We start from the raw sequence: 70205 nt of genomic DNA, 5'->3' as shown, positions 1-70205 counted from the left end.
CAATCCCCATCTTATTATAGTATCTTAAGTCTCTAAAGTAGAAGGATAATAATAATATAGTAATTATCTAGCACCTAGCAAAGCAGTCTCTTTAACTAAGCTTAATCAGTTAGTATTGTTTGGCTTGCCTCTGCAGGCACTCTTCGAGATTTCGTAGTCTCTTAGTTCACTCAGTACTGGAATGGATTCCCCTTTGTGAGAGCTACAGGGCGCCTGGCTCACCTGTAGGTCTTTGCTGGTACAGTCCTACCTCTCAGGTTGTACCTCGAAGCTCCTGGTGGAGGCCGGTTTGGTAACAGTCTGGTTTGAGAGTCTGCCACCTTGGTCCGCTGAACCTCGTCCTCAGGCGATTCCTCCGGGGAGGGGTCCTGGGTGACGGGGTCAATCAGCTCTGTTGGATCTGCAGTTCGGCGTACATGACTTGCGTGGATCCACGAGGGGCCCTCCTTCACCTTTACTGCTGTGTGGGTGATGAGCAGCAATTGGAACGGTCCTTCCCACCGGGCTGTCAGGGAATTCTTTCTGCGATGTTCCTTCACGAACACGTAGTCGCCTGGTTGGATGTTGTGGCACGGCACATCAGTAGGTGCTGGGAGGGCTTCCTTTACCTGCAGGTGCAAGCTCTCCTAACTGCATTTTATGTCTAGGTTTCTTCTTTCTGTGTGGCTGCTAGCCTGTGGGCCTCCTGCAACATTAAACTGCTTACAAATCACACATGAATTAGATATTCTTGACAGCTTCTAGGTGCACGCCTGGGGCGTACCATTATTTTGGGATTTGTGAGGCCACCCCCCTTTTGCTCATGTGTGTCATTTGATGAGACACCTGAGCAAGCTGCCGTGTGAGAGATTTTTGGGGCGACTGGGCAGCCATCAGGTGCAACCATTATCCCAGCTGGGGATAAGGAGCAGCCTGCTTTCTCCCAAAGGTTTTTCTCTGCAGGTTGAGCAGCTTGCTGTAGTTCTATCAGGTCCTGCAAAGAAACAGGGAGGGAAAGAGAGACCAGAATCTGAAAGGGAGCCAGAGGTCCATGTTCTGCTGCATGTCTGGCGGCTGCATCAGCATTCCCATTACCCAGAGAAACAGGATCAATGGCACCTGTGTGGGCCAGGCAATGGGTAATAGAGAGGGATGTGGGTAGCTGAATAGCATCAAGGAGTTGGGAGATAAGGGGACCATGAGAGATAGCAGAGCCAGAAGAGGTAAGGAAACCTTGTTGTTTCCAAATTTGTCCTGTGGCATGACAGACAGAGAAAGCATACTTTGAGTCAGTATAAATGGCAGCAGACTGTCCGGAAGCTAAAAGGCAAGCACGAATTAAAGCGATGAGCTCAGCAGACTGAGCTGATTTTGATTCCTGGAAGAGAAAAGAACCTCTAAAACATTATTATCTGAGACCACTGCATATCCAGCCTTTAGTTTACCAACTGAATTTCTTTTACATGAGCCATCAGTATACAATACAAGATCTGCATTTTCCAGCAGTTGATCAGACAAATTTTTGGGGAGGTTTTACACAGTGCCCAAGCAATTCTTCACAGTTATGGGTATGTGCTTTACCATTAGAGGGTAAAGGAGAAAAAGTAGCTGGGTTAAGTACATTACATCTTTGAATTACCACATTTGGGAAAGAGAGGATAACATTCTTATACAGGGTTTGTCTCTGAACAGATAGGTGCTGAGTGCGGTGTCGCTGTAAGAGAGCAGAGACAGCATGAGGGACCTGTAAGATAATGCTGTGGCCTAATGTGACAGGTTGGGCCTTTTTCAAGTAATTCAGCAGTAGCTGCAACTGCCCTCAGACAAAGTGGGAACCCACGGGCTACTGAGTCCAGTGTTGCAGAAAAATAAGCTACTGGTCGAGGTGTGTGTCCAAGGGGTTGACAGAGAGCTCCAGCTGCAATTCCATCCTGTTTATGACAAAACAGAGTAAAAGTCTTGCTATAATTAGATAAGCCTAGAGCAGGTTGCTGTGAGAGAAGAGTTTTAAGGGAAAGGAAAGCAGATTCACATTCTGGGGACCAGGTCATTGGGTCAGGAGCTAAGTCTAAGAGTAGAATAGTAAGGGGTCTGGTGAGTTCAGAAAAGTTAGGAATCCATTGTCTGCAATATCCTGCAGTACCCAGAAATTTGTATAACTGACTTTGGTGAAAGGGTGAGGAATGGAAAAAACTTGTGAGATTCACTCAGGTGTTAACTGGCGGCCATCTCCTGAAAGTAAATGTCCTAAGTACTGAACTCTTTGTTTTACAAATTGCAATTTGGCTTTGGAAGCCTTGTGAGCCTTTTCAGCATGACACTTTAACACATATGAGGTATCAGTTTTACATCTTCTTAGTTTTACTAGCAATTAGCACATCATCAACATACTGAACTAACACAGAACTGCAGGGAAGAGAGAGAGAATTAAGGTCAGCTTTTTAAAAACTGAGAAAACAGAGTAGGGCTTTTACAATAACTTTACAAAAACATGTCCAGGTTAATTGATGACCCTGAAAGGAAAAAGGCAAAGACAAATTGGGAATTCTTATGCACTGGAATAGAAAAGAAGGCAGAACATAAATCTATTACAGAAAACCAGGTTAGGTACTACTGGAAATCTAGGGATTACAAACTTATTAATGGCTCTTAAGTCTTCTACAAATCTATAGATTTGCTTTTTCACAGGTAGTATAGGTGTATTACATGGTGAAGTTGTATAAACAAGTATCCCTTGTTTAAGGAGGGAAAGATTACAGGCTTAATGCCCTCTTGTGCCTCCCTAGCCAATAGATACATGGGTACCCTTGGGAAAGGCTTGTTGTGTCTGTATGTTATTTGCACGGGTGTTGCAGAGGCTAGCAACCCCACTTCATTCACATGGGCTGCCCACAATGTCTCTGGGACATCTGAGAGGTCCAGGAGGGGTGTATGTCCTGAGGTCTCATCAGATTCCTCTGAGAGTAGTAATGCCATCAAATTTGGAGCCTGATAGGGGGGAAGGTCAACAAATATCCCTTCCTCTCTACAGAGAAGGTTTGCACCCAATTTACACAACAAGTCAGGTCCCATAAGGTTTACAAGAGAAAAGGGAGATAACAGGAAAGAATGTTCAGCTGACAAGGGTCCAAAGCGGGTGGGGGTGCAGATGGCACATCTGGGGAATCAAGCTGTTTCTTTAGAGTAGCCAATTCTTGCTGCAGCTTTTCAATAGAATCTTTTTTTGCTAGCCATAATGCTCTGATTTTTTTTTTTTACTGCCACATCCTCCCAGAGGCACCAATATTCCATCTGGTTAGGATGTTTTTCCTCGAGGAAAACTCTAAGATAAGCAAGCTTTTGTAAGTCAAAGTTCTAGTTGCCATTTATTCTGGGAATTCCCCTGAGTATAGCCATTCCAAATGCTCAATAATTCCTTAAGTCTCCTTAGTTTCAAACCTGCAGGCAATACCTAGCTGACTGATCATCTGAGACAAGGGAGTCCCAGGCTGTGAGAAACCTTTTCTCTCAGTAGGAGACAGACTTGAGGGAGCAATCTTATCCATGTTAGCACTGTCTTGTCCAAGGACAGCACAGGAGCCCAACAGTACTACCCTCTCCAAGGATAGCACAGGCGTCCAGCAACACTACCCTCTCCAAGGATAGTGTGGGAGTCCACACAAACTGTCAGCTTCACTCACACTCCTTATGTGCCGGGGGAAACCGCCCTTGCTTTCAGCAGCTGTGCAGTGACACTGACAGCGCTGGTGCGGCTGCGGTCCCACTCCGGACTTCACTCACTCAAAACCATGTGCTTGGACTCGCCACCAATCAGTCAGCAACAACAACAACAACAACAAAATCCAACCCCTATTTGGCTATACCCAGTGTTTTCGTTTTAAGTTTCCCTCAAGCCTCTTAACAAAAAAATTTTAAGTAAAAGATGACTCTTACCGCCAGCCGGTCCAGCTGGTGACGAGAACAGGGAGGCGGACCGGGGGATTTTAAATGGATCCCTTACCCTCCAGATGCGCGCTGTAGTCCGTTCCCATTCCCCGTCATCAGCCTTTCCAACTGGAGTTCCAAGCCATCCCACTCCTGACACCAAATTGAAGGGGAAATCTCGCTCCCCTGGGGTACAGAGTCCCCAGAAGGGTCCGAGGCCGGAGGTCAAATCAGTGAGGCAGGAGAGAAACTTAGAAGAGAAAACTTTATGATGCATGCATGCAGGCTGTCACTTCCAAGAGTGAAGCAGCAGCCCTGACAGACAGATTCAGGTATCCTATATACAGAATGCTTAGACAGTTCAGTTGCTGATTGTTCTTCTTTAACATATCAAAGTCTCAGCAGAAGTACTCTGAGACTTCTGTTCACCCCAGGAGTGCTAGAAGTAAGTTTTTACAGTACACAAAGCCACATGAGAACTTGAGTGGAGGAGTCTACAAGGCAAACTGTGACAAAGATAAGGGTTTACATGACAAATTGTGACAGACTAGGAGTATCCATGAATTTGAGATAGTCATTTGTAAGGGTCTTTGATTAGAGCTAATTTGATTTCTCTCTGTTACAGGGAGAGAGGTCTGGAAAACTTTTTAACCCTTACAGCAGTTTTCTTTAGAGAGTTTTGATTTCTGCACTGTCCCCCCTTAGACACAATTGGAGTTATTTGATTTTCCCCACACTGGCCCAGTAGGTGCCTGGCCCAAATGGCTTCTCCCAGGGTCGTCCTTACCTGTGTGCAGAATACGCAGCTGCGTAGGGCGCCTGAAAATTTGGGGCACCGCAGGGTCTTAGTGTCCACCCACGTGCCTCTTGCTATCTGTGGCTTCACTTCCTCCCGAGAGGATCTAGTTAACGTACAGGTGACAAAGCCCAACAGAGCTATTAGCAGAGCCTCTAACCTGTCAAAGAGCCATTCGAGTGATAATGAACCCATTTACCAGGCATTTCCGTTTCTGAATTTACTGTGTGAGTCGACAGGACCTTTGTTTAAAATTTGCTTTAAAAAATATTTCATTGGAGCGTTGCTGAAGATTATAAAATCGCAGCCCTAAAAAAACCCTCTCCCCCAGCCGCAGCCAGCAGGTAGAACAGAAGGTTTATTGGTTCACAAGGACACAGCGCAGCACAGACTTCTTGTTAGCGCAGGGACCAAGAACAGCCAGTAAAATCCATCTTGGGAAGAGGGGAGCCCACAGCCAGAGCCCCGGGATCCCTCCCTGCATCCTAAGCCAGCCGAGACTCACTCACACACCCAACAACCAGTCCCAGTCCTGCAGGCAGCCCCGCCTCCTTTGGTCCAGATTCCGAGGCAAACAGGGCTATCTGGTTGCACCCCCGTACCAGGCTCAGGTTACAAGAGGGCCTGAGCTATTGTTGTGTACAGGCTGAGCTGGGACAGCCTCCCCTCGGTGAGAGTCACACCCAAAACTCCCACCTCCAGCTGGGCATGGGTGCAGTGCTCAGGGAAACTGAGGCATGCGCACAGAGTAACAGCAGCACAGCGCAGCAGAAATCACATGCCACATGACATAGCAAACAGAGGGAACACAATCCCCACTTCACTGGAAGAGGGCCGCCAGTTTAATAGTACTGAGTAGTGCCCCGTAAACGCTAAGGACGGCCCTGACTCCTCCAGTGAATTTGCTGCTCAGAGAGAAGCTGTATAGACGCTGCTGTGAGGAAGAGGTCTGATGTGGCAGCTAGAGGAAGCTTAGCTGCATCCCCTTGGCAAGGGCACGAGCCAGATCCCATTGCATTCAATGGAAGGACACGACCCAGGACTTTGGTGGGAACTGGATCAGGTCCTTGGGGGCATGGATGGGGTTCCTTGAAGGGCATATCACCCCTCCTCCCAGATCACCCAGCAGGGGCCCCGCAGGGCAGTGGGAACGTCCGTCTCTCCACTGACGTTGACGAAAGGCAGAGGGCAAAACAGATCTCAGCGTTGCAAGATGCAAGTCATTCCTATTAACGTCCGCGGGAATAACTCATCCCGTGTCACGGGACGGGACTCACCGCTGCGGCACCTCCTGCTGGTAGCTCTGGGGTATTAGCGCTCTCTCAGCTGGGTGTCCCTTTCCGGTGGCGTCTCACCCGTCTGCCGTCCACACTCATGTTCCAGACCCGGAGCGCAGTATCCTTGCCAGCTCCAGCGGTCTCTCATCCCCCTTCCAGGGGTTCACTGGCAGTCATTGGCAAGTCCAGTCTACTGCCCTTGTGGCCAGCGGTGGCCTCCAAGCCTAGCCCCTCTGTCGCAGGGGCATGCCACAGTTTGCCTAGGCCACGCCTTGGTGGCAAGGTGTGGTGCAAGGGGGAGATTGAGGCCCGCCCACTATCCTGGGTCCTGACCCAGAGATCCTCTGGCAGCAGCCTTGGCCTGCCCTCCTCTAATGCCTTCACTGCCTCTTGTTCCCTGGGCCACTGTCCCTGTGACTCTTTGCCCCTCCTAGCCCTTGAAGCAAGGCCACAATCTGGCAGGTATCAGGATGGAGCCTCCCGGTTTAGCTCCCCAGAACCTGCTCTATTGAAGGTGCCTTCTCTGAGGGGAAACCATCCAGCACCCTCTCTGGTCAGGACTCATCTGCCAACATGCTCTGAGCAGCTCCTTTTATAGAGGGCTGCCCCAGCAAGCTAGACCCTGATTGGCTACTTAAAAGCCTCTCCCTGATTGGCCAGGGCTGTGCACGGGTGCTCTCCAGCCTGCTTTAACTCCTTCTGGCTAGTGTGGGGGCAGTCGCCCTACCATACCCTGCTATAGGAGCATTACGCCAGGGACCTCAGGGCCAGCTCCCTCCAATCCACTACGCCTTGCAGTGAGTGGGCAGCCCTTCAGACTGGGAGTTTGTCTACACGGGGGCGCTGTGGAACGTTCAGGTGACTCAGGGTGTGACAGTGAAGTGCATTAAGCCCTGTGTGGACGCTCGCATTAGGAGTGGCTTTTGCTCCCAGCAGTCCAACCCTTACGGTTTCCTTTCCCAAGTGTCCTGTGTAGACAAGTTCCCAAGAGAATCCAGTCTCGGCCGCCCCGTCCCCTCCCGAGCATCAGCAGTTCTGAAACAAAACAAAGTCCAGCCCTGGGAGGAGAAAAATGCCGACTCGGCCAAGTAGAGCGAGGGTCACGCTTCAGCCCCTTTGAATTACCTGGGCGGGGCAGGCTGCTTTCACACGCTCAGCATCTCTGCCAGGAGCGGCCATCTGCAGACGCAGCACCGCAGCTGGGCTCCCCTCATGCCCCTCCCTTCCCTCCATCCCCCAACACCTCGTCAATTAATAAAAATCAAACCATGCTCATTTTTTAAAAAAGATCACATGGTGCCTGCAAGCCAATGAGCCGCAGGCTGAATCTTTGGGGGAAACGCTGCGAAGTAACATGCTCCGCATCTCCACCGGCAGAACCCGCTCTCCAGTAATCAGCCCAGACAACCTGTCACACATGCTCCTATCACGGCTGTTTTATTGATCGCGGGGGACAGGCACCTGCCTCGCCCGGCTCTGCCCAACATGCAGCATTCGGCGGGGTCCTCCAGCAGGCGGAGTCCTCCCAGACCCTGCTCAAAGGGCCACTGTCAGCTCCGGTTAGGCCCACGTGGGGTTGAAAAATGGGATTTGCAGAAAGGATCTGCTCCAAATCCGGAGAGCTGGTGCGGGTTTGAAAGGCCCACGAAGGAGGCACTGGTGCTGAGCAGCGGTTCAGCCCCGCAAGGGAGGCTAGTCTACATGCTCTGGACCCAAGGGCTCAGTGCCACTCCAGATACGGCCCAGTCCAGAAATACTGGCCTGATCATTTTTTAATTCCCTTTGAAACATGTTCCCCGCTCGCAGTGATGTGAGCAACTTAAACCCAGCAGCTCTGAGGAAGTGCCTAGTAATCAGAACTGACTAGTGAGGTAAGCCAACGCGAAACTGATCAGGCACTGGGCAGGGTCCCTACCTGCCGTCTGAGGATGGGAAATGCAAGAAAGGAAGCAAATGACACTAGCAGAGAAAAGCAAATGTCCTTTTTCTTTCAATAATTGCTCCTGTTCCGTTTCTCTGGGGCTTTGTTGGAATGACTTAGGAAAGGGTTTATTTGAATTGTTGGATATCATTTTGTTTGCTTTTTCATGGGCTGGTGTCTTTGCGGCGCCTGGTTTTCAGTTCCCGGTCAGGCACCTAGAAAGGAGCAGCTTTCAAATATGCTCAGTTCCCAGCATGGTGAGTTTTTCTGGAAATCTGGCCCGGTAGATGCTTCAGTAGAAGCTGAACCCTTTAAAATACCTGTCCTTCGCAGCAGTTTGTCTCTGCTCTTGCCTAATGTTAAACTGATCCTTGGAAAGCACCTTTGGGTTCAGGGACAAACAACGAGGCAGCAAAAACCCCCAGAGCCAAGGTCTGTCCTGAGAGACAAGTGCACAATTTCTGTATTAATGGGAGCTATGCATGAGCACCCCGGGGCAAAACGCTACCAGCGCATGAGAAATAAGTCCCCCAAATGGCAAGAGAGAGGAATGTGCGGCAATTGGGAAAGAGCGAGACTTTATCCATTATACATAATTCCTCGAGAATAGCAACAGCAAATATTGTCGCATCAAAGACACTCGCCTCTATTTTTAGTCAGCCATTTCCAGAGCATGGCTGGATGTCTCCTTATCTCTGGCTGATTCAAACATTAGTCTTGTCTTGCTCATTCCGCAGCGCCACCCACTCCGTTTGGCTAATCAGATTTTTGTAAAGACCTGGTATCGCCCCTGTGCTGAATGGCTGAACACCTGGATGGGAACTGTTCCGAGCTAAAGATTGGGCTCCATGTCTTTGGGAAGGTGATAGTGCCCCTGGATACGTAACAAAGTCGTGTAACCTTTGTCTGACACGGATCGATTCCCAGGATCAGAACGGCCGCCTGGAATACAGGCGTTAGAATGTCAGATACAATCGGAGGGAGTAACAGGCGGAAGAGGAAGGCCGAATTTGTGATTGTGACGTAGTGGGGGTACCTGGCTGGTTTCTATGCTGCTGGCTCTGGGGTAACCCCCACTGGCTGCCGTGGGTACCACGACCCAGCAAAACAGGATGAGTCACTATGCAAACCAGTATGGCCAGACACCCCCCATGGAGAGGAACAAAGGAAGGTGGAATGCTGCCCTGGCTGGGGGGCAGGGCTGGAGGAGAGTTAGTTAGTTGCTGGCTGGGAGCATGGAGGAGACAGCCTAGGGAAAGGGGCTGGAGTTTAGGGGCCCAGTCTCCCACATCTCAAGGGGGCCTGAGGCATCCTAGCCCAGCTCTGGGACCAGATTACATCTGTGCTGTGCTGTATCCCTGGAGAGGCAATACACTTCCTCTATTCCACCGGCTGGTGCAGTCTGTTTGTGCCATTTCAGGGTGCAGGAGACGGGGGACCCCCAACGTGCCGTCACAGTGATGAAGGAGTTACACTAGGGTTTTAGGATGTCTAGGGTCAGTTCCTGGCTCCGCAACAGTGTTCATGTGTGAAACGAGCCAGACATCTCTCTGTACCTCATTTCCTCATCTGCGAAATGGGGGCGGGAATCCTTCCGTTCGCTGCATGAGCTGCTATCGGGGGCAACAGAGCTGCTGAGCCCCCGAGCCCAGTGGTAGTGGCGAGGCCAGATCCGTGCTCCTGGAAGGGGCGGGGCCTTGGGCAAAAGGGGCGGGGCTGAGGCTAGCCTCCCCCTGCCAGCCCTTCAGTGCCACCCAGGGCTCCAGTGGAGATTTAAAGGGCCGGGGGCTCCAGCCGCTGCCACTCCCACATCAGCATCCAGGATCCCCGGGCCCATCTGAATCACCAGGCCCTGGGGCAGTGCCCCTTTTGCTCCCTCGCGCTGCGTTTGTACAGCACCTGGCCTAACGAGACCCTGATGTCCGCCAGCACCTCTAGACAAACAATAATCGCCTGTGAGCAAAAGGAGAGGCCCCGCTCTACTCAGCTTGCAGCTAAGAGCGAGTCCCTCGGCTCGGCCATTCAGGGCTTTGCGGGGGGCTGGGGAAAAGTGCTCTCAGGCCACTTTTAATTCAGAGTCTGCGGACAGCTCTGAGGCCATGGAGAAGCTGGGAGGGGGGCAGCGGGACAGGCTTAGATACAAAGCAGCAACCCAGCGTTGGCCGAAGCCAGCTTGGTCTGGCTAGAGCTAGATGGAAAAATACAAATCTGATGCCTGACTCAGCCGAAATGTGAAGGAAGTTCAAAGAGGGGCCCCTCAGGAAGCAAGCCTGCCAGGCCGCCCGGTTCTCCATTGGCCACAGAGCTCGCTGGACGGAGGAGGAGCCCAGGGTGGGAAAGAGGCCAGCTCTGTACGAGAGACATGTGCTCCCAAACTCCCTCTTTTCCATCCAGTTCCTGCAGCAACTCCAGCCTGACTTGGAGCCTTGGAACTGCTCAGCCTGCTTTCCCCACCCCCTGCCCTCCAGAACGGATCTGCAGGGCCGTGGCCTTCTATGAGCCCTCAGCTGGGGAAAGTGAGCGTGTGGCACTGAGCAGCCTCCCAGGCCTGTCTCCAACACCTCAATCTCAAGGGACAGCAGGGAAGCCTGGGTAACTCCCCATCCATCCACTTGCATACATCTCCAAATGAGCTCTGCCCAGGGTTCCTGGTAATTTTTCAACCATGTGCGGAATAAATTGCATTGTGTGCACCGAGGCATGTGCAGATGTGCACCACCAATAGAAACACATGCTGCCAGCGGTGAGTTCTGTGGGCACCAGCTAATCAGCTGGGTGGCATTTGAATCTCTCCTGGGTGACCGCCCAAGTGCTCAGCTCACAGGAACCCTGGCTCTGCCCTTCCCAGGCTCCCCGGCAAGGAGGCTCTGGGGCTGCTTTGGGGTTTGTCGCACACCTCCCGATCAGGCTGCTCAGAGCTCTTTGTGACCGGGGAGGCGAGGCCGCCTCCTCCAGGTTCTCCTCCTTTCCCCTCTCTTGTGAGCAGGCATTTAGTGTTGATCGCCCCGGAGCCGGAAGCCCCCCTCTCCAGAGGACAGGCGCCGTGTGAGCAGCCACAGTGAAAGCTGCCTCCACCCGGAGTGGATCAGCCTCTGGGACCCGTCCACTGTTCGCCTGGCAGCTGAGCACCACGTCTAATGGCTGTGTTTGCGGCCCAGCATGGCCCTCTCCAATGGGGGCTGGGCAGAGACCAGCATCGCACCCTACATGGGCCACCGATTGCCCTTCCCTGGCTGGGGCCCAGAACAGCTGTTTGCCTCCCGTGGTCAGAGGCCACGAAGGAAGGCGCCTAAAGCGATCAGCTGGCTGTGATTCGCTGGCTCCAATCCACTTCCGCCCGATGCTTCCAGAGGAGCAGGGCTGGGGCTGGGCTGGGGAAGCTGACGGGGCGGGGGCATAATTATTTACGATCCCTTGCTCTCCCTACCCCCTGCCTGGGTGGCAAGTCCTGAGCAAAGCACGGTGGGAACACGGGCAGGCCCGCCTCCCTCCCTAGCTGGAGGCCAGCAGCAAGCAGCCCTGAGGCTCTGTCCCACCCCGACCCCACCTTTGTCAGTGCCACGATGCCATTTGAGCCGATCCCAAACCGTTCCAGAGACCAGTGCATGCTGGGAGCTGGCTGGCTCCGTGGGGGATACGCAGTATCTGGGTGCAGCCCTCTCCCAGGAGAGCAGCTCTTGGCTCCCGCACATTCTGGGGTAACAGCATCTTCCTCCCTTGGGCATCCTCTATTACTCAGCAGCCGGGACTCCCCTGCAGCCCTCCAAGGCACCGTGGGTGGGCGGGTGTGCTTCAGGCAAGCAGCACTGCAGCCTTTGCAATGTGTGATCAGCAAGGGCTGTGGGGCAGCACCGGGTCCAGACAGTTCTCCCGGATTAGGCAAAGGCCTCCGCCAAAGTGGCTCCCACTTTCGTCCCTCTCGCCAGCACCGAGCACAGCATCTGTATTCCCGAATGGCTGCTAGGCTGGGGAGCGCTCACATTAAAATTCAATTCACCTCCCCTCCAAAAAGAGCCGGCCAAACGTGGCGGCGGGCGAGCAGAGGACGGGCGGACCGACACGGGTAAGGAGGTGAGCTGGAGGACAGATGATGGACCGACGCGCAGGCCCCAGAGAAGAGACGCAGGGAGGGGGAAGAGGAGAGAGAGAAGCAGGATAAGTGGGCACGGACTTGCAGGGGATCGGGGGATCTTGGTATGATTCCAGCCCCAATCTGCCATCCTCAGCACTGACTCAGGACTCAGCAGAGAAGCTCAGGACAGGTACCAGACACTGTCCGCGCAGAGATGTGCTCCACCTCCGCCCAGGTCACGCCACCCACAAAACAGAGGAGACTTTCCTGGATTTGGCCTCTCTTCCTCTGGCAAAAGTTTCTCGCGTCACTCAGGAGACAGCCTCTCCCCCCATTCGCCCCCCAGGCTGGCCAGGGGCTGCCTGCAGCTTCCGCCCCATCACTCTCCTGCCTCCCTCAGCAGAGGCCCAGGCTGTGATTTGGAAGCTGAGGCTGGTGCAGGGAAGTAGGTCATCACTTTGGCTGACGACGCCACAGACCAGTGTCTCCCAAGTGGTGTTCCGCAGAACCCTGGGGTTCCGCCACGTGAAAATAAGGGGTCCGCGAGAAAATTCCAGGGCAATAACATGTTATGGGTTAAAAAAATCAGCGCCGGTTGAGTCAAGTGGTCCATGGGTACTACAGACATACTGTACTAGTACTAGCATCCGGGGTGTGTGTGTGCCATCACTAACCACGCGCCGGCTTCCTCCCTCGCTAGCCAGGCCCCGGGGCACGCACACGACCCATCGGGCACTCGTACACAGCCCTGCCACGGCCAGCCCGCCACCTCCATTGCGACACACAGCAGGTGTCCGGCCCGGCTGCAAAGCTCCCTCCAGCTACATGCGCCCTCCTTAGCCCGACGGTGGGTTTGGCAGTGCCCCCTTCATTGCAGGGTCTCTCTGCTGCACTAAGTAAAGTGCCAGTGAGCGCCAGCTGCAATAGGTGGCAACTGTTCGCAGGTTTGGGTTCGGGGCTGCCTCTGCTATGGACTGTCAGCGAGGCCACTGGGGTCAGTTGGTGACAACTTGCAATCAGTAGAACTCCAGGCCAGATTTGAAACCACAACCTACAGATGAAGGACCCCCCGGCCAGACCCAGCCAACCCCCCCGGTGCCCATCTTGGATAGTCGCCCTGCTTCCAAAGAGCTTTCTTGTTATGGATTTTATCTGCCAAGGAGCTGGGAAGTGCTGGGAGCCAAGACGTGAGCTCCCAGCCTGCAGCCCTATACGGGGGTTAGTAGATGTCCGTGCTTGGGGTGGCTTTCCCCCTTCCACAGCTGATGATGTCGAGTTACAATGTCAAGCTCTAAAAATTCCAGCTCAGCTCAGCTGGTTTGTTTCACGACTGGCACAGCACAGGGAGCGCTGACTGCTCGTGTCCAGCAGGGAGGGGCAGACGGACAGATGGAAGATGGCCCCGTACTTCCCATGGCAGAGAAAGGGTTAGGCAGGCTAGTAACTCTCTGGGTGGCCCTACCCTCTGATCCTCCATGGGCACTTGCACGCTGACAGTGACCCAGCAATCTCGTGGGGTCTCCGATTTGTTCCTTCTCGGCAATTCCGGTTCACGTCAGCTCTCCCTAGAAGACAAAGGGTGATTTTTCTACCTGCCGACGCTGCCGCCTCCACCTGGGATCTCAGACTCCAGCTGTGTTCTGGCCTCTCCCTTCACTGGCCCCTGCGGCCCACGCTCTTCGCCGCCGAAGATGCAGTAGGCCCAGCAAAATCCAGCTTACTCGACACAAGCCACGTTGGCTCTGCAGGGCTAACCCGGCGGAAAAGCCAGCAGCTGCTTCCCAGAGCACAGCAATATTATCCCACAGGCCTTTGGAACAGGAAGTGAAGGGTAATTTCTCCAACAAGCCAGCTCCTGCTGCCCACTCTGCTACACAGGCCGCAGGGTCATACTACAGAGTCCCGGAGCCTGCAGTGTGCATGAGATGGAGCATTGCACCTCAAGATTCACTAGAATTCACTAGTATTCACTAGGTTCTCAGTTCCTGCTATTTTATGGGGGGATGCCTCTTCCCAGCATGCTCCTGCTCACCTCCCAAGTCCCAGGCAGCTTGTAACTCGGTGGCTCCCCTTCTGCGAGGGGCGTGGCTTGCTGCCAAACCGTGCCAATGCAAAGGAACAGGCTCAGGAACCAACAGACACCGAGGTGTTCCCATGTGTTGGCTGATTGTGTGTGTCAGCCTAGTGCCTGGGCCCTGATCCAGCCCCATACGTAAGCACGTGCTTAACTTGAAGCATGGAAATGGTCCCTGGGCAGCCTCAGCCAGGTGGCCACCGAATGAGGTGGGAGACCAATCAATCATGATCCTGTCACCGTGGAGATTCTGAGATGTAGGAGACCCTGGACTGCAGCAAACGGGCAGAGGAGAGGGGAGAAAGCTGATCCCATCACTGCCTGCTTTGCTGAGCAAGCGGCCTGCTGCCTCCAGGGCTCTCCATCTGTCCCCGTTCAGCACAGCGAAACAGGCGGCGGTACTAACTCCGTCGGTGGTAGGCGGGTGGCACCAGCTATTTCCTAAATGCTCCTGTTTCCCGTGCCTGACCTTGTCTGCCCTTTCCCAGCTATGCCGAGGGGAGGCAGGGCCAACAGGAAAAACCGTTCCAGACCAGGGGAACTTCAGAGAATGTTTATCTCCCCAGCTTGGAAGCACTGTCAAAAAGTCGCCTCCCTTGAATCTTGTTCCCCAGGCTGCCGGGTGGCTGGAGAGCACTGCGCTTGCCACTAGCATCCCTCCCCTGCGCAGGAAACAACCTGGTGGATGGGAGAACAGGCAGAGGGCAGGTGTTGGGCACAGCTGTTCAGTCTTCAGCACTCCACGGCAGTGAATCATGGGAACAAGTTGCGGATGGCAACAAAACCAAAGGCCCATCCGATGTAGCCCAAACAGCAGCAGCACTGGAAGGCAAACTGGCCCCAAAGATGCCAGCTGCTCATTTTATCCGCCGCAGAATGTACTGCATACATCTGGGACCTTGTGCTGCTTTGCTGGATGCAGCTCGGAAGCAATAGGGCTCAGCCAAACTACCTGCGTGTTCAGTCCATTCATTTTCTAACACATTCATCCCCACTGGCGTTGGCTTCCGGGGAGCCCTCCATACTGCAGACCCAGAGATTACTAGCAGCAACCGGCGATGGGTGGCTGTGACGTGGGGGAGGGGGCTGTCTGCTCTGTAACCCGGGGTTCCCCTGCACTGTGATGTGAGATTCCCACTGACTCCCACACATGTGGATTGGCCCAGACACCTAGTCCCAGCCTGAGCAGATAACTCTGCTCTTTCCAGGGGGAGAGACAAAGGGAGGGAGGCGGAGATGAACACCTGGCTGGGTGTCAGGGTCAGGGTCTGGGAGCGATGCAGTGGCTGGCTGGGAAACATGAAGGGAACAGACTAAGCTGAGTGCGAGGGTTTAGGGGGTGCTGGACCCCCAACCCAAGGGGTCTGAGGCATCCTGGCCCTGACTCCTGTAACCACATCACAGCTGTGCTGGGCTGTATCCTCTCTGTTCTACTGGGTGGTGGAGTCTATTCTTGCTGCTGCGGGGGTGCAGGAATGGGGGGAACCCCGATGCGCCATCACAGTGGCTCTCACCAGGTTTGGTTTGGCTGCCCCTCCATTGGAATGGCCCAAATCATCGGGGCGGGCAGCGAAGCAGGATCACGACGGAGGGACGGTGCTTCTGGTGATATCTGGGCACGGAACGATCCCAACCCTGCAGGGCCGCAGGAAAAACACAAAAGCGAATGCGGACAAGATCGTAACCGGAACGTTGCCGAATTCCCCCAGCTTCAGCTCAGGTCCGGAAATGTGCAGGCGTTTGGTGGTTCTTAGGTACCTCCCGAATGGGCTCTTTCCAGCCATCTCTGGTGTAGTCCCGCAGAAGAGGTCGAACCACAAGCCTACCAGAACCCCAGGCTGTTGACTGCATGCGTTGAATCATGTAGATGTGTCCCGCTTGGTCTGCCTGGGCACGAATGAGTCCGCTGAATTCTGTGTAAGAGCAGGGGGCTTGGCCCGCTGTCCTCGGCCAGCGTTTCCCCTGCTGGCAGTAAGCGGCGTGCGAGCTGCCATCCTCAATCCCAGCCCATCGCTACCTTTCAGGGCTGCTGTGCGGATGTTTGTGAAGCGCTTGACACTGACAGGTGCCACAAAGCATGAGCTATAACTATTATTGGTGCATCAGCTCGGTCGGATGACCATGTTTCTTTGCATTTTGCAGCTCCTGCACAAGTAACACTGACCACAGGAACTTGTTCCACCCATTTAGTCTTGTTTCCAGTCTGACAGGACCCAGGCCTAGAGAGGAGCAGCCCAAAGGCAGTTTCTTCCTTAGCCCTGTCAGTTTGATGTTGCTGAAGCATGAGGGTTTATGATTTCCTAGCTGTCTCTTTTTTTCGTCTATCTGCTGTAACTGTGGTTGTTCCACCGATCCATACCAAAAAACTACTTACCAACACTAATACGCGTTTGACCCCAGTATAATCTCGTGGCAGTGAGTTCTGCAAGGTAATTATGGATCTGGTAAAAAGTATTTTCTTGTAAAAGCTTTAAATGTGGCATTTCCACTTGCATTGAATATCCCATTGTCTGTGTCTCATGAAAGTGAGTAAACTGAATCTTCCTACTATCTACTATTCATTAGTTTGTATCCCTCTATCTTCTCGAAGGTCATATTTTTGAGCTCCTCATTTTCTTAATTCTCCTATACCCTTCAGGAAACCCTGAATGGGAAAGACAGATGTAATTATGTCAATAGTATCTGAGCAGAGCAAACACACTAGACTTGGGTCTGTTTATATTTCCATGTGAATCCGGTGCGCACGAGGTCAGACCCAACCCAGGTATAACTCCATGGAGCGCAGGAGAGGCACGCCAGAAATGGGTGCAGCCTATGGAATTGATTTTTAATGAGCTCAGATGAATTTGAGTGCCTCCAGACGCAGAAAAGAATGTGTTAACTGTCTCACGTATTTATAACCATGCACGGGTAGATGTGTGTGGGAGGGGGAGTAAAGAGTAGAATGTCTTACCTGGCATTTCTACCCATGGTATTCATCATGTGCTAGACTTCCTGTGCTCCCCAAAGCCACCTCTGCTGATGCAGCTACCTGCTTTGCAGAAACATTTCATCCACGAGGCTGGGAAATGTTACACTAGGCTTCAGTGGAAGCTGGAGGGATAGAGGGGTGTGGTAGGCTGGAAGGCAGGATGGTGTTAGCAAGAGAAGTGTGGACCCTCACTAAGGTAATGCTGCGTTATCTGATCTGAAGCCAACCAAGGGATTCCACCTTTCTCCAGCAAATTAAATAAATAAAACCCACCAGATAAAAGGCCCATGCCTGAAATAGATCATTTTACTCATAGTCGGAGCCATCTCCTTGTTATTTTCAGATTTGAATAAGTCTTATATACTTGGGGGAACATACATAACCCTTGAGGTACAGCTGATCCACAGTACAATAATTGTATTTCTTAAAACTTAATTGAACAACTTGACTGCTGAACCATTTTCTCCCCCCAGCCCACCCCATAGCAATTGTTGGGGGGAGATGGTAAAACGTTGGGAGTTGATTAATTTCATTTATTAGCATCACTGTTTGTAATCACTAGGTATTGCATAGCCCTGCCTTGAGTACAGGGTCCAGGACTAGGTGACTTGCTGAAATCAGGGCTTCATTGAGCTAGCTGCTGAACAAACACGGTGACAGTCCTTGCCCCGGAGCGCCTACAATGTAACTAGACAAGCCAGTATGAAGGGTGGGAGACTACCCTAAATAGACACACACACACACCGTGCACGCACACAACATACACACACACACCACTCACACACTCGCCACGGACACACACACACACTATGCACAGACTTACCACACATTCACTCACCACGCATGCACACACACACACACACACACACACACACACACTTACCACACATTCACTCACCACGCATGCACACACACACACACACACACACACACACACACCACGCACGCACTCGCAACGCACGCACACACACACCACACACACACCATGCACACACACACCACACACACACTCGCAACGCATGCGTGTGCACACACACACTCCACACATGCACTCACAATGCACGTGCGCACACACACACACACACACAACACACACGCACTCACAACGCATGCACATGCACACACCACGCACGCACACACCATACACACACTCCCGAAGCAAAGCTGTCACAGTCTGTGCAGCTGGACACCGGGCGGCTGCCAACCCCTTAAAAGACTGTCAGCAGGAACGGGAATGGAACCGCAATGACACAGCTGCTGAGGCTGGATTCCCGTCGACACAGGGAAGGGGGTGATGGGCTGTTTCCAAGTTGGGGCGCCCCTTCGCTTAGCTTCTAGGGGGGCACAGACTCCAGCCGCAGCAGCTGCCCTGGTTTCCTCTAGCAACATGGCCCGACTCCAGATTGAGGGGTGGAGAAAGGTGGGAGCAGCCCAATTGGCTTGTACAGCACCTGGCTGCTGCAGTGATGGGTTCATTAGAGCTGTGATAGATCCGTGCACGGCTGTAATCGGGATAACCCCAGGCCTTCACTCCCACCGCTGGCCCGAGGGGAAGTCTCCCTTCCAAGAGGCATCTGCTTCCTGCACTGTCATTATTTGCATCTCTAGTCTAGTCAGGAAAGCACGCGCCAGCTAATTAAACTAATCCTTCATCTCTGCTTGGTTAACACAAGGCAGGGGGTGCGAAGGGCGGGAGGAGTGGGAAGGGAGACGTTAAGGAGTCAGGGGGCTGATTTTTAATTCCTTCATTCTCCTCTCGTTTCCTGACGCCACACGCATGTGACGCCTCCTTTTCCAAATTGTCCCCTCCCGGGACGCTGGCAAAAAAACCAACCAAACAAGAAAGTACCTTCCAATTAGCCTCAGCAGGGCCGCCTGTATTTAAGGCTGACTCTGCTACAGCATATTTCGCTTCTAGTAATCTCCTTCTGCTTTGGTGCTTTGAGACCTTCAGCTTTGGGGGGAAGAAAAACAAACAGAACTCATCAAAACCAACACACAAAACCCTCATCCTCCCAGCTCCTGAATCCTCTCTGGGCCTGCTAATCACCATGGCAACCAGTAGGCCTGGAGACCCCCCTCCCCAGCCCTCTCTCGAGTCCTTGAGGCTGCTGCTCTTGCCTCGGATATTTGCAATACTCAGGAAATGAAAGTGGGGAAGGGATGCAGGAAGTCATCAGTAGCGCCTCTTCAGTCTTCCCGCAGTTCTACGCAGACTCTGGGGTGGCATCAGCCAACGCACTGACTGTCAGAGCCGTTCCTGTCCTTTGGTCGAGCTCGGACAGGCAGGAGAGGGAGCCACGGCCAGTGTCATCCTAGATCAGACACGGCGGAGCGTAAGCCTGGCGCACGTCTGCAAACGCAGCGGCCAAGAGGACCCATTTTGATCGCAGTGTAATGGGCTCCCCCAGACTGGTTGGAGGCACTTGAGACTGGGCTAAAATAACCACGCCTGCTCTGAGACTCGCATCCTTCCTCTGGCGATTCCACCTCGGCGATTCTCCTAGTGTCCCACCCACACACCCACCGGGCTGTAGGCTCAGGGGACTGTCCCAGAGCATCCCACCCTTGGCACCAGGCTGCCTGCCACGTGTGGCTACCCCGGAACGCCAGGCCTCCCCCACTGCGCTGTCCAATGCCCCGCGCTCACCGGGGTCAGGCTAGAACGCCCAATGCCCCTCGGATGTCTCACAGGCCAGCCCCCAACACCCGAAGCCCAGAGTGCACATTTCTAGAGCTATCCCCAAGGAGACCCATTGCCCTGCGTTCCTGTGCCATTTACTTCCCTGCCCCCTCCGCCCAGGCACCATCTCCTAATGCTTCAATTCCCTTTGTCGCCTGTCTGCGGAGTCTCTCCAGTCGCTCACGGCCCCCTCTGTGTCTAACTCTTTCCGCAGCTCTCCAGCTGTGGCCCCCATACCTCCGCTGTGCAGAGGGGTGTTACCTGCGCCTGTCGTTTATACCAACCACCCAGCCCATAATAACATTTGCTTTTAGAGCAGCTGGCTGACACTGAGGGGGCTTATCCCACGTGGCTCCCTCTTACAGCCCCAAGCCCCAATTGCCTTCTGCTCCTGTGCTTTTAGGTTGGGGGTGTCAGCCAGTTGGGGGCTCAGCCTGGGGGGTGGGTATAATGGGCCGGGGTGGACCCCCGGTTGCAGGGTTTGGCAGGGGAAGATTTTGTGTTGTTAGGCCCCGTGCATGTTCTGGGGTGGCTCAGGAGGCCGTATGTCTTATTCCGCTTCCCGGGTTCACCAGTAATATCCCTGGGCTCCAGGAAGCAGAGTAGCAAATACGGCCTCCTTGGCTGCCCCGGAACCTGCCTGGGGCACAGCAAAAACTTCTTCAGGAGGAGCGTGAGGTGCCTGGCCCTGGGGTGGCTTGGGGTCCGGAGGGGAGACACAACATGGCTCAGTGGAGTCCCCCACAGCAGGAAGTGAGGACTTGCCTGCCACAAATTCCATCTCTCCTCTCCTGACACACCCCCTCCCCTGCAGGGACTCCGCGCACAACCAGCCTGCCTAGGGCCCGTCTGACCTACCCTTTGGGCCTGGATCAGCTTCTGTGGAGGTCAGAGCAGCCACAGGGCAGCAGAGAGAAGGCAGGTGGAAGGCAGCTGTGCTGGGACAGTTTGGAGGTGGTCGTGGCAGGGCTGACTTGCGGGAGAGGAGAAGGAGAGATCTGCAGGCAGCCTGGGGTCAGCACATCTGCGAGGAGAGGGCTGTGTAAGGGTTAACCTGAATTCTTCCCTTTTGCAGCTGTGCTGGCCTTAGCATTTGGTCCCCAACTGTTTTATTCAACACTTATCTAAATTAAATCTCCCCTTCTAGTGTGCCCCTCTCGCTAGGATCCCGGGATCATCCAGCAGTGCGGATCTGTGCTGCATGCCACTTGCAGTCCCTCCCAGTTGGCTGCCATCTGCAGATTCCACCCAGATACAGTTTACTTTATGAAGATTGCAGTCAGTATCATCTTCTTCTCCCCCACCTCTACCCCAGTCACTATAAACAACAGTTTTAAGCCCAAGGATTGGAAAGGCATGTGGGTGCATTCATCCAGGCCTCAGAAATTTGTACACAAATGCCCACAAACATGCATGTACATGCATGCAGAAACCCAGAGATGGGCATTGATACCATCGCTTACATGCACTGGTACAATCATGCTGTTGCGGTCTTTTGTGCTTGCATGAACAGCAATTTCCTTTTTCTTTTCTTTTCTTTTCTTTTCTTTTCTTTTCTTTTCTTTTCTTTTCTTTTCTTTTGCCTTCTCCTGTCACTCATTCTTCCTTGCAACATATTGTGCAATCTGCAAAGATTGCATAGAGCAAAAGGTTTGAGACCCACCCACCTTTTCACAACTGGTAATTACTGCCTGCTGTTTATAGGTTTTTGTACTTCAAATTAATTGCCAAGTGCGGAGAGCCAGAACTCTCTAAGGGCCGGTGCACCCTGAAAACTTATATTGGTATACTTGCATCTTGAGGTGTGAAAACCCAGATCTCTGAGGGACAGAGCTATCCTGACCCCACAGCGTAGACAGCACTTGATCAATGAAGAATTCTTCTGTCAACCTGGGACCACCTCTCAGTGAGGCGAATTAAGTACAGCAAGAGGAAATATCATTGTATATCTACAGACATAGATCAGGAACCAGGTTAGAACCAGGCATAAATCTCTCTCATGCCAGAACTCATAAGAACATAAGAACGGCCGTACTGGGTCAGACCAAAGGTCCATCTAGCCCAGTAGCCTGTCTGCCGACAGTGGCCAGCACCAGGTGTCCAAGAGAGGGTGGACCGAAGACAATGATCAAGCGATTTGTCTCCTGCTATCTTTCTCCAGCCTCTTACAAACAGAGGCCAGGGACACCACTTCTATCCCCTGGCTAATAGCCTTTTATGGACCTAACCTCCATGAAATTATCTAGCTTTTCTTTAAACTCTGTTATAGTCCTAGCCTTCACAGACTCCTGTGGCAAGGAGTTCCACAGGTAGACTATGAGCTTTGTGAAGAAGAACTTTCACTTATTAGTTTTAAGCCTGCTGTCCATTCATTTCATTTGGTGTCCTCTAGTCCTTCTATTATGGGACCTAATAAATAACTTTTCTTTATCTGCCCTCTCCACACCACTCACGATTCTATATGCCTCTATCACATCCCCCCTCAGTCTCCTCTTTTCTAAATTGAAAAGTCCCAGTCGCTTTAACCTCTCCTCATATGGGACCCGTTCCAAACCCCGAATCATTTTAGTTGCCCTTTTCTGATCCCTTTCCAAGGCCAACATACCTTTTGTTCAATACCTCACTGCTGTCTTATTTCATGGCTGCAACTAACGATAAAAGATTTTAAAAGAAAGTGGATTTGTCTTCTTTTGAAATAGCTCATAATGGACTGATTTCCAAAGCTATTAAACTGCGTCTGCCACAGATTAATCTTCTAGGGCTCAGGTGGATGAATTACAGGTAAAGAACCAGCCTCCGAAAGGTCTGAGTCAACGCTATATGAAATCAGCGAGTAGGATTAATCTCTGGTAATAGTATATGAGATGATTAGGCGATTCCTTAATTACTAAAAACCCGCTGGGTGCCAGGAGGGAAGGCTGGAAGCAGATTGTATTAGCTGATCCAAACTCTCATAAGATTCCCAGACTATGAGGGCTGGTCCAAAGAGAAGGGAGATCCCATCACGGCTGACCACAGACAGCGGCTGTGAGGAAGGTTTTAAATACCAAGGGATATTTCTGCACACCCAGACAGCTGTACTCCATAGACTCTTCCATTCTATTCCTCCACAGGAGCTCAACGCAAGCCAGAAAAGGTCACCTTCTGCAGGAAGCAGGGGGATTCAGTCTCAGTTCTCTGTCCAGGACTTTCCCATGCTCCACTAACGGGCTGCAGCCCCCAGGAGGGAAGGAATTTAGTCTCCAAATTAATTCAGTTCTGGCCTAAGACATCAGCATCGCCTGGGGGACTATTAATAGAAGAGATGTTGACACTGCCTGCAGAAGCGGGATGCAACTCACAATGCAACAAAACACCAGGAAAAGGATCCCCCGGGGAGAACCGAGTTCAGCTTCTCACACACACACAGCACATCCTGGTGAGCGCGGGACGGAACGTCCTTCCCTCAGACGCACATGGAATTGCCGTCGAGGGCAGCAGGAGTCGTGCAGTTCACAGCAGCTGGCCCTAAATGTCAGTGGCATTCTGTTTAGCTAAGGTACTTTGATGGACCTCATCCCTAGAGTCTCTGAGCCCCTCACTGTCCTAGCATGCTCGTCCTCCCAATGCACCCGTGAGCGCCAATAGTGCACAGATTAAGTGATTTGCCCAAGGTCACACATGAAGTCACCGGCAGGGCAGAGAATAGGATGATGGTCTCCTGTGTCCCAAACTAGACGCCTCACCCTGGGGGGATTTCTCTGAGCTTCTCTGCAGGGTGAATGTCACCTGGACTATAGCAGGAAGAGGTCTATTCTCTGCTCCTCTTCTATTCCCAGTGTAGGCCTAGGGTTCCACTCAGCAACTCACATCCCAGAGAGCAGAGGCAGATGGAAATTCTTGATCCTATCCAGCCCAAATCCATCTGCTAGGTTCCTAGCAGCCCCCCAATGTCCTGTCTCTGATTATTTCTCTCTCCCAGGCTCGGTTCCTAGACAGCCTGTTACTGTAGGATGGACGGTTTTGAGGTGGTGAGCGGGGAGGATATTCTCTGAGGAAGGGGCGCTCTCCTCGTTGGTCTCTTTCCCCAGCCTCTCTACCCAGCCAGCTTACTCCCCGTACAGGCCTTTGTCAATCTGGGCCTAGCCCATGTAGCAGGATTCCCGCTTCTCTAGTCTCCGGTGGCCCCTGACCCCGGAGGGCATCTGTGTCATTGCTGGGGTCAGGTTGTGCGTGCAAGTCCACCTTTAACGAAACACAGGCCACTCCTGCATTCCTCCCATCCCCAAAGCCTGAGCTGGATTCAGCGGGAGCTCCGGGTGTGCAGGCAAGCAGGGCCCAGAACCCGGGGAGCTTTGGGAATTCGCGAGCATTGCACGGAGAATCAGGAACCATCCTGTGAGAGGGGGCCGGATCCACCTCTGCCTGGCTCCTGGCATTCAGATCATGGAAAAAGAGGTGCCAGAAGTCACCCCCCCATCCCCCGCCCCCCACCATGCCCTCCCTGCTTCTCCCTCTCCCGGGACTCTTAATCTTTTAAAAGTCCACAGCCCACAGCGGCCATACTGCAGCAATCGGCCAATTACACCTGCAACTACAAGGCATCGGTTACCACAGATCCCCCCCCAGGACACAGCAAGAGGCGAAGGGCTGCGAGAGATTTGCACCCGCCGAGGCGGTGGCTGGGAGTTTGGCGTCCCTGGCCGGAGAAGGGGCTTTAAACGGCTCCGCAGATGCCTCTGGTACCGCGGCGTCGCTCCCTCCCCTGACGAGATGCAGCTGTGCACCACTTGTCCCCGCAGGCGGGGGACTCTGGAAAGCGGAGCTTTGCATGGGGTTCCCGGCGCCGAATTATTCATCCCGCTGCCTAGACTGACAAACCACGCTCATTAAAAGCCCAGGGAGAGCCAGGCCTGACACCAGAGTGGGAGGGGGGCGTGGCGTAGGGCCAGACCACCAGGGCTTTCCACACACAGCCCCCCACCCTAGGAAGGCTCTGGGGTCCCAGGTTCCCCCTCCCCTCATACCCGGGGCAATCATCAGCACGTGGGCAAAGAGGTCAGAAGACGCTGCCAGGTCACCATGGGTCGGGTACCCCCGCTAGGTGCCCCCAGACACCTAAGCCAGACCTGCTACGGGGTGTCCAGGACATCCAGGGGTCTCCCATCAGGGAGCGGAACAAGGGTGTGTCCAGACCTGGCACTTGCTTGGGTGGAGAGTTAGGAGGATGGCACGTGGAGAAGGCATGGAGGGGAGGTGGGATCTGGGGGGGCGGGCCCAGGGCTGTGATCATGGGGTGAGAAGCCCCAATTCTCTTCCCCAAGAAGCTCAGACCACCCCAGTGAGTCATAAGCATCACCCCAGTGCCTCAGCCTGTCCCTGGAAGGAGGGACCCAGAACCAGGCCCATCTGAAGCAGCTCTGGGGCATGATGTCAGGGACCCAGGCTCAGCCATAGCGCTGCAGGGAGCTGGGGTCCTTCCCAGGGTGGGCACCAGTGTGCCAGGGTCCCCCAGAAACCTGGGCCCAGACAGGAGCGGCGGGTCGGAGGGAGAGGCAGCCAGGTGGAGCTGGAAGTGCTCAGGAGCAAAGAGCCACGCCCGGCTGCAACAAGCACGGGCCTCTCGCTGGGATCCTGCCCAGGTCCCGTTCCCGTCTCAGACTCTGGGCAACAAGCAGCGAAGCAACCCTGCCTCCCGGTGCCGGCAGGCAGCTCACGCCTGGCTCCCGCACCTGCAGAGGGACGTTGGTAGCCCTGGAAAAGAGCCACGGAATGGGAGATGCCGAAGGCAGGTTGGACCAGTGCAAGGACCTTCTTCCACCTCGGACCTCCCGGCCAACCTGTACAAGGCCGGCTCCACCTGCCCCCTGCAAGCTCCAGGGAGTGTCCCGCTGGCTGAGGTCCTGAGCGCAGTTCGTGCCCCCTCTGCGAGGCAGAGATGCCTGTCAAAGGAGGGCGGAGGGCGGAGGAGAGACTGCTGTGGGTTAACACACCCCGCCTCGGAGCGTATTCCACTGGATGTGCCAGCATAGGCGGCATGGTAGAAAAGCTCTCCGGGCAGTGTCCTCGTGGGCAGGCCTCGGTTCCCTGGCCAGGAGACAGTCCCGGGGTCCCCACTGACAGGCCCAGGACCAAAGCCAAGCGCTGCCCGAGGCATTTTGCAGCTGGTGGGGCTGGCCAGGATCACAAACAGGTGCCTTGGGCTTAAGAGCAGAGTGTGCGGATGCCCACGGTAATGCAGTGCGCAGGGCTCTGTAGAGTGATGCACCTGTCCCAGACTCCCCTACCCCACGGACACCCCGCACCACACACCCACCTGCCTCCGTGTGCATCTCACGCCAGCGCCGGCACATGGAGACACTTGCTCACCTGCACAGCCACTTACACACGTACCTGGGCGCGCGCGCACTCATGCACACACACACACACACACACACCGCTGGGCCTGCGCCATTCCTCACTCCCACAAACAGACCTCAGCCTGCTCCCGCTCCTACCCACCCATTCCTGCACACAGCTGCACACACGGGACACTTGGTACATCCAGATCCCCCCTTCCCATACACTGGCGGACCTCAACACACATGCACAGAAGTGAATTAAGCCTCAAACCTTCCTGCCAGACAGGGAAGTAGCGTTAGCCCCACCTGTTAAATGAAGCACAAAGAGGTGACAAAATCACACCGCAGCTCGGCTTCTCCTCAATCATGCCCAACACAGTTTATCAGCAGGGTCTGCCCCAAACTGGATTGACTCTATTTGCCATATCCCAGTGTTCCCAGCCTTCTCCAGAGCAGCTTTCTCCTCCTAGCTAGCTGGGATCCCTCCCAGGGAGCAACGGAAAGAAGAGGATGTTCTCCCCTGCTGCCGAGAATCCCTGCCTTCTACACCGTAAGTCTCCAGGAGAAAACAGAGACCGCAGAGAAAAAGCCCAGGAGACGGCAGGTCTCATCATCATGGGGGTTACCACATGACTTCCCACACATCACTGCAGAGGGAACAGAACTCAGACCCTCCCGCTCCAACTTCTACCACCTTTCTAGGAGGATCTCTAGTAGCTGCTAGCAATATAGAGCTCGTGACACACAGCTGAGCGGTGGTAAATAATAAAGAAGTGGGTGGCCCGGCCGTGGCACTCAGAGCTTGGGGAAATTCTCCATTTCCATGGAACTTTCTGCTTTGTTCCCCCCTTTTCAATGCAGATGTTCCTTTATGCCCCCTCATTTGTGTTTAATGTGCCCGTGACCCTGTTCCCAACGCCGCTCCCCCAGCCGGGGACATGTGGCCTGTTGGAACATGCCCCCAGCAATGAACGGAGGAGCGAGAAAGTCACATTAGTTTGGGGGCGGAGGAAGAAACGCCTGCGACAAGGCTGGAGCGACACAACACCAGAGGAAATCACAGGGGAGCAGACACGCAGGGCAGCTGAAATCCCGGGCAAGGGGAGACCACAATCTCTTCCAATCGAGACGAGCCTCGGGGCTCTTGGGACTCACCTGGCACACGCCCATTGATGGAGATATTGAAAGGGCAGTTCTTCATGGGGTGGCGCCTCCTGCTGGCCATCCCGGGGATCGGCTCTGGCGAGGGCTTGTGCCCCCCTCTGGCAGCATCTCTCCCTTCATCCTCTTGCCATCTGCCACTCAAGGGGATCCCTCTTTGGAATACATCCCCCTCTAGGTCGCCAGGGGGGCGGATCAAAGTCCCTCCATACAAAAGGGCACCTGCTGTGATGTAGTGTGGGTACCTTGCTGGTTGCTAGGCTTGGGTTGTGAGTGACCTCCACTGGCTGCTGTCTGCAGCATGGCCCAGCAGGGCAGGGGATGAGTCATTATGCAAGGGGGCTTCGAACCTGTCCGACCAGTTATCTCCCAGGGAGCGGAACAATGGGAAGAAGGGGAGTGGAGCCCCGGCTGGGGTCACGGCTGGAAGTGAGTTAGTTAGGTTGCTGGCTGGTATCATGGAGGAAGCAGCCTAGGCAACGGGCTGGGATTTAGGGGCCCAGGCTCCCCCATCTTAAGGGGGGCTGAGACATCCTAGGCCTGCCCTGTAACCGGATTACATCTGTGCTGTGCTGTATCCTGGAGAAGCAATAAACTCCCTCTGTTCTACTGGCTGGTGGAGTCTGTCCGTGCAATTACGGGGGTGCAGGAGATGGGAAAACCTCAATGCGCCGTCACACCAGCCTCCCGTGGGCCTTGCAGAAAGAGCCATGCTGGGAACCCACCGGTGGAACCACGTGGCTAAGCCAGGAGTGAAGATCTGGGAGCCAAGTTTCCTAAGAAGGGCTGAATTGTACATAGTGTAGCTGGCTCCTGGCTAACTCTCACTGGATGGGCGAAGGTAAAGTAATTGGAGTCGCTGCCTTTTCAGCAGAAGGCCTCTTTCCTTGTGCCCCTGAGAAAGTCCAGGGCCTCACCTCCCGTGTCTGTGACATCTCAGTGTTGCAAAGGAGCTGGGGGGCAGGAGTGGGTGTTGAGCCGTCCTTCAGGAGCATTTCTAGGCTTCACCCTGATGCATATTTGAGGTTTTATAACAAGTCCTGCCCAGGTTGAATAACATGGGCCATTCCTCCCCCAAGAGAGAGGGCTTGGGGATTGATCGATCAGATTAGAAGCCAGGGCACCTGGATTCTGGCTCTTCCACCACCTCTCAGTGTGATCCTGAACAAAGTCATTTAATCGCCCCGTGCCTCAGTTTCCCCCTCTGCAAGATGGGGAGGGGAGGATGATACCCACTTTGCAGGGCCAGCGTTAATGAATGGGTGCACAGCACTGCAAGCCCTCTAGGAAAGCAAAGTAGCAATTGCTTTGGAGGTAAGCACGTACTCGTGGGTCTGTGGCGCTGGGATTGTGTGTCACTCCCCATGCGGGGATGCTAAGGTGCGCACAACACTTGTGCTGTTTCTTCCAAGAAACACGGGGCCCAGCCCGATTCTGAGCTAGCAGGAAAAGCCATAAAAAAAATCACCGCCCCAGCACAGCTCAGGCAGAGGGCGAAGGGAAAGAGAAGCAAATAAACAAAGCCACAGCCAGCCCCCAGGACTTCTTCTGCACCATTAATCTGACACCCGATTGGCTCGCTCGGATGTGTGCTAACTGCGAAGTGGGTTGCTATTCCCTAACCCAGGGATTCCCTCGCACGGGGGGAGAAAAGACAGCAAATGGCTCATTGCTTAGGGCCGCACGAGTGTGTTACAGGGTGAGCCCTGGGGAGACGCTGCTCTGGAGTTTCCCCTAACTTGCCCTTGGTACTGCATATTAAACTTTAGCAAAGGCAGCAGTAGCAAGGGCGTAAAATGCTCCCTCCAGCGCCCACAGCAGGGAAGATGTACATGAATGGCCACGGGAGGCAAAGCAATGGAGAACCAGACCACTGGATGCTACTGCGGACTCTGCCACCGACTCACTGTGTGACCTCGGAAGGTCATGACACCTCTCTGCCTCAGTCTCTCCACCCGTAAAATGAGGCTAACCATCTCCCCCTTCCCAACAGGGAAAGTCTGGGAGATGTTTGAAACTTCCGGCTGTTTCCCATCACACTGCAGCAGTCCTGAAGGATAATTAGCACCCAGGGGAGCAGTGAGAAGAAAGCCCTGCTTGGCCCCTGGCTACTAGGCCAGGCTTCTGCGGCTCCTGTGCCCGTTGTGCTCCTCCCGTGCTGTTAATCAGGCCAATAGGGTGGCCCGGGTGTAAACCCACGCAAGCCTGCGCCACATCCTGCCCCAGAGCTGGAATGAGAGCAGCGTCTCCATGGCAGCCTGATGTGCAGCTTGGGATTTGACACCAGCCCATGTTTCCTCTTTCCTTTTTCAAATCACGCCGGGATTTATTAGCGACTGTCAGCGAGGCAGAGATCAGCCCCGGGGACTAGACACCCGAGGCCTCCGCCCTTCCAGCCTGCCCTGGATGGCACAGGGAGGGAAATAAGAGGGGACCTGGGGCCCTTTCCCCCCTCCCTGAGGTAGCTCTGTGGGGTTTCCTTAAAAATATGCCTAAGGTCACCTTGGTCTCCCCTGGTTTTGGAGGAGGCGTCCCAGGCAGACTGTGAAATGGCCCTTCACAGCCCTGGGGTCAAGGGGCTGATCCTTTCTCCCAAAGCGCTTTCCTCCCTAGGGGTCATTAGGCGTTTGAGTTCAGACAAGTAACCAGATCAACTCACAGCAGCGTTTTAAACGCCCTGCCTCAGAATTCTCCCCCCTCTCCCCGCCCATCGAGGCAGGTTTCCAGCTCTTCTTTCTGGTGGTAAAGACTCAGGTCTCCAGTAAGACAGAGCAGGGAGACCTGCGGTCGGGCTCTAAGCTAGGGGACCAGCGATCCAGGGTTGGGTCTCAGCACCTGAGTAAGCGCTTTAGTCTCTCTGTGCTGCAATTCCCCATCTGTAAAGTGGGAATCAGGCCTGCGCTCCCAGGGGGGTGGTCTGGGTACATAGGTTGAGGACTGTGAGGTCTCAGCTCCTCTGGGGCCCTGGCCATACTGCAGAGAGGAAAGGCAACAGCTTCTAATCTAGGGCAGCCCTTCCAAACCAAGATCTTCCGGTCTTCCAAGCAAAGGAAGGCCCCAACCCACAGTCCCCCAGCACTGCAAGGACGTGCCTGGCCAGCCCTGGACGGGGGGTGCCCCCCTCAGGTGGCTCCGATCCCCAATCTTTTCAGCGATTGCATCTGTGAGTCCTAAGTAAAGACGAGTCAGGCCGGGCGGGTCTGGGTCTGGCCCCATTTCCGAGTCTCTCTCTGCTTAGGGTCTCGTGCACACTGCATTGCAGCCGGTGCAGAGACCCGCCGGGTTTCCATGCAGCCTGCGAAGGGGGGACTCTGCGAAACTGGCCAGTGGGCTCAGCCAGGACCCCCCTGATGGGCAGCGGCCTCTGGCCCGCGCCCGCAACTGCTCATTACCCCAGCAGGGCTCTGCAGGGCTTAGCCCAGGGGCTAGGTCTGCTCCAGGGCCGTTCCAAGCCTCGGTGCCCCGCAGGCCAGGGGTTCACCTGGCAGCCCAGCCTGGGAGTGGCAGGCGAGCATTGCTGCAGGGTCTCCCTGGAGTGACCCCAACTGGGGTTAGGAGGGCTGGGGGGAGGGTGCAGAGGCAGCCCGGTGCCGTGTGACTTGGAGCGAGGACTCTCTCCGCCGCCGGAGCCATCCGAGAGCGCTGCCCTGTCAGCGGCGCCCCCTCAGCCCGGGTCCCTCCGGCTGGGAACACTCTGATTGCAGCCGCTTGAAATGCTGCTCCCCTTGCGCCACTGTCATCCTCTGCGGCTGTCACCCTCCCTCCCGGCCTCCCTTGCTGCCTCAGCCCTTCGGAGCCAGCCCTGTGCCTCCCAGCCCCCTAGCGCTGGGCCTGCCCTGGCCTCGCACGTCAGCACCATTGATTTCCAAAATGGGGCCCCGGGGGTCACTGTGCGTTTGGAATCAGATCAGACTCCCGAAGTTCGGGCGGCTGGGGGGCCGGTGTCTAGTTCAATCTATTATAGTGCAAGAGGTGAATCCCTACATTCCCCACAGAGCAAAGCTGGGGCCTGGCCCTGGAGTTCTGGCCCCCTCCGGCTGGGACAAACCTCTTGGACAGCTTGTTTAAACCCCTCAGCAAATCTGTGATCCTCTAGGACTTCGTGGCTGTCCCTATTCTGCACACTCGGACGCCAGAGCAGCAGCAGGAACAGACGTCAGCACCCCTTCTCAATAAAGCACTTGAACTGTAGGAGAATCTCCATCAGTAGCAATAGAGGGCCTATGACACACAGCTGAGCAGTTCCTATGCTCCTCCCCCGCCCTCATCCGCGGTAGCACGTTGCTCCCTTTGAGAGAGCCCGAGCATTGCTCTTAGTGCTAGATATCAAACCCAGTTTGCAATGTACGAACAGCAGGATGGCCGATCCGCATTCAAGTCAGCTGAGAAACAAAAGGCAGCCATGCAGCGTATTTCCCAGCTGAAATCCGCACGATCCCTGTCTTCGGTGCGCTCTGCTCAGAGGCAGCATGGAAACCCCAGAAGCCACCCACCTCGGAGCTCTCTGTTTCTGGTTCGTCTGTCACGGGCGTGGCCCGCCCCACGCCAGGAAAGATGAGAGCAGAGGTTCCTGCTGCTCTCTGCATTAGCCTGACTTTTACTCTGTCCTCCCTCCATTGCAGCCCGCGGGGGATCGGACCTTAGCTTATTCCAGGAGCTGGTTCTTCTGGGTCCACCTGCCTTAAGGCGAAATATCAGCGTAAAACTGGTGCCACTCCTCCCTAGCAAGAGCCAGTGTGAACCCTTCCAAGTGATCCTCCCTCTGAGCTCAACCCGAGAAATCCCTCCCGTTCTCACCCCCGGGCAGTTCCAGCCTAGACCCAGCGCCTAAATCTTCTCTCCCTAGAGACATGGCTGAGAATGGGGGTGTCCCCGCAGCGGGGCTGGCCAGCGGGGGAAGGGGAAAAAAACAGGAACCGATACCCGCCCCCCACAGATTACTCGGTCCTAGCTCCGAGAGGCCCCGATCCTGACTGGGGTACTGGGTGCCATCCCCATGCCACTCGTAACAGTGAGGGAGACAGGCAGCTAGATACCCTCAAACCCCTGTAGGGGCCGCTCCTGCCAGCTGGTGCGACCCTTCTGCGGGGCGCGAGCCTGGAAATGCATCTGCGGGACGCAAGGCCTTAGATGCGCTTGAGCACTGGGCGCTGTCCAAATGCTGAAGCCCCGTTCCGCGTCAAGGCGACTTCCCCCTGACCCAGCCTGACCCTGCTCTGCAGCCCAGGCTGCGGGGAGCACGCGAGCCGGGCTGCGGGGAGCACGCGGGCCGGGCTGCGGGGAGCACGCGGGCCGGGTCGGGGGAGCACGCGGGCCGGGCTGCGGGGAGCACGCGGGCCGGGCTGCGGGGAGCACGCGGGCCGGGTTGGGGACAAGGAAGAAGAGCCATCACCTTGAATAGGGAAAATCACCTGCCAGACAACCCGCGGCCCGCTCCTCAGAGACACGCCCGCGGCTTTGCCGTGCCTGGCAGCAGGAGGGAGCGAAACTCCCAGTGACCCCCCCGGTCAAACACACACCCCGCCTGGGCCAGTAGCTCTGGGGCTGCCCGTCCTTTGAATCGAACCGCTGGGCGCATGGGCTACGTCCCGGCAGCCTGGCTTCTCCGAGCAGGACGGAGCGGGGCTAAGGGAGCGGGGGTCCCGCAACTATCTGCAGCCCTGTATTGAGATCCAGCCCAGCCGCCTCCTCCCGGCAGTAACATCAGCCCCCGTCGGGGGGGGCGGCAGCCAGGGGAATGAAGGGCTGAGGCTTTTTTTGGGGGGCATGTTCCGTACCCCTGCTGGTTGGGGGGCGTTGCTTGCCCCCTTGTGCCCCCCTCAGGGGTGATGCTCCACCCATCTGCACCTTTCAGGCTCATGCTGGGTTGGCTCCCCCCTTAACAGAGGATAGCAAACGCCTGCCGGGCGAGCCCGGGCAGCGTGGGGAAGGGCGGGGGGTAGGGAGGCACAAGGGATGGGTCTGGCGATTGCTCCGGGGGCGGGAGTAGCAAGCAGCCTCCTCCCCTCCCCCCCCCCAGGGGCTGGAACGGCTTCGTCACGCCCCAACTGGGCCTGGGAGGGCCGGGAGAGGCAGGTATCTGGCCGGGCCAGTGCTTGCTGCCTGCCCCCAGCAGACCGCGAGACGCGGGAAATCGGCCCTGGCTGGGAAGGCCGGACCTAGAGCGGACAGACCCGGGTACAGCGCTCCTCGCTGTCCCTGCCTTCCTGGGGGGCCGGGGGCAAATCATGGTAGGTGCCGTGCCTCAGTTTCCCCCACACACAATGGGCGCGATACTACTCGCTTTCCCCCTCCCTTTGTCCGCCGCGTGCATTCGGCCTGTTGGCGCTCCGGGCCGGGCGCTGGGTTTTGCTCTGTGTTTGTGCAGCGCAGAGCACAACGGAGCACGGGCCTCTTGGCCCCGCTGCAGCGCACCCGCTGCTCAGCGACCTGCCCACGATTAGATCTCAGGCCAGTGGCTCCAGTGGACTAGACCCCAATTGCCCCCGCCAATGGGCCGCACAACTCCCCTTTCCCCATGCACCCCCTCCCCGGGGAGCTTTGCACCGAGACTGGCATCTCCCTGTATCTCTCGCGCACGTTCCCTCGTGTAAACAGACAAAAGCGGAGCAGGGAGCCCTTGGCATCCCCGAGGCGGCTTTTTGAAGAAAGCGGCGCCGGTTCCCGGCACCGCGAAGCGCGTTCGAGGTGTGACACCGCCTGGACTCCCGGGCTGGAAGTGGCGCCGTTCGAACGGGAAGATGAAGCCGGCGCTGGATCGGCGCCAAAGTCCGTTCAGGACCATGGTCAGTGACCTCAGCGGGCTTGGGTTCAGGCCTCGGGTTCATCTGCCCAGGGCCCGAGTGGATTTTCAGGGGGACTTTCGCCGAGTCCCAGGGGAACTGGGCTGACAGAACGGGGGGATGGGAACCGGGCAAGCCACGGAAACCGGGGCGCGGGGGGGACTTGCCTCGAGTCACAGAAACGGTTCAGATCAGGACTCGGGGTCTGCGACCTGTGGGGTGTCAGGGAGACGGGGGGGGGGGGGGGCTGCCCCTAGCGCACCTGACACCCGCTACCCCTGCTGCTGGAAGAAGGAAGCGAACGGGACGGAGAGGGGAACCCCTGGGTGCGGGCTCTGCGGTAGCGCCCAGCGGCCCCAGCAGGACCCTTGGGGGCCAGGGGGATGCGGGGCCAGCCCTGCCCTGTGCAGCTCTCCGTGGGGCACCCCCGGCTCACAGCAACAGACCCCGCTCCCTGCGCACACCTGGGCGGCTCCGCCCCCGCTGCCGGGGGCTGCGCCTTTCCTTCTCCGCTCCCAGTGTCTGGGCCGCGGCGGGGTGGGGGTGGCCCTGCCCCTCCCGCCGTTGCTTGGCGCGCAGACCCCCAGCGCAGCAGCCCCGGGCAGTTGCGGGAGGAGACTCGCAGCCAGGCGGGGGAGGCTCCCGCGGAGGGGGGGTGGAGGGTGGCATGTCTGTGATGAGGCAGGGGGGGTGCGCGCTCCTTCTCGGGCTCCCTGCGTCCCCTCGCGGCTCCTGCCGGGCCCCGGAGCAGGGGGGTTCCGCTTGGCCGAGGGATGAAAACTCTCGCCCCAGGCACCGTCTCCTTCTTCGTCTTCTGCCTCTTGCAAGAGCCGGTCCCGCTCAGGTGAGGGGCGGGGCCGCATGAGCCGGGGGAGGGCAGCAGGCTGGGGGGGGGGGGGGTCGGGGCAGCAGGCTGGGGGGGTGTCGGGGGCGCAGCAGGCTGGGGGGGGGGGTCGGGGCAGCAGGCTGGGGGGGTGTCGGGGGCGCAGCAGGCTGTGGGGGGGGGGGGGGTCGGGGCAGCAGGCTGGGGGGTTCTGGGGCGCAGCAGACTTGTCAGGATCGGGAGACAGCATCTTGGGGGATCGGGGGCGCAGCAGACTTGGGGGGGGTCGGGGCATGCAAATACCCCCCTGCCCGTCTGTGCCACTTCGCCCCCGCAGCGCGCTGGGGCCGGGAACCCCCCGCAGGGGCCCAGGGGCGCGCGCCGGAGGGCGCAGCGGTGAGGGGGGCTCGGTAGGCGGTGGGGGGGCGGGGAAGCTGCCTGTACCAGAGCCCCGCTGGGGGAGCTCGGCAGCGGCCGGAGCGGGATTGCCCGGGTCCGAGGCGCGCGGCTGCCCACGGCTGCGGGACAGGCACCGCCAGGGTCCCGGGCCAGGGCGAGGCTGCCTTGGGGCCACGAGGGTGCTGGAGAGACGCGGTTCGGAGCGTCCCCCGGAGAGCGCCCCCATGGTAGCGGGGAGCGCCGGGGCAGCCGCAGCATTCCCAGCTCTCTCAGCCTTCCCTGTGACCGGGAGACCTGCCGGAGCCCAGCCTGCTTCCAGCTACTCCGGTCCCCACCCCCAGCCCCGGCAGGATCCCCCATCCGCCCTCCTTGGGAAGGGCCCCGAATGAGGGGGGAGGCTTGAGAAACCCTCCTGGGCACAGGGGTGCTGGGGGTGGGGGCTGCCTGCCTGGAAGTGGCTTCCATGAAACACAAGATTTCGGTTTGGCTCAGTGGGCGCCTCCCCCCCCCCCACTGCCCAGTGCCCCTGGTCCCCGCCCCCAGGGCAGGGCTCTCACAGGCAGGAGAGGAGAGGCCAGGCTGCGGGGCAGGAAGGCAGCAATTGGTAGCTTGGATGGCACAGGGCAAGGCAGGAGAAGTAGGGTGGGGCGAGCTGGGAACCAAGTGCCAAGCCGCAGGGTTGTAGCTCCAGGCTCCCCTCCCCCCGGTAGAGCCAGGGATACAAGGTACCGGCAAAAACAACACGGGCTGACCTTGGAATTCCTCTTCCCTAAGGGACATTCCCCAGTGACCGGGACACACCAGGCCCTACACCCCCCGCCCCCAGCTCACTCCTTGGGGAGGGGGAACAGGGAGAAAAGGGGCATGGTGGGGCTGCCTACATGATTCAGATACTGGGGGTGGGGGGAGAGGACACACCAGGCCCCAACTTCTTGGGTCAGACTGTTCAGTCCATGTTGCAGCAAACTTGGCATCATCTTTTTCCTCCTCTCTCAACTGCTGCATGGAGAGAAACGTGGAGACCCCTGGGAACCTGGGCCCCACCACATGGCAAGCACAGAGCCAGTGGGGCATATAGCGGAGCATAGAACTCCCCCCCTCCGCCCCCCCTGCGCCCAGGATGGAATGGCCTGGAGGCGGGGTTATAACTCAGGGGCAGGGAGGTGTCTGCAAAGGGGACATTTGTCTCCAGGCAGTTTGCAGTGCTACACAGTGGTTGTTGAACAGGCAGGTAGCTGACTCCAGGGGCAGCTTATTCCCCACAGCTCCCTAATGCGCAGGCCACAGCTCCGCTGCATCGAGCCTGGCACGGGGAGAGGGAAGAATCCTTCTTCCTCTAAGTGCACCCTTAAGCATCTAAAAGGGTGTCACAAGGAGGCGGGAGAAAATTGTTCTCCTTGGCCGCTGAGGACAGGACAAGAAGCAATGGGCTTCAACGGCAGCAAGGGAGGCTTAGTTGGACATTGGGAAAAACTTCCTGCCTGTCAGGGTGGTGAAACACTGGAATAAATTGCCCAGGGTGGTTGTGGAATCTGCATCGCTGGAGATATTGAAGAGCAGGTTGGACAGACACCTCTCAGGGATGGTCTAGATGGTGCTTGGTGCTGCCGTGAGGGCAGGGGGCTGGACTTGATGACTTCTCGAGGTCCCTTCCAGTTCTAGGATTCCTCTTCTGAGGGGAGGGCTCAGGCCCCTGGGCATCAGACAGAGGCCTGACTGCTCTTTGCTGCCCAGGTTACTGGAAGGTGGTTCCCTACCACTGGGCTGTCCCGCTCCCCACAGCTTCTCTGCCAGCCTTTTGGGCTCACCCAAGCTGTTCCTGCAACAGCAAGCTAATAGGAGAAGAGATGTCAGATACCCAGGAGCAGGGAAGCAATCCAACTTGACAGGCAGGGTTTCTCCTGGCTGACTGGCCCAGCTGGGTGGGTTTGGGTGACACTAGCCCAGGCAGGGGACACACTTGCCTAGGGTGGGGCTATGAGATAATTGACTTATTTCCCCAGAGCCCCAGCATGCAGCATTTTACTGCTCTTAGGAAGTGAAAAGAGCCGCTCCAATGAGAGACAGTGGGGCCACGTGGGCATTCAGCTGGCCGGCCAGCCAGCCAGGCTGCAGCATTGCTAAGAGCTAGTGCCAGAGCTCCCTTGGGCCCAGAGTTTTAAAGCGATTTCTTGTGCAGTACAGCATGCCCGGCCATGTGTTGAGCCCAGGCCTTTTGTTTTGTTCCTTCACATGGTCATTACAGACTGGGGGAGGGAGAGAAACTGACAGGCACATGCAGCTTCATCAAAATAGACTCTTTGAGAGCCGTTTAAAAGTCTCCATCAGCCACAGAAACAGCTAGGGAAGTAACGCATGTCAGAGTCTGCTAAGATTTCAGTGCTGGGGTAGGGGGGCATTGCTCACCCCGTGCTGTTCGGTCCTGCAGCTCCCAGAAGCCTGCCAATGTTTTTCCACTTGGGAGTGCAACTTCCCTTAGATAGTCACCACTCGGAGTCCCTACAATGATCTGCAAATGTACCTAAGTCTTGTCCTGCAGCACTCTGGGTATTAGCTCTCCAGCCACACACAGACCAGCCAATGCGGTTCTGCCCTTCAGCATCCCTATGCTATTCCAGTTCCAGGAGAGCACCATGCTGTGGCCATGCACCCCCCTGCAGGCCCAGAGCATCTTAGATACTGCAGGCCTAGACCCCCACAGCGCATCTCATTCTTCACCGGCAGCTTAACCCTTCCAATAGCGAGCAGCCACTACACTCCATGGGTGAGATTACAGCCCTGGACAGCAGGTTACACTGGAATGGCACAGTGGGCTGGTCTGAGTCCTTACAGAGGAGCAGGAAGTTTGGAATGGAAAGCCCCTCCGTCTCTCCCCCAGCCTGTTTAATCAGCCAGCCTCAGGCAGGGTACTACCGGACAGCCCGGGGGTGAAGATCAGTCTCTGTTACTGGGCTAGACCAGAGCGTCAGGGAGCCCAGCACTGGCCCTGGTGCTGCACCAACTCTTCTATAATGAACAGAGATATGTTTTCTGTTAAAGGGGCCGCTCCATATGCTGTAAAGCCCCTGACTTACTTGGTTTGCCTTGGCATTGGCTGGGCCTCCTGGGGGCAGATGGTGGGTTCGTCGCCCAGACTTGGCATCTTTTGGGCAAGAGGTTCCTGAGATCCAGGCCCCCAAACGACAGGCAGAGCCTCACGTTGGCTGATCCTACCTACATTTTGGAAGACAGGTGGGGGGAGGGGAAGAGGCCAAGCCCCGCCTCTCGTCATGCCCTCAGTGGTCTCCGCTGGTCGATATTTACCCCATCTAGTGCCTGGCCCCCCTGAAAACACCATTCAGCAGAGTGACTCTGCAGATAGGCCCACGCCCAGCACTGGAGAGCCAAGGGGATACCCAGCCCAGGGGCAGATGGGCCCAGAGGTTTGCTAGACGGCACACTGGGTCTGCACTAGACAGAGCACTGTACGCTGGAGCACACAGAAACCCAACAGCAAAACAGGCAGGCTGCCTCGGGGCCCTTCTCTGCGCTCGTCCTTTGCAGCGTTCTCATTCCGCTGGGCACAGCTTATTGAGACGACCGGGCCACTTCACCCCCACCCCCTGCAGCTGGGTGTGCAGAGCCACCGCCTTCCCGCCACCCCGTGTCCTTGCTGAGAAGTTCCCGGTTCAGGGTTACCCTGCGCTGGCAATTGGGATTAGCAAAGCAGGTGCTGATGATTAATTTCACGCAACATTATAGTGTACAGGAATCACCTAGTCACAATAGTGTCAACGGCAAGCGTCCGGGATCACTACAGCTGCACGCATTGATCACTAGCAAACAAACACGCTCGTTAAGAGAAAACCAAATCTAGGGCATTTCTGATGACAGACTTCGTAGGTGCAGAACTCAGGCTGCCCAGTGGTATCCCCTCCCCTGCAGAGTGCTGAGCTCAGCAAAACTCAAACAGCAAGTAGCTAAGAAATGCAAAGTTAAGGCAGACACCCACTCAACCTTTACTCCACCCGCTTTGCCTCCTACACCCCCAGCTCACCTGCAAACAAGGCACCTCGGTGGAGCTCCATTCAAACACCGTCCCGACTCCGCAGAGACCCCCACCTCTGCTAACTTTTACCACCCTCTGCCCTCGTGCACACAGCCCATAACACCACACTTTCCTTGACCCTTCCTTAAACCCACAGCCCTCCCAGGTCTGATGGAGAGGGCAGCAGAGTCCTGTTGGCCCTGGTCTACACTAGGGAGTGGTTTCGAAATAACCCCCCTTATTTCAAACTGACGGGCTGCTTATTTCAAAATCTGCACTCCTGCTTTCCTCGGGAAATAACGCGCATTTCAAACAGCGGCCGTGTGGATGCTCAGCTGCTGCTATTTCCGAAGAACGTCTCCCCGGAGTCACTGGAAGTCATTCGAGCCCCAGGAAGCACTGGGGAGTAAGTCAAGGCCCCGTGTCCACATTCACGGAGCCTGCCTCAGATAATGTTGAGGCTCCCCTGTCGTGGGACACGCTATTTCGATTTTGTGACTTCACAATCATTTCCTAGTGTAGACGTGCCCTCCCGGACACAGCCGCACCATGCTGAAGTTAGCCATACTGGGCCTCTAGGCACAGGTGCCTCTTGCTGACAGCCACACCCCCAGGGTCGTATCAGAGCGTGATCTGTAACAGAAGAGGTGCCACGCTCAAGCACATTTTTTACTTTCCTAATGGATGTGGCAAACTCAGAGGCGCTAGGACTATGAACTGCCAAGCCCCGGGCGGTGGGGCTCAGCTCTGGATCCCACCCGCTCCTGCCCAAGCAGCCTGGCCCCAGATCCCAGTCACAGCTCTGTCAGGCTGCTCCAAGCCAGCCCACATGGCCCAGAATGCAGGCAGATCGTTCCCAGTGACTGGCCAGCGCCGGGGGGGCCGAATCCAGGTACTGTACAGGGGGACCACCAAACGGTCATGCTTCCTTTCCTGGCTCCCAAGGGTTTGCTTGTTGCAGAACTGAGAGCTGAGTTCTTGGGCGGCCGCCCAGGAGAGAATCAAATGCTGCCCGGCTGATTAGCAGAGTGCCCGCAGCCTCCTACAGCCAGCAGCATGTGTTTCTATTGGTGGTGCACCTCTGCACATGCCTGGGTGCACAGAACATTTATTCCACACATGGATGGAAAAAGTTAGCGGGAACATGAGACCCAGCTGGTCTGTAACCCTCCCTCCCTCCTTTAGAGGGACAACACAGGGACAGCAGCAGCAGAGCCCGTCCCTCCAGCTAATCCCTGTTTTCCAGCTGAGGATTGATTGAGAACTAGACAGGTTGACACACCCCTGTCCATCCCCCTCATCTCCCCCCCTCCCTGCCCCTGATCACTCTAAGCCCCAGCTGCAAGTGGGCTGGACCCAGCCCCTGGCCTTTACTGCACCACCTCCCCTCCTGATTGATCTGACTGTGCCACCTCCCAGCCTCCTCTCCCTGCTCTGCTCCAGGCCCAGCCAAATCAGCAGAGTCCCTGCACCAGCCCACATCCCCCCACACAGGTTTGGGAGGCAATTCCCAGCCCTGTGGGGTGAGAGGGCCCACGGCGCCGGACTCCAGCTGAGCCAGGGTCACAGAGCTGGGCTCCTGTTGGTGTCAAGCTACATGGTCTAGGTAGATGGCCAGCCAGGCTGGCTTCCTGAGCATTTACTGCTTTCCTGTCAACCGGCCCACCCTCGTGCCTGGGCAGGCGGGTCAGTGTGGCAGAGATGCTGGATACGGATTCTGGGAAAGTGGGGATGGAAGGGGGACCCTCCGACCCCTGTGGAAGTTTTGCCCTGGACTCCCCTGGAGGCTGGATTTCACACCTAGAGAAAGGTTCCAGTCCGGCCCCTTGGCCAACTAAAGCTAGGCCTGCCCTGACAGGAGCTGGTTTCATTTGTTCCTAAAACGTGTCCACTGGAGGTTGGACGCCCCCCCGGAAGACCTGTACCACTGCCTGGCTTTCCAGTTAGAAAGAGTTTCCTAGACAGGAACGATTCAGCAACAGCCTCCTCACAAGAGCCCTTCCCACCTTCCCAGGCTTCTCAGAAGGACACGTGCCCAGGTTTTGTAACCTGCAGTCACAGGTTTTCCAACCCTCTTCTCGTTTAATCGCTCGCCTCTGGACTCTAATTTGTCTGCATCTTTCCTACTGCGTAGCCCCCAGAACTGGGCGCAGGACTCTAGCTGAGATCTCCCCGGTGCCTTTGCCTTTTCCCTCGTGGCCTTTCGCTGTTGACTCATTCAGCTTGTGATCCCCCCCACGCAGAGCTAAAGCTCTCAGGCCAAGAGCCAGCTCCAGCTACTGACCTGAGAGTCAGAGTCAGCGCACCCCGAGGGGTACCCCGCCTGACACAAGACGTGACCACACACCAGCAGCAGGGGCCCGCCCCCGACATAGGCAGGGAAGCAGACACAGACAGTGGATGGCTTCGGTACCGGGTGAGATCCAGCACTGCAGAGGCCCACGGCTTGTTCTGTATCAGCTGCACTGAGGGCTGTGCTGCAGCAGCTCCCCACCCCAGCCAGACACTCACAGGGAGGTAGGCAAGAGGAGAAAACAGCTCCAGCTAGGAGTGAACCCCCAATTCCCCAGCTGCACAGCCCTGTTCAGCACCGGGCATGTATTTCAGATGCACCACACGCACCTCAGAGATCAGGGGGACCAGCTGCTTGTCCATTTCCTCGAGCTTACAATAGCCCTGCCAGTGGGTTGTGAGCTTCCTCAAAACAGTGCCCTGGCATGCCAGCCAGAATGAGAGCTTCACTCCAGAGCCTTGTCTGTGCCAGACAGGCCTCTGGCTCTGGGAGCTCCAGCACAGCAATGCCTTGAAGGCGCCTGCTTCCTGGCCCTCCATGCAGCGCTGAGGCGCATGCGGAAGCATTCCTGGCCCACGAGGGGGATGTCAGCCTGCTAACCTCCGTCCTTTCCCTCTGCAGGTTGGTTTCAGGGAAAGAGGAGCTTAAATCTGGCCAGTCTATGTCACCCTCGGATTTCCTGGACAAGCTCATGGGGAAAACATCAGGGTATGACGCCCGGATTCGCCCCAACTTCAAAGGTACACAATGGGGTACCAAGAAGGCTTAAGAACCCCACAGAGGCGGAACCCCAGAGTTGCTCAGACAGTGCTGACTAGAACCGGGGACAACGGGGCAGGGTCCCTGCCTATGCCCCTTCACACAGGTGTGCTGTCCCCCGATTGCCCTGCCGGGGGAGCCTGCCAGAACTCTGCTGGCACCCCTCCAACCTGACCTGCGTCCCCCTGCTAGTCCAGCCTTGGGATTCCCCTACCACCACTCTGTCATTGCCCTGCCCTGCTGCTGCCCACTGCCTCCTTCCAATGCCCCGTTCCATGGGTATGATTACAGTATTACCCGGTACCCTGCTGTGCTCGGAGCTGTACATGCAAACAGCGAGAGACGGCCGCTGCCCCACAGAGCTCCCCGCTTAAGTAGATAGGCCAGACAAAGAGGGAGGGGGAGAACAGGCCCAGAGAGGGGAAGTGACTTGCCCAAGGTCACATGACACGGCAGTGGCAGAGTCACCCAACTGTGGGATCCTGACTCCCAGCCCAGTGGCCTCACTTTTGTCTAAGTTTTCAAGAACGTGAAGAACCAGACAGATTTTTGCCCCCAGGGCTGTTTCTCCATTCCATGGAGAAACACACAGGTTCAGAGTTTATACATGTCAATGAACCCATGGGGGGGGAGTCTGGAATGCACCACCCCCTTTAATTTACACATGAACTGAGAGTGTGCACACACATACACAGGAGGCAAGGTTGTCTGAGAGGGTATGACTGTATCTATGTGAGTATCTATCTGTGACGACGAGTCGGGGTTCCTCCGATCCTGCAGCCCTGTAGCAGCAAGAACAGAGACCACCAGCCAGTAGAATAGAGGAGCGTTATTGCTTCTCCAGGATACAGCACGGCACAGACGTCATGTGTCTACAGGAGTCTGGGCCAGGATGCCTCAGACTGCTTCTGATGGGGTGCTTGGGCCCTTAGATTCCAGCCCCCGCCTTACTTTGTTTCCTTCACGGTTCCAGCCCAAGACAACTCCTTCCCCCACATACACACTTCATTAGTTCCCTCGCTGCCCTCAACCGGTCTGACCGGTTGGGTCTTTGTCTACATGACCTAGGCGGCCCACCTGCTGGGCAGTGCTCACAGACAGAGGCTAGTGGGGGTGATCCACAGCCCACAGCATAGCAGCCGGCAAGGCACTGACACTACCTCATGACATGTGGGTGAGTCAGTGGGAATCTCACATCACAGCGCAGGGGGGCACCGGGTTACAGAGCAGACAGCTCCCCCCCCCACTACGTCACACTATCCAGGCAAAACCTGTGGGTCTGTGCATGGGCGTTTATTGGGGTGAGTGATGATGGGATGCAGACGGGTAGCAATAGATCAGTTTACATCGTCTCTTCCCCTCAGACCAGCGGCTGTAAGCTGGGCTCACCTTCTCTGGCTGTCTTTCAGGCCCGCCTGTCAACGTGACATGCAACATCTTCATCAACAGCTTTGGCTCCGTCACAGAAACCACCATGGTAAGACTTCGCCGCCTGTCCCACCCTCCTTCCCTGCCCTTTCCACTCCCTCAGAAGGGACAGCCGGGGGTGGTGCCTCCCATCAAGGGCTGGGAATTTGGCCCTGCTTTCTGTAATGGCCCAGGTCCCAGGAAGGGGCAAACTCCATGAGATGTGAGGTCAGACCCACCTCTAGTGCTGGAGTTCCAAACTTCTCTGAGGAGATTTTGGGCAGCCCTGCCTGGCACTGTGCATCCAGCCTGCCCGTGATGAGCAACGATGCCCTGCCAATACCCACGCTGCCTTCCCCAGCTGGGCAGCCCCCTGAGGCTCACCAAGCAGCAGGGGCCAGACGCCCTGTCCTGTGACCAGCCCCGCCGCCAATCTTTTAGACGAGACTGAATTGAAAAGCCACGGTTGTGCCTGGCCATTGAGGGCCGGAGGGCAGGGGTGGACTGGCCCGGCGGGATACCAGGAATTTCCCAGTGGGCCGTCGCCTGGTGGGCCGTCGTGTCCGCACGCCATTGCCTCTCACGCCGAGCGGCTCCGCGTCCGCGCTGTATGCGGCACGCAGAGCCCGAACCGTGCCGGACATGACGCAAGGGGCAGGGCTTGAGGGGCACACAGGAGTGACATCACGGGGAGGGCCGTTCTCAACCCATTTCCCAGACCTATTTTGATTGCCAGTACGCTCCTGCCAGAGGGCCCCTCCGCCTGCAGCGGGGGATGAACCTCACGCAGCAGGGCCAGCCGCCAGGGTCCTACAACCGTGAGTCAGACCACCCCAAAATCCAGAGCCTGCCGGGTCAGCGCTGGGGGGGTTTGGTCTGTTTTGTCGAGCTCCCTCTCTGCACCTCAGCCTGTGCAGCCATTCGCGCTGCCGTCTCCACACACGCACGCTGAAGAGGAGCACGTGCAACCCATGGGACTCGCAGCAGGCGGTACTGGGATGGCGGGGGAAGCCCTGCTGCTGGTCAGGGCAGACAGACTTTGCTTCTGGGGAGCCTGGTGTGCGACCCTGAGAGAACAGGGCTGAACTGAAGGCACAGCTGTGAGATTTAAAGTCACAGAGGCTGCAGGCTAGGTCCTAGCTGGAAGGACTGGCTCATCCCACCCATGGCTAGCCCATGCCCTCGCAGCAACAGGAGGATGGGATTTCAGGGGTGAAGCTGGCAGAGGAACTGTGACCTGTTTGCAGTTGATGTGTATGTGTGTGTGTGTGTTTCTAGGACAGTGGTGAATTTACAGTTGGGGGGTGTGTGTGTGTGTTTCTAGGACAGTGGTGAATTTACAGTTGGGGGGTGTGTGTGTGTGTGTTTCTAGGACAGTGGTGAATTTACAGTTGGGGTGTGTGTGTGTGTTTCTAGGACAGTGGTGAATTTACAGTAAGTGCCAACAGCCGTGACGTGCGTATTGTAGGAGGGAAAGGGCATTTCACAGACAAGTCTGTAAAACACTAGACAGTTTGTGCCCAGGCCTGGCTTACCATGTGGTCACCCAACTTCCCCAGGAAGACCCTGGCAGGTTTGAAACAACCCCAGAGGCCTGTCTCGGGTCACAGACTCCAGCCAGATCTTGGCCTGAAGGAGAGCCCAAGATCCGGGCTGTCCCTTTCTGGGTCCAAGTGCTTTGTTTGCCAGAACCCCTCTTCCCAGCTACAAGGGAACTCGTTACCGGCATGCTGTTCCCTAACTGGGGATTTGCATTAGTCCCCCTGACTGGCATCCTCTGTGGAGCCAGGACACAGCCCCTGATAACCCTAGTGAGAGGTCTAGACAGTTTCAAACGTCTGACTTTGCCAGGACGCCAGGACACCTGCCACACGCTGCTCCTTCTCAGCCATCCCTTCCCAAGGACTCTTCTCTGCCCCCGAGCGGAGGCAGGAGTTGGCTGCTCTTCCCCAGGAACCTGGCCCTGGCTCTCCCGCCCCACCTGTCGTACCCGATCCGAGCCCCTCAAGGCACAGTGGGTGCTTGACAACAGGGACTATCCCCTTCCCCCGCTGGTAGTGATGGGTGCCTCTTCCCTAGGATTACCGGGTGAACGTCTTCCTGCGCCAGCAGTGGAACGACCCCCGCCTGGCCTACAGGGAATACCCGGACGACTCACTGGACCTGGACCCCTCCATGCTGGACTCCATCTGGAAGCCCGATTTGTTCTTTGCCAACGAGAAAGGGGCCAACTTCCACGAGGTCACCACCGACAACAAGCTGCTGCGCATCTTCAAGAACGGCAACGTGCTGTACAGCATCAGGTACCCCGGCAGGGCCGTCCCAAGAAACGCGGCAGCGTAGGGGCACAGGCCGGCACAGCCATCGTGCCTTGCAGTCTCCTCAGGCTGCAGCCAGAGTCAGAGCCGAATGCAGCGGCCTGGCGCGTTCTGCATGAGGGAGAGGGGGTGGGGGTCTCGGCAGGGGAACTGGGCCGGACAGCTTGGTATCCGTTGCTGCCTCTTCCCTCCTCCCCTGGCAGCGAGCCCAGCCTGCCGCAGCATTGGCTGCGGCTAAACTTGGTGTGTGTCAGCAACGGGGGGGGGGGGGGGCTTCTTTGAGGATCTGTCCCTCGCTATCCCCCCTCAGCAACCCACCTCCTCCTCCCGCATTCCTCAATATCCAGACAGACATAGGGGCACCAGGTTAATCATACTATGTAAGGCCACATAAACCCTACGGACAGCCCTCCCCACGGGGCAGGGAGCAACAGGACCGCTCCTTTGGGAAGGGCCAGAGAAGACAGGAGAAGAGATTCTGCCCATCAGGGGACGGGGGGGGGGGGGGGGCGGGAGAGGGTCAAGAATCAGCCTTAGGAGGATAGAAACATGGGGATAGAAGGGATCTCAAGAGGTCATCTGACTAGCCCGGCCTCTGGACTGAGGCAGGTTCAGATACATCTAGACCAGTGGTTCCCAAACTTTTCGGCATCACGCCCCCTTTTTGATTTTTGAGAAACCCTCATTCCCCCCCGCCCCCCCAAATAGCAGCAAAACTTGAGGGGGAAAAAAAAGGGAACTGATTGGGGCCAAAAAACAAAAATAGCAGCACAACTTGGGGGGGGAGAATTGATGGAGGGGGCTGGGTGGCCTCACCCCCCTGGAATTTCTTCATGCCCCCCCCCCCAGTTTGGGAACCCATGATCTAGACCATCCCAGAGAGAGGTTTGTCCTCTGACCTGTTCTGCAAAGCTTTCAGTGGCGGGGACTCCCTGAATAACCTATTGCAGCGCTAAGCTACCCTGTAAGAGCCAGCCTCCATCGCCCTGGCCGCGCACAAAGACAATTGCTTCTTGTTCTGCCTTCCGCGGCCGTGAAGAAGAATCTCTCTTTGTCCTCTTCGCAGCAGCACTTAACGGATCTGAAGACTTATCGGCTCCGCTCTTCCCCAACTTAACGTTCAGTTCTTTCAGCCTTTCCTTGCAGGCTGCATTTTCTAAAGCTCTGCTCACTTTTGATGCTGTCTGCTGGACTCTGCACTTTGCCACTTGGTTCCTAAGCCAGGTGCCCAAAGCTGGATGCAGCTCTCCAGCTTGAGGCCTTGCCATGGTCTTAGACAACACCCCAAACCAATCAGCACCCCATTATTAGCTCATTCCTTTTGTGAGTCACTCTAACGCCCAATTCTTTTTGGCAATGCTCCCACCTGGCCCGTTAGTCCCCATTTGGTAGTGAGGCACTGGAATCTCCTTTTTATGGGTTTTGCAGTGGTCTTTACTGAATTTCATCTTGTAGATTTCAGGGCCGCTCTCCCATCTACCAAGGTAATTTTGGATTCTTACCCTGTCTTCCAAAGGGCTTGCTACCCTGCCGGCTGGGTGTTAGCCAGGGATTTTATACACATACTCAAGTCCTTAATGAGCACACTGAATAGTACCAGATCCAGGATGTACTTCTGGGGGCCCACCAGATACAGCCTACCAGTTGGACAGCAAGCCACTGATGGCAAGTGAAAGTATGGTGGGTTTTTTTTTTTTTTTTTAAACACACACACAGAATCATGCACCCACCATATAGCAATTTCATCTGGACCACATTTCCCTCAACCTTTTGATCCTCTGACTTGTGCAGAAGGGACCATCCTCAGAGGCGTCCCCCAGCACAGCAGGCCATGCTGTAGTATCCTTTCACTTTCCAGCCCTCTCTGCCAAGATCCACGCTGGTCTGCTTGGGGTCTTGCCTCTTCTGATCACTGCCCCAGGAGAGTCCCATGGCCATTTTGTCCCTCCCACAACAGCAGAGCCTCACAGATAATCCAGTGTCTTTGCACCAAGACCCCAGCTCTCAGCTCAGTGGCTCTCAGGTCTAGAGAGCATCCTTAGCCTCTAGCAGCCAGGGGCTTCATGCCACCTTCCCAGCAGCTGGTAGAGAAACAAAGACATAGCCTCTGCTCTGAGACTCAAACCAGGGAGCCCTGGCCAAGCAGCCAAGGTCTGCTCTGTTAGAGGCCTTGCAGTTGCCTCCCTGGCCTCCTTCCACTAGGCTTTCTTCAGGCCTATTCCTCCACTCAAGCAGCACCTCCCAGGGCTCCAGTTTCTGCCATGGAGTCAGCTGCAGGGCCTGACTCCAGCCCTATATCTTCCAGGAAATAACTGCAAAACTCTTCACCTGCAGCCCCTTCTGAGCCAGATTTATAGCCCCACCCAGCTCTTCCCCAGCTGGGCATCATCTTTAATTACACCAGGTGCATCCCCCAGATGCTCTCAGGTCCACATGAACCCTTTGGCTACGTCTACACTGGCATGATTTTCCGGAAATGCTTTTAACGGAAAAGTTTTCCGTTAAAAGCATTTTCGGAAAAGCGCATCTAGATTGGCAGGATGCTTTTCCGGAAAAGCACTTTTTGTGGAAAAGCATCCGTGCCAATCTAGGCGCGCTTTTCCGCAAAAAAGCCCCGATCATCATTTTCGTGATTGGGGATTTTTTGCGGAAAAGACTACTGTGCTGTCTACACTGGCCCTTTTCTGGAACAGTTTTCTGGAAAAAGACTTTTGCCTGAATGGGAGCAGCATAGTTTTTCCGGAAAAGCACTGATGATTTTACATTAGATTGTCAGTGCTTTTCCAGAAATTCAAGCGGCCAGTATAGACAGCTGGCAAGTTTTTCCGGAAAAGTGGCTGATTTTCCGGAATAACTTGCCAGTGTAGACACAGCCTTTCATTATCCGTGCGAAGACTCCGGCCCGGCACACTGGCATGAATACCCCTGTGACTCACCCACGTCCCTCCCAGTGGCTAATAGCCCATTCCTGTTACCAGCTCATGGAGTTACTCCGATAGCGGGATTGACACAGGCCCATGGTGGAGTCAGGTAGCACTAGCGAGAGGCTCTGTGCCTGCTGTTAGCTGTGGCCCAGGAGCACAGATCTCTGGTCCCGAGTCCCCAGCCTGCTTTGGAAGACAAGGATGGGGGGCTATCCAAATACAGCAGGCTCAGGCAAATCTGCTCCATTCCTTCTGCTCCTCCCAGGCTGACGCTGATCCTCTCCTGCCCCATGGATCTCAAGAACTTCCCCATGGACATCCAGACATGCACCATGCAGCTGGAGAGCTGTGAGTACCCTGAGAGTGTGGATGGGAGGTGGGACTTAAGGTCTGTCCCAGCATCTCTGCAGGCTGCAGCAGCGGCACTAGGGGAAGGAGGCTCCGCAGCTGTGGCCAGCAGCAGCTGTCTTCGTACATCCTGCCTCCTGTACTGGTCCCTTCCAGAGTGATAACCCCACATCCTCCTCAGCCCACATGCCCCTGCAGCTCCTGCTGCTGCTCAGACGTGAGGAGGCTGCTGGGCAACTGGGAGGGAAGGAGATGGGGTGCAGCAGGGAGGAAGATGTGGAAAGGAGGTGCGGCTGGTGGCAGCAATGAAGATGAGCTAAGGAAGGAGCTGAGGGCACAGGAAGGGAAGGGATGTGATTAGTGGGCAATTGAGAGAAACAGTGTGGGGAGGATTCTGATCCTGACTGTCCCCTTCATTTTGGGGTGAGTGGCCCTCACTTTGGGACTGCTGTGTGTGTGTGTATGTGTGTGTGTGTGTGTGTGTGTGTTCTAGATGCTGTGCTGTGCTGTGCTGTGCTTGCGGGAATGCCTGCAAGTGTCAGTGGTGCCTGAGGTGTGACTGCAGTGTAAGTGATGTCTGGGTATGTGGAAGATAATACTGCACCCCCGCTGTGCATATAGCCTCTGTCTCAGGTCAGTGCCTTGGTGTGTTTGCACCAGCATGACTTTCTGTGGAGACATGCCTCTCTGTGGCATGTTGCACATGCACGTGCGACTGTCGCACGGCAGAGCTACACGTTTGTGGCTGTTACCTTCCCTGGAGGAGCACTTCCAAGTCCCGAGGCCTGAAGGCAGGGACTCACAATGCACAAGGCAGGCAGCATTACTGCATGTCCAGCTAGGCAGGACAGATCTGCCTCCAAAGCCAGGGATGCACCGGGCATGGCAGAATTCCTGCTGGGGAAGTTCTCCCCGTGCCAAGCCCTTGCCAGCTAATGGGCTCACATCAGTGTCAATGCCCTGAGCCAGTGCTCTGGATGTAGAGACCCAGAGGCCGCAGCATGGAGCAGCCTCAAGTCTGCGTCTCCATCATCCAGTCTCTGGAGTTGCTCCCAGGGTTCTGAGAAGCAACTCCCAATTTTCACTCTCTCCTCATTCCCTTGCTCCATCCGTCCTCCCTCCTCTCTGCTCGCCAGTCGGCTACACCATGAATGACCTGATCTTCGAGTGGCTGGAAGAGCAAGAAGCTGTCCAAGTGGCCGAGGGCTTGACGCTCCCGCAGTTTATTCTGAGGGACGAGAAGGATCTGGGCTACTGTACAAAGTATTACAACACAGGTCAGTGCGCGCCGCACCCGCTCAGCCGGCATCGGCCCCGACAGCATCACAGCACTGGGACCCCTCCCCCATTGCCCACAGGAACTCCGCTCTGGGGTCTCTGCGAGCGGGGGAGTGGTCCTAATGCCCCTTCCAGAAACATGCTGCTGCCCAACGATTTCAGACTGGAAGTGCGGCTGGAGATGGTCTGCCATTGAGAAGCAGGGGAAGCTGGGAGCATCTCCCCCCGACTTATCACTTGCCAGGACAGCCCCGGCTCTTACAAAGAGGCCTCCAGTGGCCACACCTGCCAGTGCCTTGGTTTTGTGTTGCCACAGCACACCAGCCCTGACCCATGTGCTAGAGGGCTCGGACCGGAGACCCGGTCACCACGCGCTCTCTTGGGGCTGCGCAGATGGAGCGAGGGACCGTCTGTGGTGCTACCTGTCCTGTGTCTCTCTCCTTGCAGGGAAGTTCACCTGCATCGAGGTGAAGTTCCACCTAGAGAGGCAAATGGGCTATTACCTGATCCAGATGTACATCCCCAGCCTGCTGATTGTCATCCTCTCCTGGGTCTCCTTTTGGATCAACATGGACGCGGCCCCCGCCCGGGTCGGGCTGGGGATCACCACAGTGCTGACCATGACCACCCAGAGTGCAGGCTCCCGCGCCTCTCTGCCGAAGGTCAGTGGAAGCGGGCAGGGACCATGCTGCCCGTGCCTAGGCCACCGTATCACCTATTCCATGTGCCGACACCACGGCTCTTCCCACCCCCCGGCCTCAGCCAGCTGCCGTGCAGGGACCGCGTTGGGTCTGGAAATCTGTGGGGACCCCTTTGCTTCTGTCACAGCCTCTGGAGAAAAGACCATCAGCCCCAGGGCTCTTCCCACAACCCCTACGGGATGGTAACTTGACGGTAGATCCCAGACACCAGAGGTCTCCCATCCTGGGGGGTGCAAACACTAGTCCCCCAGGGCCAGATTCTCTATGGCAGTAGGCTGGAGTCCAGCTGAGCACCGCAGAAGTTTGCTTCTCCCCAGCGTGCACCGTGCCTCTCGCCAGCCTGGCCTCTGAAGGCCCAGTTCACAAGCCTTTCGCACTTGTCTGGTGCAATTGAAGGAGGTGTTTCACACTTATCTTCCTGCTGCCAGGATAGGCCCCTTTTGGCCAGCCCGGCCCCGGCCAGCATAGTCAGCCCATCTGCTCACCCAGCCTGCTGACAGCTTCCAAGTTCAAAAGAAAAATGTTTCTTCCTGCTTCCTAGCACCAGAATGGTGCCAGGGTTTTCTAACTAGCCCCATGCCTGGAGAGCAAACAAAAGAGGCCGCCAGCGCATGCGCCAAACGTCCCTCCCTAGATATGGGTGAAGTCCCTGGGACTGCAGGAATCCCAGCTGGGCTCTGTGAGGGGGAGTAGGGATGGAGAGGCAGGCTGGGGTGCTGGCGGGCCCTAAGTGGAGAGGGAACATTCCCGACCCTTTCCGGCCTGCCTTCAGAAACCACCTGCCTTTAAAGCAACAACCCCCCCTCCCCGCCAGCATTCGCCACCCTGCTATTGACACAGAGTGAATCCAGTTCTAAATCTGATCTTCTCCGGGGTCCAGGCAGAGGCAAACGCAGAGAGGCCAGAAAGCCCAAGCAGGGACGGCCTAGAGGAGTTGTACAAGCACCCACTGAGCCATGGAGGGGTCATTAGCAAGGCTGAATCGAGGGAACAAAGATCCTCTCCACAGCCTGGATGCACGTAGGGTGCTACGCTCAGCCTGGCTCTGTGTTCCGCCAGAGCGGACGGGCCAGACCTGGAGGGGAATTCAAGGGCAGGTTTCTAGTTTTTGGTAGCAGGAAGGGGGCTGTAGTGAGGGTTTTTGCAGCTCCAACAGAGCAAGCGCTAGCGAGGAGTTAGTCAGTATTCACAAGCCGGTACAAGCCCCAGCGGCGATCAGGGCCCCATAAGGGTAGGCGAGGTGCAGACACCACGTCAGCGCCCCTGAGAACAAGTGAATGGGGCACTGGTGAGGAACAGCAGCGCTTTCCAGCCCCTCGCACGACGGAGTTTCTATCACAAGTGATTTGGGAGCCTGGTCCTGCTGCCCATTGACTCCTCGTACAACTGGCCCAGGAGATTCCAGGCTGGAAGGGCAGGGGGCTACAGAGCAGGACGAGGGGCATCAGCAGGGCTGGGTGGGGAGTGGGGCAGGACCCATGTTCCCTCTACTTTTTTCCATCCCTGAGCAGAATGAACTTTCTTATCGGCACCAATGTGGAGGTGACGTGGCTCCTCCCCAGCAGCTTCAGGGCTTGGGGAGAAGCATCTCACCCTGCTACAGCCCTGAGCCCCTGCTGCATGGGGCTTCCCGGGGAACTCAGGGCAGGGCTGGCGAGGAAACCGAGACTTCCAGACCAGCATGGAGGTGCGTTGGCAAAGCCAGCTCAGCTCCTGCCAGCCCCTTGGGTCAGCCAGGGCCGAGGGGGAGCAAGACCCTTCTTCCCTCTTGCTGCACTGGGAAGGCGCCCCATGCTGTGGAGGGCTGCTGGCCAAGCCGGCACAGCCCCACGGCTGGTCTGCCCAGGGGCTCGGCAAAGCACCGGCAGCGACATCCGAAAGCTGCTTTGCGTCAATGAAAGCAGGAGACGGCAGGAGGCAGATGGGTGGAAAATGCACCGAGTGCCGCACAATTGATTTTTCTTCTTCCCCTCCTCTCATGGCCCACTGGCTCCCTCCCGAGCCCCACACGGCCGCGCCAGGAGAGGATGGCAGAGGGCCCCTCTCCTTACCGCCTCAGCACAATCGCCTCTGAGTGGAGTGGGGTGGGAGAGGCAGAGCGAGGGAAGGAGAGAGAGGATGTTGGGGGCGACTGGAAAAGGGGGTGAGAGGGAGAAGGCAGGAGGGAGAGGGAGAAGCGAAAGGGGCTGGACAGGCCAGAGGAGATGGTGAGAGGCTCTGTCTAGTAGAAGTGAGTGGGAGGCCTGGCCAGAGAATGGCCACGTTCCCACAGGCCGGAGCCTCCAGGCTCTGTGCTCTCTGCCCAGACCCATTCCTCCCCTGCCCATGCCGGTTTGCAGGTCTCCTATGTGAAGGCCATTGACATCTGGATGGCCGTGTGCCTGCTCTTCGTCTTCGCTGCCCTGCTGGAGTACGCGGCCGTCAACTTCGTCTCGCGCCAGCACAAGGAGTTCATGCGCCTGCGCAGGAGGCAGCGACGCCAGAGGATGGTAAGTCCCGCCCCCCCCCACCTGCCAGCTCACACAGCGTCCTCACCACGGGGATCTCCCCGACAGGCTCCCCAGTCCTTCCCCGCCTTCCCCCCCAGCCCCGCATGCTTGGAGAGGCCTGTGCTGGGAGTTTGACGAAGCTCTCTCAGTCGTGTCCCAGAGCTTCTGCGCCAGGGACCCAGGTACAGCTGTGAGAGGCACCCAGCCTCCAGGCAAGACCCGCGGTCCTGCTGCCCAGCTACAGCCGGCTGGGGGTGGCCGCTTGGCTTGCGCAAATCGGTCACAAATTCCCGCCTTAGGGCGACAGCAGGGGTGCTGGGAGCAGGCAGTGCCCCCCGGCAGGGGCATGGACCTCAGTAACAGTGGAGCTGGGGGAGTTAGGGGCCTGCCAAGGGCCTGATGGCACCTTGTTGCTGCCGACTACAGCCTGTGGGCCCAGGCCTGGCTGGGAGGGGTGGGGGGTGTTCTATTACTCAGCTGCCTTGAGCAGCCCTGAGATACCTGCAAGGTACCCCCTAAGTGTCCAGCTGCCCCGGAGCCTCACGGGGCCCAGGCCTGCTGCCACTCCGGCAAAGGGGAGCTTTCCCATGGAGTGGCCTGGGGCCGGACCAGCCACTAGCTCAGTCACGCTGCCCATCCCGACCCCAGCCAGAGGGGAGCTAGGCCCTCCTAGACCTGCCAGCATCCTTGCACCAAGCAGAGGAAGGGCTGCGAGGGTGTCCCCCGTGATCCGATCCCAGGCTGGGCCGGGGGACACAGGGACTGATCCAGGCAGCCGCTGTCCTCCTGCAGGAAATGCCATCACTCCCTTTGCTTTAAGGTGTGCTTGGGGGGGTGGCCCTTCCCCCTCGCCCCAGGGGCAGGGTATCAATATGTCGTCGTGGCAACAGAGGATACGCTGCCGATCACCAGTCCAGGCATCAGATAGGCTCTAAATAAATAAAAGCGGCGTTGCCGAGCTGCGCTTTGGTTGCCTAGCGACAGAGCCCGGATAGATGGGGCTTGTTAACGGTGGCGCTCTGATCTGAAGTGAAGGATCCCTGCCTGCTCGCGCTACAGGCTGGAGAGGGCCCATATGCCAGGCCCATATGCTGCCGCTCACGCCCGGCAGGCGACCCCGGCCGCAGCCGCAAACCAGCTTCCCCAGGTCTCGGCGCCAATTGGCCGCGGGCTGTGGCAGCGGAGGGGGGTCTGGGCTCAGCCGCCGGCCCCCTCCTGTGTGCCTCCTCCGCCGGCTGCAGTCTGCCCAGGAGGGGGCTGAGCCAACACCCCACCATAGCGGGAGCCTCCCCACGGCCGTCAGGGAGGCTGGCTCAGGCTCCGAGGCAGGGAGCACAAGGCGGCTGGAAAGAAAATGGGACGAGGCCTCCCCTGGGCGGAGCAGAGCAGCCCGCAGACGAGGCCTGACTTCCATGAGGTTGGCAGGCCCAGGGACCCGCTCCGGGGCTGGCACTTTGCAGCCCTCCTTTTCCGTGTGCGATGAAGTTGTGCTTCTCACTTTCCAGTGTCCTCCTTCCCGTCAGAGGGGCCGTGTGGGCGCCCTCCAGTGGCTAACGTCACCACATGACTTGGCAGGAAAGGCTCAGTGCAACCGGCTACATAAGGGAACGGATTCTCTCCTGCCTCGAACACCTGACAGCCAGGTGTGAGCACGCTGCAGGGCAGAATCTGGCACACCCTGGCCGCCAGCCCCACTCCCTCATCCCATCCTGCGACGGAGGGTGCGTCTGCATCTCCCGTTGCAGTTAAAGTGAGAACAGGGGGCTCGGCGGAAGCCAGAATCAGACCCTCTGGCTGGATGTGCCCGGACACTTACCTATTGTGTGTGGGCACGGTGCTGGTGTCCCACCTGTCCAGGCAGGGCGCTGTGCAGCCAGAGGTACATTCAGAGCTGCCCTTGCCCATTTGCCGAATATGCAGCCATGTGGGGCACCCAAAAATATGGGGCACCGCTGAGACTTCATGCCCACCCACCTGCCTCTTCCTACCCCTGCTCTGTGGCGCTGCTTCTTCTGGAGAGGAGCTAGCAAACTTACAAGTGACGCAGCCTGCCAGAGCTCTGAGCAGACACAGTACCTGGGAAAGAGCCATTTGAGTGGCAATGAAACCATTTTACAGGCATTGGCCAACCCCAGGTACAGACGGTCCGTTTCTGAATTTACTGTGTGAGTCGACAGGACCTTAGTTTAAAAGTTGCTTTAAGATATTTCATTGGTGTGTTGCTGAAGATTATAAAATCACAGCCCTAAAAACATTCACCATTCCCCCACTCCAGCCTGCTATTGGGCATAGGAGCAGCTGTTTAATAGTGCTGCATAGGGCCCCGAAGGACGGCCCTGGGCACTTTCCTCCATAACTTGCCACATCCCGCTCCCTTTTCCCCAGCATATTACCGCCGGGCGGGCACCCTTCCCTGCCCATTCTACCCTGCCTCCTTTTCCCTGGCGCTACCGCCTTCGCTCAAAGCTTCAGTGCACATGTACTGGCTGGTGGAGCCAATCATCCGCTGTCCTGTTTTTGTTTGGTCTGCGCTAATGGATTCCAAAAGGGCCTGACCAGCCAGACGCCCAGCCTGGAGTCCCTGCAGCAGCTGGACAGCCTGCGCAGCCGCGAGCCCACCTACGGAACGCTCTCGCAGTTCTGCAGCTCCAGCTCCAGGGTAAAAGCAAAGCCCCCCCACCACACCCCCTGTGTGAGAAACCTCCCCCCCCGCCTTCATGTCAGCCTCCCTCAACCGCTCCTAGCTCGTCCCCTGAAACGAGGGGGTAGTCCTTGTCACCGGGGAGAGCTGCATTGCCAGGCCGGGCCTTTGAGCGGCTATGTTCATCCCGCAGGGGTGCTCAAAGGCCAGGAAGATGAGAGCCACCAAAGTACTCTGGATTGGGGGGTGTTCAGACTTAAGGGGAGCTGAACAGTCTCACTGGCCAAGGTAGGGATGGTTAACGGCAAGGGCACAGCAGGGATGTCTGGGTTCCCATCCCAGCTCTGTCACCGTGGGACCTTGGGTAAAGCATTCTGCCAGTCGGTGCCTCAGTTTCCCCCTCTGTAAAAGAGGGGGTAATGCTAAGTACCAGTACTGCTGATTTAGAAGATGCGTTGCTGATCGGGAGAGCGATGCGATTTCTGTGAAGCAACATTACGTCCCATTCCTGGGACTCGCACCTTCTCCTAAGCATTTTACAAACATCCCTCAGAGGGACTAAGATGGGAAGGGTCTTGCCAGAAGCCCCAGGGTGAAAAATGGCAGAGCTGGGTACAAAACCCAGTCTGGGTCTTGCTACTTCCCCCCACTTCCTTTTGAGGCTTCTACTCCACAACTCGCCTCAGAAGGGCAGCCCCCTGTCCTGCCTGCTAGCCGCTGCTTCCTACCGATTCCCCATGGGCAGACAACGCAGCTTCTTAAGAGCACACTGACCAGGGACCCGGGAACGTCTGCCAAATGCTGTCCTGGGAGTGAGTGGCAGCTCTCCGGAGCCCTTGTGCCTGAGGAGAGTGACCACAGCTATGCAGCCCAGTGCCCTAAGAGGGAGGCGGGGTAAGGTGACTGTTGAGATCCCTGGGCAGAGACAGTCTGGACATAAATCACAAAATCCAGCACTGTAAGGACATGCATATGGGGTACAGAAAGAAGTGAGAGGTGAATAGGTTGGGGGGGGGGAGGGCAGGGAACGGAAACGGTGTTCTACCCTGAATGCCAAATTCAGGGAGAACAGGGATTGGCACAGGTCTGAGTGGTGAGGGAGGAAACAGGACTATCACACTCAGTGCAGGTCCAAGAGGTGAGGATGTACTGGGATATGCAGTCAGGACTGTCACACTCGGGGCAGGGCAGAGTGGTGACTGTGTGCTTGGGTGTGCAATCAGCAGTCACACTCGGGGCAGAGTGGTGACGGTGTACTTGAGTGTGCAATCAGCACTGGCACTCTCATGGCAGGGCAGAGAGGTGACGGTGTACTTGAGTGTGCAATCAGCACTGTTACACTCGGGGCAGGGCAGAGTGGTGACTGCTTGGGTGTGCAATCAGCAGTCACACTCAGGGCAGGGCAGAGAGGTGACGGTGTACTTGGGTGTGCAATCAGCAGTCACACTCGGGGCAGGGCAGAGAGGTGACGGTGTACTTGGGTGTGCAATCAGCACTGTTACACTTGGGGCAGGGCAGAGTGGTGATGGTGTGTAATCAGCACAGGCAGAATAGCTGCCTGTACTTTTGTGAGTGCTGCTCTTGGAATTCCTGACCTTCAAAAGAGTTTCTCCATAAGGCAGAATAAAGTGTCCATGTTTGCTACTGACAACCATGACCTGCAGCCCTGAATGCCTCCTCACCTGTTGCTTTCCCTCTGATCTCGCCCAGCCCCTCCATCGCGTCACAGTGACCCTGAAAGCCCAGCTGTCCTACCAGCCATCCCTGTGCACCTCTGAGCTGCCTCATCCCTGCTCCTCTCCCTCACCGTAGCCCGCTCTTACCACCTCCTTCCTCTGCTTCACAGCTCCCTAATTCCAAAGGGAAAATGGAAGCCAAGTAGATTGAATGCTCCTGGTTTCCCCTCTGCATAAATTCTCACCGGCATGTTTACTCAATGAAAGACCCAGTAAAGACAAGAGGAGACATTGTGCTCTGTCTCCCCAGGGTAAATCTAGGACAAACCCACTGAATCCAGAGTTACACCAGCCTTGCAGAGAGCAGAACTGGGCCCAACCCCCTGCTCAAAGAAGTTTACAGTGTAAGGGCCCAGCTGAACTCCCAATGGGGCCGCATGGCAGAGCCGGTACCGGGGTTGTGTCTGGCGTGTGGCTGGGGCACTAACTGAAGCTGTTCCATTCTGAAAAGTGTCAGTGCAAAACCGACACCTTTTCCCCAGCAGCGTGCTGGCAGTGAATCCTGCTTTCAGCCTTCGGTGGCCAGCCACTGGCCCTGGGACTCACACCCCGCCCATGTAGACAAGGTCAAGTGCTGTCAGCTGCCATTTGCATGACTCCACCTTAATGCTGGTGGCCAGGCATCAGTGGCTGAAACTGAGGCAAACCTGTGGGAGAGCGAGCTGGAGTCTGTTCCTTTCGTGCCTTGTCGCCAGGGTTGTGTGCACGCTCCCGTGACACGGCCAGTCTCTCCACTGCAGAGAGGGGCTGTACAGATTTCAGCTGTGCAGTCCCACGCGAGTGTAGTTGTTGCTTTCAAACAGCAGCGCTGTCATGAGGAGACATGGCCCCTGGCTTCAAGCCACCTTGGCCCACCCTCCCCCAGGGCTTGAGTTCTGTGGCGTGCCCCCTGGAGATGCCACACACAACCTCAGCCGGGTGTTTCTAGCCCTTACACCTGGGGAGAAAACTTCCCAGAGGTGATGCGAATGGAACCAGTACATTAGTCTGCAGACAGCCTGAAAGAGCAGCTCTCAGAGGGGTGAACTGTGTTTTCATCTCAAGAGGGTGTTCCATTTCAAATCCGAGGGACGGTGCAAAGTTCAGTGATGGAATTGTTCCACCGCTGATTGTTTGAACACCCCGCTAGAGTCACTATCCCCGAAAGCCAGAGAGCCTGCCCACCTCACTGCCAGCTTCTTAGGCAGCTCCCCTACAAAGTTCTGCAGCCCATGGGACATTTACAATTTGCGGGCAGCATAAAACAAACAGAAGGCCAGGTCAGATTCAGTAATGGAGAGGGCTCTCCGGGGATTGGAGTAGCCATGTCTAGGTGAATCCAGTCCTCACTCTCGTTCTATACATGGAACGGCCACCGCATCTCTGGCTGGCTGCACCGGTGTGCCATGAAACAGAAAGACCTCGCTGCAGAATACCCAGACAAAGCAGGATTTCAGCCTTCCAACGAAGGGTTAAATATCTCAATTTCAGGCTCCCTTCCCTGCCGCCGGCTGATTCCCAGAACACGCAAGGCAGCCTTGTCCAGGGATTTGCCCCGATTCCAGCCTCTAGCATAAGTACACTCGTACAAATCCCATGCAGAGTTTGGCCTCGCAGCCACCATGTGTCATGTGGGCAGCTCACATGACTTTCAGGCAGCTCTGCAGGTGCACAGACCAGATTTGCCAACCTCCGCTGGAGGTTTGCTCTATTGTAGCCGCATCGCAGCTGCTACTGATGGTGGCTTTGGGGACCCAGCGTCAGCCCAGGCAAGGCCTGGTATTACTGCAGGTCTTGGGGATTGATGATCTTCCCAAAAGCGCCAAACAAACCCCGGCAGAGCCCCACCTGCATCTGGAGCGTAAGAAAAAACTGAGCTCCTCATTGCAGCTCCTAAAGGAGCGCTGAAGGGCGCTACCCTCTGTCTGGCTTTGCAGTTCACCTTTAGCAACCCTGCTGCGTGTGCCGTTCCTCGGCGGGCACGCTCTCCGCTTGCCTGGACTTGGCAGCTAGCAATATATCTAACGAAAGGACAAATAAAGCTCTGCAACAAAAGAAAACGAATATCAATAATTTACCAGCTCCCTGTTCTCCCCACTGGGAGCAACTTGCTTAGTAGGCAGGTTCCCCTGTTAAACAAAGAGCCAACTCAGGGCTCTCTCTGCATGAGAACCCCCTGGGCTGACTGATCTCCACCCCAGAAATGAACATGGTGGAGGAGGAGGAGGACTTTGGTCCCTGCTCACTCATGCAATGAGCAGGCCTGTGCTGGGACTCTCGGGAAAGTGAGAACTAAGCACAAAAAGTGATGATGGATAATTGTGCTTTCCAATTGTGGCCCTTGTATCCAGGGATCGGAGGGACCTGTAGCAACACCATTTTCATGATACTTTGTAGGGCGGTAGTGTTCACGGCCCCCCAATGAGATCAGAACCCCACGGGGTCAGTTGTTCTACGCAGAAAGGGACAGCCCCGGCCCTGAAGTGCTCACAACCCGAATAGACAGGACTGTGGGTACCAGAGAGGCTACTACCTACAAAGAGAAGCTTGGGGAGAGGTACAGAGTTGCCCAACATCTGTAGTGGAGCCATGTGTTGATCCCAAGTCTTGTGAGCGCCAGTCCAGCAGCTTAACCTCGCGATCAGACTCCTTTCCACTGATCACTAGAATAATGGGGGGCACTTCCATCGAAGGGCCGCTGCATCCTAGGGAAGTCAGCGCAGAATTTGGCCCACTAAATGTTTTAGCCTGGCAACTCTACATAGTGCTAGGGAAAGGATGCCTCTGGCTCATTTTACCCATTACAGAAATGCAGCCACTTCTGGGGTGAAATCGCCACTGTTAAACAGCACACAGCAACGCTACCCAGGAGTGGAAGCGAAGCTAAGTGACCCCTAGGAAGCTGTGCAAACGCACCTCCCAGATCTGGGTCAATCTCTTTCTGTAAGCACCCCACACCGACAGGCACGCTAAAGTCCTCCCTATGGAGCGACCCAGACGCAGCTCTGCTTTGCGGCAGGATAATGCAGTGTAAGGAGACAGGGTAGAAATATCCACTCAGAGCTTGCCAACCCTGCCCTGGCAGCCAAAACAGCCGTTCTGGGGAGCTGAGCACTGACTGGAGTCCTAGTATCATATGGCTGCTTCTGTCCATGAGTCTTGTTCTGTAGACACACAACAACGGGTGTAGTTCACTCCATGTCTGCACAACAGATAGTGATAGCAGACTCCCCCGCAAGCAGATGTGGATTGGACCTTCCAGCCACCTGCCGCCATACCCCTGCCTCGCGGAGGGGTCGGTGGTGACCAGAGTCAGGGGGTTGTGTAGAACAGTCCCTCTCTTACGCACTCCGGGGATTGCAGCGAGTCCCCCGACCGGCCTGCTAGCTCTTCTGGGGATAAGGACTCTGTGCAGGGACACTTGGCTTCCCAGGCCCTGCTGCCATGGCTCTCCCGCAGCTACACGGGCAATGGTGCTGCAGGGACTCCGGGTGGGGCTGCTGCCTCAGTGAGCTGGGAGCCCTCCAAGCTTGGAAGCTGAGGCCCTGACCTCCTCTTGCCCTGGTTACCCCTGTTGCTTTGCTCGTCCCTGGTCCAGCAGCAGCAGGGGGAGTCCCTTGGGGTGGCGAGGGGCTGTGCAGGAGGAACATGGGGGGCAGGGGAGGATGTGGGGGAGCAGGGTTGCGTGAGGAAGGCCTGGGGTGAGAGAAGCTGAGGAGAGAGGCTTGGTGGTTTCAGCTCTTACATCACCCACCTGCCACCCAACACACTGGCCTCCTCCCTCCAGCTCCACGCAGCTCGTTCAACCTCCCCCAGTCAGCTATTGCTAAAACCCAGCATGCCTCCTCCTCCCCCAATGACCGCTGTTACAAACACACCGTCCCTCAGCCACCATCCACCACAACATCCTGAAACACGCCCGGCCCCTGGCAACCTGCTACCACGCATGCCAGCCCTTCCCTTCCACTACGCCCCTCAATCTCCGGAGCAGGTCGAGAAGAGCCATTCCCCGCCCTGCTGCCTGCTCTGCAGGGCAGACTGCCTGCTGTGTGTGTGTGTGGAGATGGGAGTGTTGCGGGGAAGATAATCCACGGGAGGTTACTAGGGCTGGGTACCACTTCACTGGGATTTCCTGGTTTTTCCTGGAATCATGCCGGTGTGTAGACGTGACTGGTTCCTTACTCCAGGGCTTTGGGGGAGGTAGACTGTTTGGAGATGGATTATCTTATCTTTATGGTTTTCAGTGTATTTACCCTTGTAGGCCTCACATGCAGCTCTCTCCACCCAATATATATAACCTGTGTTATCCGGCACGCTTGGGGATTAGGGCATTCCGGTTATCTAAAAATTCTGGTTATCTGAGGGTCCCATCAACCTAAGAAAAACCAATGGACAATAGTCGTAAAACTCAAGTTTTTAATATTGGTAGTTTTGTAGTGTGAGGCAGTTGGTCTCACATTTCTATGTTGAGTTAAAGACGATTAGTACTTCTTAAATAAAAAATTGTTAAGCCATTCATGGTAAACCAAGCCAGGCCTGTGCGCCTGAAGATGTGACAGTATTGTGGCTGGGGGCAATGCCGGTTAACAGAGTTTTCTGGTTAACAGAGTGCCGGATAACAAAGGTTTCACTGTACTCCCAGTATGGCCCTGAGGCCGTCGTGGGCCGCAGCAGTGTGCTGACTGGGCCACAAGAGGGCTGTGGGTTGAGAACCACTGTCTGGGTGACTCACGTGTGTAATGCATGCAGAGCACAGCCCTGGCCCAGGAAAGGCGTGCATGCGTGAAGCCCTGGGCGTAAGCACAATCTTACTGGCTACAGTGGCACTCCCCGCTAGGGGATCTGCTAAGCTCACCCTTCTACCTGCACGATCCAGCCTTATAATCTGTGGCCCGTGGCCCTGAACTCACGTGCTGTGTCCTTCCCTTCTCACCTGCGTCTCCCCAGGAGGAAGAGGTGGTCCGCGAGAGCCGCTTCTACTTCCGCGGCTACGGCCTCGGCCACTGCCTACACATGAGGGATGGTGGTGCTGCGGAGGGCCCCAGCATCTACAGCCCGCCTCCCCCGGCCCCCTTCCTGAGGGAGGGGGAGGTCGTCTTCAGGCACTACGTCGACAGGGCCAAGCGGATCGACACCATCTCCCGAGCCGTCTTCCCCTTCACCTTCCTGGTGTTTAACGTCTTCTACTGGGTGATCTACAAAGTGCTGCGGTCCGAGGAGATCCACCCGGCACCCTGAGGCCACATGAAACATGGCGCCATGCAGGGGAGCTGCCTCATCTTCCTGGTCTCGGGTGCGCCCGCCCGGCTGTGTGGGCTGGCCTCTGTCCCCAGCACCAGTCAGGGCATTAGTAGCTTTGCCGGGGCCTTGTCTCGCTCTGAGCCGGAACGTCTAGGACCAGCTGAGAAACCTGGACACATGCTGCCCGCGAGAACCTAGCCCTACTCCATCCACCCCTACCCCAGCATGGTGTTGGGGGTCACTGTGCTGCTTGTTATTAATGAGATCTTGAGCTCGTCTGGGCAAGGCCCATCCCGCCCTGCAAACCAGACCCGGCAGCAATGGACAGACACCACTCCGGGGGGTATTTACATTCTTCCGCTGATATTTACATTCTTGGCCGTCTCATCTCCTTGCTCTTGTCCTTAATTCTTTATAGCCACGGGGCAGAGGCGCTGCTGGAGGGGGGCCCCATGGGGTGAGTATGTCAAGAGCAAGTCACCCAGCCTCCTCCCAGACTGGTCAGAAAGCGGCAGTGCAGCAGAGAGCCCTGGACCAGCTCTGGAGATGGTTCCGGCTGGCTGTCTAGGGGCCACATTTATGTTCTTGACTTCCTCTGTGAAGAAACGCTCCCAGTCCTCCCCTGGATCCAGTCCATCCGTTCCCCTTCTGCTCTCCCGCCGGACGGAGCCGCACACCTCATGCAGTGCTCTAGCGTAGATTTCAGGTGCAGGAGGGAAAGGGTGGTTTTAAAAAAAGCCACAATAAATAAGGGCCCACCCTGTGCAGGATGAGCCACCGTAACTCCTGCTAGTTAAACTGGAACGTAACGGTGCTCAGAACCAAAGAGAAGGTTTGATGAGACTGAGCTCTCTCGCAAAGGTGCCAGGGGGCAGCCGAGGTCTCTGAGGTGCTGTTGACTCCAAAGAGGAGGAGGGGTTGTCTTGTCGGCGTCCAAAGGGCAGGGATTCTGGGGATGGCCAGGATCCCTAGATCAGCACTTTTGATCTCTCCTGGGGAGTTGCCTCCTGCCACAGTGAGAACAGGATCAAATCCTGCTGGGGCAGGAAGAGGTAAGGCATGTGCTTTCAACCCTAAAAAGGCAGAAGGAGGAAGTGCTGGCTTTCACCAGTCTACTTCCATTCCCCACCTATTTGCCCTCCCCAGCACCACTAGGCTAGCTGGATAATGTTATACTGGATCCAAGTCACCCCGTTGTAATTCTGTTGAAGTCAGCAGCATTATATCATGGCTATTTGGTCACGTAACCTAGGCCTAAATCTTCAGGGTTCTAATAATCTGGGGAAGGACAGACCTGCAATAGCTTAGAAAAATCCACGGCTCTTCCCCAAGAAAGAAAAGCAATAGGCACAGTTTATATAGGTCCTACAAAAAAACAATGTGGCTATGTCTAGACGGGCGTCATTTCCCGCAAATGCTTTTAACGGAAAAGTTTTCCTTTAAAAGCATTTGCGGAAAAGAGCATCTAGATTGGCACGGATGCTTTTCCGCAAAAGCACGTTTTGCGGAAAAGCGTCTGTGCCAATCTAGACGTGCTTTTGTGCAAAAAAAGCCCAGATCGCCATTTTAGCCATCGGGGCTTTTTTGCGCAAAACAGTACTGTGCTGTCTACACTGGCCCTCTTGCGCAAATCATTTGCGCAAGAGGGCTTTTGCCCGAATGGGAGCAGCATAGTATTTCCGCAAGAAGCTCTGATTTCTTACAGTAGGAAGTCAGTGTTCTTGTGGAAATTCAAGCGGCCAGTGTAGACAGCTGGCAAGTTTTTCCGCAAAAGCAGCTGATTTTGTGGAAAACTTGCCAGTCTAGACACAGCCTGTTGTGCTGTTATGCTCCCTTTCTGGCCTTTTGGGCTCTCCTATTCCCATATAACTAACCCAGACAGTGCCCAAAGCAGGGCTCATATCCTCAGAGATCCTGGCACTCATGCTATACAGCCACATCTGGGGCTTCTGCTCCCCACACACACTGGGGCAGGAGAAGGAGCTAGCGTTTGCCAGGTAAACAAGGACAACCTTATCAGGAGAAGTGGGCTGCTCATTTGTCTAGAACCCTGTTACAGGCAAGTTCGCAGATGACACTAAGGTTGGGGGGAGGTAGATATGCTGGAGGGCAGGGATAGCGTCCAGAGTGACCTTGACAAATTGGAGGATTGGGCCAAAAGAAATCTGGTGAGGTTCAACAAGGACAAGGGCAGAGTCCTGCACTTGGGACGGAAGAATCCCAAGCATTGTAACAGGCTGGGGGCATACTGGCTAAGCAGCAGTTCCACAGAAAAGGACCTGGGGATTACAGTGGATGAGAAACTGGATATGAGTCCGTGTGTCCTTGTAGCCAAGAAGGCTAATGGCATATTGGGCTGCATTAGGAGGGGCATTGCCAGCAGATCTAGAGAAGCGATCGTTCCCCTCTATTCAGCACTATCTGGAGTACTGCGTCCAGTTCTGCCCCCACCCCTTACAGAAAGGATGTGGACACATTGGAGAGGGCCCAACGGCGGACAACAAAAATGATTAGGGGGCTGGAGCACAAAAAGGCAAGTGTGGACACTCCAGAGGGAAAAAGCACAGGTGCTCTGATAGCCATTCTGTGAATGGCCATCAGAGCTTTCTTGCACAAGAGCGTCCATGCAGTGTGGACGCTCTCTTGCGCAAAAGCACATCGCTTCTGCGAAGCGCTTTGAGGTGTGGACCTGCTCTTGCAAGAAGCCTGCAGTGTAAATGTAACTGAGGGATTTGGGCTTAGTCAGTCGACAGAAGAGAAAAGTGAGGGGGGATTTGAGAGCAGCCTTAAGCTTCCTGAGAAGGGGTTCTAAAGAGGATGGAGAGAGGCTGTTCTCAGTAGTGATGGATGGCAGAACGAGGTGCAATGGTCTCAAGTTGCAGTGGGGGAGGTCTAGGTTGGATATTAGGGGAAACTATTTCCCTAGGAGGGTGGGGAAGCACTGGAATGGGTTACCTAGGGAGGTGATGGAGTTTCCATCCCTAGCGGTTTTTAAGTCCTGGCATGGCAAAGCCCCAGCTGGGATGACTGAGTTGGGTTGGTCCTGCTTTGGGCAGGGGACTGGATGACTCCTGAGGGCTCTGCCAGCCCTGGGATTCGAGGATTCGAAGTGCAAGGCACAGCACAGTGAGCAGCGGGTGTCCCTTTAAATCTCTGCCTGCCTGGGGCCGAGCGCCAGGCTGCAGAAAGGGGCAAAGTCCTGGCACAGCTCACAGTGTCTCTCATTGTAGATCTCGTCCAGATGGGCAAACGGCACAAATCCGCCTTGTTGAGAAACTTCACGGACAATCCCCCCGGGACAGTACCGAAGCCGAACAAGGGAGCCTCTTTGACTGGAGCCAGGCCCACAATCAGCTGGTGCCAGAACACCACCTCAGCCCCGGCACGAATCAAAGCCCAAAGGCCCCCGCTAGGAATACCCGAGCAGCCTTGCTGGCCAGGCAAACAAGGGGCAGGGGGCAGGTCACAATGGCTCTCCCTGCAAAAGGCCTACAGTGCCTTCAGCTCCCTAGTGCAGTCACATCCCCTGGAGATGCCACAGTGGCGGGCAGCCTCATACAAAGCTAGAGAGTCAGCGATTTCTTAGCCCTTTCTCAGGTTTTACCCCCTTGACATTAGTTGTCCAAGTAACACTGGAGTAAGCTCATCAGGATTTAACCCAACCAGGGTGCTTAGCACCTCACAGGACTGGGCTTGCATAGCATTTTTTCATCCTGCCAGACTTTTACAAACCCCTGCTAATGAAGTAAATCTGCCCTCTCCCTTTTGGAATCAGTGGGAGGGGAGAAAGTGCTGTTCCCATTTCACAGACGTGGAAATAGAGGCAGAAAGCTTGAGTGACTTGCTCCAAGTCAATCAACAACATTGTTAATATATCCAACCACACGCTTCGCCCGGTAAAAGAGCCGGTCCTATCTCGGGGACTCTCTGCCCTCCCACCCGTTCGCACATGATACTGTTCTGCGGCGATGTGGATATTGACTTTGTTCAAAGGAGTCCAGGTAGCTGCTGGGGACCCCCCGGGAGTGGCCAAACTATGAAATAACCTATCTGGCCACAAATGAATTGAACAGTGGTGTTCCACCAGTGTTGATGGGGGCTAGTAACAACCCCTTAGGTGACACAGGGTTACTAGATATTTTTCTCCCTCTGTTTTGCTGTTGATTTTGAGTCCTGGTTTGGCCCGAACCTGACCCAATGTGACTGAAGACTTGTTTTTGGACAGAGCCGGTCTTGGAGGTCACCAGACGCGATCCTCCAGCTGGTATAAAGTCACCTCCGCTATTGGGTGAAACTGCTGACCTTTCTCTCACGGCCGGGAGGCACCTTGCTGGGCCCAGAGGTGCACCCCTTGCCTGGCCCCTGGAGAAAAGCCTTGTTTTGCAGCAAGGGGTTTTTAAGCAGCATTGACCTTCCTACACAAATAAAATGTTTCTGGGATTTTCATTGATGGGGCCCGTGTTATTTATGGAGGAAGAAATTCAGTCCAACCTTGACACAGCACAGGTCACGCCCAATCTGTGGCCACTTCCCACAGGACTCCTACGCCCTTCAGCAAGGAGACCTCTCTTCTTTTCTCAAGACGCCAGTGTGGAGCAGAGGGTCACACTAGCATCTTCAAGAGCACGAGGACTCTCCGGTCTCCCTTGTCATTCCAACCCGTGCATCCCGTTTGCTCTTTTTCACCTAAGGCTCTGACCTCTGCCATCGCAGAGAAACAGCCCCCTCCCCCCAGGGGCTGAAGGAATTCTGTCTCCATCATTTCTGTCTTGACACTTGCACACCTCCCTCAACCTGCACTGTTTCCTTGGCTCAGGGGGAAATTAGTCTCCATAGACATTCAGACCTTGGTGTCCCCCTACTCACTGTGGCATCAAAAGACACCCCCTCCAGCTATGTTTTTAAGTGTTCTTCCAGCTCCCCATTGTCTGCTGTGTGTCATAGGCCCTAGACAGCTCAGGGGCAGCGGACATTTAGCTCAGATGATAGGGGCTGGAGCAGGAAGATCTGTCTTCTCCCACTGTTACCATGTAACTCCAGTTAGTGATAACCTAAGAGCTCTAAGTAGCCACCAAGTAATTACAACACATACAGTCAGCCCAGTCTGACTGTAGGCAGTCAGCCACACACCCCTCCTAGCTGGCCTGGAGTCTGACTGTTCTGTGAGAGTTTTGGAAATGCAGTTCCTGAAATGTTGTGGCGCAGTCTAGGGCTTGATGGAGACCCTCACTCTGGCCCTGGGACTTGGGGCTGAAGGGTGTGTGTGTCAAGGCTCCAGGGGGGCTGGGAAGGGGTTCAGAGCTTCTGCCCATATGGAGCGCCAGGCCTTGAGGCATCAGTCCTGCAGCTCCTTTCCCAGCTTCAGGCCTGCAGGGTGTTGCCAAGGCTCAGGGCTTTAGCTACGAGGGGAGCACCACCACGGCTGGAACTGGGAACAGAACCGTGTGTTGCCCTGGTACCCCCTGCAAGGCTGAAACTGGGACAGAAGCCACAGGGCTAAAGCCCCAAGCCGAGGCAATAAAGTATTTGCTTTCGGGGGGACAAGAGGTGTCTGCTGCTCCCTGATCACTTCTACGTGACTACAAATGAAATTACGTCATGGAAGATGTTCAGTCAGAGTCCCCTCCACCCTCAGCCAACAGCTTCTGCTGCTCACAGGGGTGAGTGTTTTTCTGCTGGTGGGAAAATTCTTCAGCGCACGCACTGTAAGTGCACACAAGCCTCACTATGCAGATTGCGGGAAGAACAGACACATTCCCCTCTTCGGTGTATGGGAAAGAGCTGGCCTCTGCGATGCTCTTTTCTGTAACTGGTGGGTTGCTGGCACTTTGCACTCCCCACGCTAAGTCCGCAAATCTCTGTCTTTTTCCAGGATATGACACAAAGAAATCCCACCGGGGAGAAAAAAATACTTCCCCATGATTCATTTCCCTATGTGACATTTTCATTTTACCTCATTACTTACAGAATGTCTGTGAGGGTATCTTTCGGTTACATGATCAGTGAACTAAGGGGAATTCTAACCTGTGCGCTCTTGCGGGTCCATCCCAAAGTCACTGATGGGCAGCTGTCTTTGAACCCATCTGTCCTATCGCCCACCTACTCCACTACCGAAAACATCTGCATAACTACTATCCCTTATCCATCGCCCACTTTTGATTATACATCAGCAGATACTTTTACTAGTCAGAGGGGCTTTTCTTGGTGGACACCAGTTTTCCTAAAGACTCGGAGGCACCGGCAGCCATAATGAAGTACAGTCCAATATTTGATCACATGAAATTCCTAACTATCCGTCACTCACCGGTTGAAAACCAACACTTGCCTTCGAATTCAAACACACTTTTTGCTAATACGTAAAGATTTGGGGAGAATAGTTAAGAGGTCAATTAATCTACTATGCAAGAAAAAGGATAACAAAAGGGCTGTTATTTACGAAGGGGTGCAATTCTAAATGAAGAAGCAAACACTCATTTGTTACAAAAAAAGGAGCCGTATTTACCCGGACCATCCCTGTCCCTCAGAGGGGACGCCTGACTATAAGTGTGTTGCATATTTGGGATTATTTTCGGATGGCGTTAGCAGGACTGAGGCGTCCGCCTAAGGTGCCAGACTGTGGGGAGGTGCCACTAGGACCCAGAGCGTAGAAAATTGTATCTGCTGTTGGTGCAGATGTATTCTCTCTGCAGTACCATGAGAGGAGTAGAACAGGAAGGAGGCAGAATCGAGACCTTTCAAAGTTTTGGCCCAAGCGAGGGGACATGGGGGCGTCATTTGAGCTCCCCGCCGCAGGTGCCAAAACGTTGTGGGCCGGCCCTGGGCATTAGTAGTGTTGTGGGCAGCAAGGCCCCGGGGCCGGTTGCAGAGGTTCGTTTTCAGTCT

The 70205-nt window shown here is 56.1% G+C and overlaps 1 protein-coding gene across 1 annotated transcript; it reads left to right on the top strand.

Annotated features, from left to right (window-relative positions):
* The first annotated feature begins 34663 nt into the window (after window positions 1-34663).
* LOC102457667 (glycine receptor subunit alpha-4) lies at window positions 34664-63647 on the top strand. The gene is made up of 9 exons (XM_075896715.2): window positions 34664-34804; window positions 42124-42242; window positions 43671-43738; window positions 45748-45971; window positions 49176-49258; window positions 50395-50535; window positions 50984-51198; window positions 53577-53726; window positions 63030-63647. Exons 1-9 carry the CDS (start codon window positions 34734-34736, stop codon window positions 63318-63320), a joined length of 1362 nt encoding a protein of 453 aa, XP_075752830.1. The 5' UTR covers window positions 34664-34733; the 3' UTR covers window positions 63321-63647.
* Window positions 63648-70205: the final 6558 nt, after the last annotated feature.

The sequence above is a fragment of the Pelodiscus sinensis genome, chromosome 13, assembly GCF_052426305.1.
Source record: "Pelodiscus sinensis isolate ZL-2025 chromosome 13, ASM5242630v1, whole genome shotgun sequence".
NCBI lineage: Eukaryota > Metazoa > Chordata > Testudines > Trionychidae > Pelodiscus > Pelodiscus sinensis.
Note: the sequence above shows the minus strand (reverse complement) of the source record. Positions and strands in the feature narration are given on the sequence as shown.

Bases quoted from the DNA above. Each gene is read 5' to 3' on its own strand.
- LOC102457667 (XM_075896715.2), top strand. From the start codon at position 34,734: ATGAAAACTCTCGCCCCAGGCACCGTCTCCTTCTTCGTCTTCTGCCTC. The intron at 43,739-45,747 runs GTAAGACTTCGC...CCTCTTCCCTAG, and splicing joins CCGTCACAGAAACCACCATG to GATTACCGGGTGAACGTCTT. The intron at 51,199-53,576 runs GTCAGTGGAAGC...GCCGGTTTGCAG, and splicing joins CCCGCGCCTCTCTGCCGAAG to GTCTCCTATGTGAAGGCCAT.